At 32.5% G+C, this 72,089-nt stretch overlaps 3 protein-coding genes across 4 annotated transcripts; all 3 read right to left on the reverse strand.

Annotated features, from left to right (window-relative positions):
• Nucleotides 1-18,733: 18,733 nt before the first annotated feature.
• LOC107618266 (uncharacterized) lies at nucleotides 18,734-21,889 on the reverse strand. 2 transcript variants are annotated; one of them, XM_016320385.3, is made up of 3 exons: nucleotides 21,216-21,889; nucleotides 20,323-20,694; nucleotides 18,734-19,707 (listed from the first exon to the last, which is right to left on the reverse strand). In XM_016320385.3, the coding sequence occupies exons 2-3, from the start codon at nucleotides 20,646-20,648 to the stop codon at nucleotides 18,855-18,857; spliced, it is 1,179 nt and encodes a 392-aa protein (XP_016175871.1). In that variant the 5' UTR covers nucleotides 20,649-20,694; nucleotides 21,216-21,889; the 3' UTR covers nucleotides 18,734-18,854. The 2 variants fall into 2 exon arrangements, with proteins under 2 accessions (XP_016175871.1, XP_016175799.1); XM_016320313.3 differs by having other exon boundaries at nucleotides 20,323-20,690; nucleotides 21,216-21,696.
• A 6,063-nt stretch (nucleotides 21,890-27,952) lies between these two features.
• LOC148575660 (uncharacterized) lies at nucleotides 27,953-30,616 on the reverse strand. Its single transcript, XM_088502406.1, has one exon. It carries the CDS (start codon nucleotides 30,614-30,616, stop codon nucleotides 27,953-27,955), a length of 2,664 nt encoding a protein of 887 aa, XP_088358532.1.
• A 31,530-nt stretch (nucleotides 30,617-62,146) lies between these two features.
• LOC107618536 (uncharacterized) lies at nucleotides 62,147-64,842 on the reverse strand. The gene is made up of 2 exons (XM_016320664.3): nucleotides 64,488-64,842; nucleotides 62,147-63,131 (listed from the first exon to the last, which is right to left on the reverse strand). The coding sequence occupies exons 1-2, from the start codon at nucleotides 64,778-64,780 to the stop codon at nucleotides 62,282-62,284; spliced, it is 1,143 nt and encodes a 380-aa protein (XP_016176150.1). The 5' UTR covers nucleotides 64,781-64,842; the 3' UTR covers nucleotides 62,147-62,281.
• Between the last annotated feature and the right edge of the window lie 7,247 nt (nucleotides 64,843-72,089).

Genomic DNA, 72,089 nt, shown 5'->3' on the forward strand with positions numbered 1-72,089 from the left:
TTTTACCATCAGTATATTCCGTCGGTATCACGGTTTAGTGAAATGCGTCGTTTTGGTAATTTACTGGCAGATTAATCCACCGGTAAAATTGAGGTAAAATTCAAATGCGAAACCCTTCCCCTCATTCTGCGAAACCCTCTCTCTCTTCTCTCTCTTTCTCTTCTTGTATCCTCTCTCCCTCGCTGTCAAAGCTATCGTCGTCACGACCGCCGGGAGCATGTCGTCGTTGCCACCACTGCCTCGAGCACCCGTTATCGCTGCCGCTGCACGTCATCGTCGATTCTTCTGCTGCTGCTGTCTCCGCTGCATCCTCTTCCGCGGTTGTTGTTCACGTCGTAGTTACTGCCGCCTCTGTCACCACCACGTTAAAGAGATCTTGTAGCCACTATCATCAAATTTATTGTTGGCATGGTTGTTTTATTTTTCTAGATTATTTTGTGAGTTTAACATTTTGTTAGGATTTTTGTTAAATCAGTGGTTAAATTTGTTTAATGAAGTGTGTGATTAGGAGTTGTTATGTTAAGAGTGATTGGGTTTCGGAAGATTTTAGTTGAGTTTAGTGAATGAGTTTCTTTCAATTGCATTAAACTTATGTTCGTTATTTTTGTGATGCTTGTTGTTAGTTTGGTGAAATTAGAATTAGGTTTTAATTAGTTGGAATATTGAGTTTTACTTGTTCTTTCAAATTAGTTTTTCAATTAGTTTTAGTTTGTGAATTTAATAAGTTGTCATTTTTATTAGGACGGTGCTATTTTCTCTAAGATTAATTGGAGTTTGCTTTCTTTTTGTTTGTGCAATAATATTTTAGGTTTGATGAGTTTAAAAAATTTAAATTATTGTGATGATCAAACATTATTAAAATTATTAATTTTAGTTAATTATCATATTTGCTTCAATTGTTTGGTTAATGGATTTGGTTTAGTGTGCAGGAAATAAAAAGCATTGTCCTCATGGCCCATTTGAAATTAAGCCCACTTTGATCATAGTTATAATAATATGATATTAAATCAAGTGGTTGAACGTATTGGGCTAAGAAATTTGTGAATAGCCCAAAACAATACCTCCTTTTGTTTAAGAAGAAAGAAGGAAATGGAGCATGCTCTCTTCAGTTACCTACCTCCATTGGTTAATGGAATTCAAATTTTAATTCAATTAAGTTCATGCATTGGTAACTGAAAGAGAAAATTCAAATTGATTTAATTGCATTAAATGCTCTACACGTTACTCCACTCCTTGGGGAGTGAGAATGAGATTTCAATATAATTTAATTTGAATATTTTGTTTCTTCTCTCTCCTCTCTCTTCTCTTGCTTTTGGTCACTTCACTCAGAAAAGAAGAGTGAACAAGTTATCAGAGAAAAAGTTAACAGTGAAGCTATGAAGAAGAAAAAGGCTAGGTTGATGATGGGTTGTGAAGAAGGAAGATCCGAAGCAAGGTGTGGCTAGATTTTTGCCATTGAAGGCAAGATTTCTAGAAGAGTTTCAAGATCTTCCATGCTAAGAAAAGGAAAGATCTGCCTCGGTCAGAGAAGAAGATCTCAGTGGCTAAAGCTCATTTCCATTTTTGTTCATCTAAGAAAGAAGGTAGCTACTAGAGCTACGAAGAGGAAGAAGCAAATATGGAAAGGAAGGAGCTGTCAAGGATCAGAGATTCATCAAGAGTCAGAGTTCTTTCTTGGAGCCAAAGTCAAGAACAAAGGCTCAGAGTGAAGGAACTTGATGAGAAGGGTTGAGAGAGGTACATGCATGATGGTTTTGTTTCGATTTTCCCTCTCTCTTCTCTCTGTCCGAACCACTGATGTTTGTTGGAGAAGATGTTGGTGGCTTGGTTGAACCGGTTTCAACCTTGGAAGCTTTCCCTTCTATAATAAGGGTGAACGACCAAGGGTTGAGATCAAGGAGAGCAAGCACAGAGTTTTCATAGCTACCCTAAGCTAATAGAGTTCTTCTCCTTCAATGGATTTTATTTTGTTTTCTTTTCTTTAGTTTTGGCTGTCTGTGTCTCACGGTGAAAAAGGCAAACAAAGTGAAGTTTGTAAGAAAAAGCCAGTGAGAGAAAAAAGGCAGTGAGCAAAATGAAAGAAAAAGCCATAGATGTCTTAGAGTTTCTTTGTACATCTGTTTGTTGTGTTTCATGATCCTGTGGAGATTTTCTTGCAAGTTGAGTTAGCACTTTGTGGTTGAAAGCTTGGTAGGTGTCCAAGTCAAGTTCATATTTGGGGATAGAATCTGGATTTGTCCCAGATAGGATTGGGTAGATCCTAGGAAAGAATTGGTGTATGTAATCTGATTATTATAGTGAAATTTCATCACTATTGTGATGGAGACTAGATGTAGGCTGCATTGCACTTAGCAGCTGAACCAAGATACTTCTAGGTGTGATTCTATCTTTCTCTTCTACTCCTATTCTGTTTCTATTGTATTGGAGACAAAATTGAAAAATATCTCCTAACCGGTTACGAGACAAAATAAAAATGTCTCTTGACTTGTTATGAGACAAAAAGTAGAAATATTTCCTGAAGTTCTTTTAAAAGGCAGAAAGTAATATTCAGTAAAAAAGGGGCTAAGATTCAACCCCCCCTTCTCTTAGCCACTGATTACCATCAATTGATATCAGAGCTTGGTCTCAAAGAGATCAAGCTTTGCAGTTTGGATAAAAGATCCTGATGGCGGTTAACAATGGCTAAAATCTGGTGGCCTATACTCTGACAGAAGGGCAGTCAAGCAACAGACTTCCATTCTTCAATGGAAAGAACTACAATTACTAGAAAGAAAGAATGAAGATATTTGTTCAATCTGTAGATTATAGACTTTGGAAGATAATCCTGGAAGGTCCACAGTTTCCAACCACTACAGGAGCTGATGATGTGGTTACTCTCAAAGGTGACGCTGATTGGAATGAGGATGATAGAAAGAAAGTAGAGCTTAATGCCAAAGTAGTCAACTTGCTCAACTGTGCGGTCAGCTTCGAAGAATACCGACGGGTATCAAGATGCACAACAGCAAAAGAAATCTGGGACAAACTTCAAGTTACTCATGAAGGCACAACCCAAGTTAAAAGATCCAGAATAGACATGCTGAACAGAGACTAGAAATGTTCTCAATGAAGGAAGGAGAAACAATTGATGAATTATTTGAAAGATTCAAAATTATCATCACTGGCTTGGATGCTATGGGAATCAGACATCCTGAATCTGTGCTTGTGAGGAGAATATTGAGAAGTCTCACTAAAGAGTGGGAAACCAAGGCTATAATAATAGTTGAGAGTAGTGGTATTGATGAAATGACATATGATGATATGAGAGAAAACTTACTTGCTTTTGAAAATACATATTTGAAAAAAGATACAAAAAAGAAAGGAATCGCTCTCAAATCTATTACTGAACCTCTGAATAATGAATCCAGTGATAACTCATCTGAAAATGAATTTGTTTTGTTTGCTAAGATATTCAGGAAAATAGTAAAGCTGAAGGAACAAAACAAAGGAAGAAGCTCAAGGAAGCCAAAGAGGGATCTCAGCAAAGTAATCTGTTACAACTGTAAAGAAGCTGGGCACTTCAAGTCTAATTGTCCAAAACTGAAGAAGGAGGACAAGCCGAAAAGAGAAAAGAAGAAAGGTCTCATGGCATCTTGGGAGGACTTGGAAAATGACACTGATGAAGATGAAGAATCAGAAACCGAATCTCAAACTTGTCTTATGGCCGATCACATAGAGCAGGTAGTATTTCATGATCTTTCCACTGAAGACCTTCATCTTATGATTGATCATATTTCTGAAAATATTAAATGTTTCTTAAATGAAAACCAATATCTTGAGTCTCAAATAGAAATACTAAAAGTTGAAAATGGTTTTCTTAGAGATAAATTAAGGGAAGCCAAAACTGCTGTTGATCTTGTTGAGGAAAACAAGCGGTTAAAAGCTGAACTTAAGTGCTGTGAATATCATCATTCTGTGACTGCAAATCTAAATTATTTTGAGGAAAATGAGTGGCTTCATAAAGAGGTAAAAAGACTTAAATAGAACTTAGCCAGCTTTGTTCAAAGTTCTGAAAATTTAAATCAACTCTTGGCTAGTCAAAAACCTCTTTATGATAAAGCTAGTCTGGGTTTTTACAACTCTGAAAAATTTATTGAAAAATCTTCTTGTACCAACATGGCATCCTCTTCGGATGACATAAGGTTTCAAAACCCAACAAGCTTTAGAAAAACAGCAACTCAAAAATTTTGTAGATTATGCAATCAGAATGGACATTCCCCATTCAGTGCTTCATAAGTGGAAGGATGATTGGAGACAAAGTTTACAAAATTGTTTGTGACTATAATGGCTTGGGACAAAGAAGATGGTTTGAAATCAAAGGATTCAAAAAGATTTAGATACCTAAGGTCGCTTAAGCTTGTTTTGTAGGTTTGTCTAGCATCTAAAAGAAAGGACAACATGTGGTATATGAATAGTGGGTGCTCTAGGCATATGACCGGAAAGTCAACAGTCTTCATCAAGCTTGATGAGTATGATGGAGGCTTTGTTACTTTCGGTGACAATGGGAAAGGAAAAATAGTAGCCATAGGTAAAGTGAGTAAGAATTTCTCTTCTTTCATCAATGATGTTTTGCTTGTTGATGGATTAAAACACAATCTACTAAGCATTAGCCAATTATGTGATCTTGGTTATTTGGTTATTTTTAGAAAATTGGATTTCTTGGTTATTTGTGAAAAATCCGGTGATATTTTCTTTGAAGCAAAAAGATGTAATAATGTGTATGAATTAACTCTAGAAGATTTAAAAGATCAAAAGGTAACATGTTTTACTTCTCTTGAATCTGAAAAATGGCTTTGGCATAAGAAATTGGGTCATGCAAGCATGTATCAAATTTCTAAGCTTGTTAAGAAAAATCTGGTTAGAGGAATTTCTAATATTAAATTTGATAAGGATATTACTTGTGATACTTGTCAACTAGGCAAACAAGTAAGATCTTCTTTTAAACCAAAAGATGGAATTTTCACTAAAAGGCCATTAGAAATGTTGCATATTGATCTTTTTGGTCCAATTAGAACTCAAAGTTTGGGTGGTAAACACTATAGTTTGGTGGTGGTGGATGATTACTTTAGATTCAGTTGGGTTCTTTTCTTAACTCACAAGAATGATGTATTTCATGATTTTTCCTCTCTTTGTAAAAAGATCCAAAATGAAAAAGATATGAAAATTGCTCACTTGAGAAGTGATCATGGAAAGGAGTTTGAAAATCAAGATTTTGAAAAATTGTGATGAATTTGGTATTGCTAATAACTTTTCATATCCTAGAACTCCTCAACAAAATGGGGTAGTTGAAAGAAGGAATAGAAGCCTTCAAGAAATGACTAGAGCAATGCTTTGTGAAAATGATGTACCAAAATTTTTGTGGATTGAAGCTATCAACACAGCTTGCTATATTCTTAATAGAACCATCATTAGAAAAGGTTTAAAGAAAACTCCATATGAGCTTTGGAAAGGAACCCCACCTAATCTTAAGTACTTCCACATTTTTTGATGCAAATGTTTTGTGCTTAATAATAAAGAAAATCTTAGAAAGTTTGATCCAAAATCTTATGAAGGAATGTTTGTTGGATACTCCACCACTAGCAAAGCGTTTAGGGTTTACCTCAAAGAACATAGAACAATTGAGGAATACATACATGTATCTTTTTATGATTCTAACACTATTCCAAGTGCTGTGTTAGATGATGATGCAGGAAGTGAATCTGATGTGAATCAACAAGCCAGTCAAGAAAATTCCAAGTCTATCCCAACTGTTGAAACTGTCTGTCCAAAAATGTCTCTTCAGAATGAAGGAGATATTTCTGTTTTGTCTCCTGAACAAGCCAGAGAATCCAGAACAGAGTTGCCTACTGAAACTCATCAAGGTAGAACCTTTCCTCAAAGGCCACGAAAATGGAAGTTTTTGAAGGATTACCCTCATGAATTCATCATTGGTGATCCTTCTCAAGGCATAACCACTAGATCCTCAAGTAAGAAGCAATTGGAACCAAGCAATGTTGCCTTCTTGTCCCAATTGTAACCTCTCAATGTGAAGTAAGCTCTAGAAGACCCCTCATGGGTTAAAGCCATGGAGGAAGAGCTAGCACAATTTGAAAAGAATGAGATTTGGACTCTTGTACCAAATCCAAATAGTAAAAAAGTAACCGGTACAAAATAGATTTTCAAAAATAAATTAGGTGAGGATGATAGTGTTGTTCGTAACAAGGCTAGACTAGTGGCCCAAGGTTACGATCAAGAGGAAGGTATAGATTTTGATGAGTCAATTGCCCCGGTAGCAAGAATGGAAGCAATTAGGTTGCTTCTTGCCTATGCTGCCACAAGGGTTTTAAAATGTTCCAAATGGATGTCCAATGTTTTTTTCTTAATGGTTTTATAGATAGGGAAGTATTGGTGACTCAACCCCCTGATTTTGAAAGCAAAAAATTTCTAAATCATGTTTTTAAACTATCTAAGGCTCTTTATGGCCTTAGGCAAGCTCCAAGAGCTTGGTATGAAAGGCTTAGTGCCTTCTTGTTGGAAAATAATTTTCAAAGAGGTACCACCAATACTACTTTATTTATAAAAGAATCTAATGATGATATCTTACTTGTTCAAGTTTATGTGGATGACATTGTGTTTGGTTCGGCCAATGAAGCCTTGTGTGAAGAGTTTGGAAAACATATGACTAGTGAGTTTGAAATGAGTTTAATGGGAGAATTAACCTTCTTCCTTGGTCTTCAAATTAAACAAACTCCTAGTGGTATTTTTATTCACTAAGGTAAATATGCCAAAGAGTTAATCAAGAAATTTGGCCTTGAAAATTCCAAACCAATGGGAACTCCTATGCATCCAAACACAAAACTTGACAAGGATGAAAATAGGAAAGACGTGGATGAAACAAAGTATAGAGGAATGATAGGATCCCTCATGTATCTTACATCCTCTAGGCCGGATATTGTTCAAAGTGTGGGTGTGTGCTCAAGGTTTCAATCTCACCCAAAAGAATCCCATCTTTCGGCCGTTAAAAGAATCATTAGATACATTAAGGGTACTTGTGATCTTGGCTTGTGGTATCCAAAATCTAATGAATTTTATGCAGTAGGTTTTTGTGATGCAGATTATGCGGGTGACCGAGTGGATAGAAGAAGCACTTCCGGAATGTGTTGCTTCCTTAGAAGCTCACTCAACATGTGGTCAAGCAAGAAACAAGCCACTGTTGCCCTATCCACGGCTGAAACTGAATATATATCTGCCGTTGCATGTTGCTCACAATTAATTTAGTTAAAAACTCAATTAGAGGATTACAAATTGAAAATAATAGTATACCTCTGTTTTGTGATAACATGAGTACAATAAACATTTCGAAAAATCATGTACTGCACTCTAGAACCAAGTACATTGAGGTTCGATATCACTTTATTAGGGAACATGTGCAAAAGGGTACTATTGATATCCAATTTGTAAAATCTAAAGAGCAACTTGCTGATATTTTCACTAAATCTCTATATAAAGATAGATTTTGTTCTTTAAGAAACAGTTTGGGGATGATGGACTTAAGTTTTGTTCAAAAAATGTGATTTTCATGCTTCTGTTTGTTTTTGTCTCGTAAGCAGTAGGGAGACAAATCTAGGCACATAATGAACAAGCCATTAAACAGGGGGAGACTGAAATCTGATACCTTGGACTCAAGCCCCTTCAACCACCTTTGAGCCCATTCCATGATACTGGCTCATTAATTATTTTTGGCATCGTGTTTTTAATAAATTATTTTAAATGGTTTCATATTATATCTTTCAAAATGGAATTTTCGTCAAATCAAATCTTTTTCCCATATCTCCTCCCAGTTTTCAAGGAAAGTTCTTTTCAATTATTTGTTTTGATTTTAAAATTCCTTATTGAAACCGTTTTTCATTAATGATAGGGGCCTTAAATGAGATTCTCTCCACTAAGCATTTATTGTGGTATAACCTCTTTCCACCTTCCACTCTCTTCGGCCTCTCTTCAACTTCTCCCTCTCTATTTCACTCTCTTCATCATGAGAAAGAAGCTTGCTACTCGCCGAAGCACCCGAACCCCCATAATAAAAAAATTCTCCATCTTTCAAAGGTCCTCAATCCCACACACACATACACATTCATTCACACTCGTCCTCTTCACCCTCTTCTCACTCAACAGATTCCATGGCAAGAAAAGGAATCCATGCAAGGCCGTCAACAAGGCAAGAAGCAGCATCATCAAAGAGAAGTTCAAAGGGAAAGGAGCAAGTTCCAGAAGGGAAAGAAGACTCACTGCTTCCATCTCCACAACCATCACCACCACCACGACGTTCTACCCCTCATCCTTCAGGTTGGTCAGCCCCCACTCAATGTACAAAGAAGCCAATCCTTCATGACACCAGAGAACCTTCAAACTTGGATTCATTGGACTTCAAAAATAAATATGGTAAAAGCCACTCCCACTTTGATCCTGCCCGTATCATATCTTGTGCTACTTTTGAGTTTTACTCCTAAGTATTGATAAATTGTCATCTCTGTACCTCTTATGTGGTTAATCTGAAAAATCTTTTTGAAAAAGGCATTAATTTCACTGCATATTTTGATGATCTCAAATGGACTCCTATTTTCAAAATTCGAAAACCAGTTTACCCAAACTTGGTACGTGAATTTTACGTAAATATGATGTTTCATGATGGTGCATTGCAATCATATGTCAAAAGAGTTCATCTTACCTTGAATAGAGATACCATAAGTGCTGCTTTGGGGTATCAAGATGATGGGGTTAGGACATATATGTCTGGTAAATGGGATAACCATGCTGGGGTTTCCCTTCAAGTTGCTCTAACTCGGGTGTGTGAAAATTTTTCTGCTCTTGATGGCACAACTCTAACCCACAAGGCTCTCGGACCTGGCCTTACTACACCGTATCATCACTCATATTTTGATACCTCAGAGTGGTTCTTACCAGAGGGTTACTGTTTATGATACCCTTATTCTGTTTGCTATTCTGAATTCTGCATCTATTTTATTTGCTTATCTTATGATTAGACACATGTGGGACTGTGTCCGCAGTGATAAGAAATCCAATCTGCCATATGGTATGTTTCTGACATGCATCTTTGAGCATTTTAATGTGGATCTCAGCAATGAGCCAGTTGAGAACAGGGTTTCCACAATCAAAGGCGGAGGAGTTCCTAATTCTGTAAAAGGAAAAAAGGGCAAAAGTTCAACGGCATCAATGATTTTTGATAGCGAAAGTGATAGTCTTCCTCCTGAATCTTCTCGATTTTCTAAAACTATCAAGGATGTTTTTTAATGAGTTCTCCAGTATGTCCAGCATGATGGTCAGGTCCTATAAAGAGGCTCGCAAGCAAGCCTATGAAAATGAGAAGGTCTGGACCAAATACCTTAAAAGGGTGAATCTGCTAATTAAGAGCTTGGAGACTAATAGCAAGGACATGGCTCATTCTGAAGGAGAAGACGATCATCTTGATTCTGATATCAACCTTTCTGATGCCTAAAAGATTTTCTCACTACTACTTATGCTCTTGAACAATATTTCTTTTGTTGCTTTTGAACTTAGTTTTACTTGAACTGTTTCTTGTTGGGATGACTGTACTTAATAACTTTGATACTTTGTTTGTGTGTCAATCTTTATGTTATGAATTGAATTGCTGTGTCATCTATTTTGCAGGTTTTCTCCTTGATGACAAAAGGGGGAGAAAAAAGATTAAAAAGGGGCTGAATTGAAAATAGAATTGGGGCTGCCATTGCTCTAATTCATGTGCTTTGTCGGGCTAAATTGAAAATAGAATTGGGGCTGCCATTGCTCTAATTCTTGTGCTCTGTTTTTGAGCCCTCTGTTTCTGATCTTATCAGATTTTTTTGCTCTATTTGATTATTGTTTCATGCCATGATTTGATATTCTGTTCTTGTGGCTGAACACTGTGTTTTATTGCTTGCGATGACTAGTTGCTTTGTTGGCAGGAAACATTTTTTGATACTTTGAATATGTTACTTTGAGCAGTGTATTAAGAACTTGAGCTTTGATCATTGTTTGATAAAAATGTTTGCTCAAGTAAAAGTTTATATATATATGGTTCGGCTTCTTTAAGTTCCATGTTCTGAAAATTTAAAATTTGTTTTGGAACGGTTTGAGCATGTTTACAGGTATTGCTTCCATAAATTGATGGAGAATTAAGCACACATTAAGGGGGAGCATTGTGATCAATTAAAAGAGGGAGGATTCGGCCAAAATTTTCAAGGGAGTTTTCTAATCCTAATATTTTTCAATTCATTTTTAATAATGTTTGACATCAAGGGAGAGATTGATGAGTTTGAAAAACTTGAATTATTGTGATAATCAAACATTATTAAAATTATTAATTTTAGTTAATTATCATATTTGCTTCAATTGTTTGGTTAATGGATTTGGTTTAGTGTGCAAGAAATAAAAAGTATTGTCCTCATGGCCCATTTGAAATTAAGCCCACTTTTATCATAGTTATAATAATATGATATTAAATCAAGTGGCTAAACGTATTGGGCCAAGAAACTTTTGAATAGCCCAAAACAATACCTCCTTTTGATTCAACAATTCCTTGATCTGAATTGGAAGAAGAAAAAAGGAAATGGAGCATGCTTTCTTCGGTTACCTACCTTCATTGGTTAATGGAATTCAAATTTTAATTCAATTAAGTTCATGCATTGGTAACTAAAAGAGAAAATTCAAATTGATTTAATTGCATTAAATGCTCCATACGTTACTCCACTCCTTGAGAAATGAGAATAAGATTTCAATGTAATTTAATTTGAATGTTTTGTTTCTTCTCTCTCCTCTCTCTTCTCTTGTTTTCGGTCACTTCACTCAGGAAAGAAGAGTGAACAAGTTATCAGAGAAAAAGTTAACAGTGAAGCTATGAAGAAGAAAAAGGCTAGGTTGATGATGGGTTGTGAAGAAGGAAGATTCGAAGCAAGGTGTGGCTAGATTTTTGCCATTGAAGGCAAGATTTCTAGAAGAGCTTCAAGATCTTCCATGCCAAGAAAAGAAAAGATCTGCCTCAGTCAGAGAAGAAGATCTCAGTGGCTAAAACTCATTTCCATTTTTGTTCATCCAAGAAAGAAGGTAGCTACTGGATGTACAAAGAGGAAGAAGCAAATATGGAAAGGAAGGAGCTGTCAAGGATCAGAGATTCATCAAGGGTCAGAGTTTTTTCTTGGAGCCAAAGTCAAGATCAAAGGCTCAGAGTGAAGGAACTTGATGAGAAGGGTTGAGAGAGGTACATGCATGATGGTTTTGTTTCGGTTTTTCCTCTCTCTTCTCTCTGTCCGAACCGCTGATGTTTGTTGGAGAAGATGTTGGTGACTTGGTTGAACCGGTTTCAACCTTGGAAGCTTTTCCTTCTATAATAAGGGTAAACGTCCAAGGGTTGAGATCAAGGAAAGCAAGCACAGAGTTCTCATAGCTACCCTAAGCTAACAGAGTTCTTCTCCTTCAATGGGTTTTATTTTGTTTTCTTTTCTTTAGTTTTGGCTGTCTGTGTCTCATCGTGAAAAAGGCAAACAGAGTGAAGTTTATAAGAAAAAGCCAGTGAGAGGAAAAAGGCAGTGAGCAAGATGAAAGAAAAAGCCATAGATGTCTTAGAGTTTCTTTGTACATCTGTTTGTTGTGTTTCATGATCCTGTGGAGATTCCCTTGCAAGTTGAGTTAGCACTTTGTGGTTGAAAGCTTGGTAGGTGTCCAAGTCAAGTTCAAATTTGGGGATAGAATCTGGATTTGTCCCATATAGGATTGGGTAGATCCTAAAAAAGAATTGGTGTATGTAATCTGATGATTATAGTGAAATTTTGTCACTATTGTGATGGAGACTGGATGTAGGCTGCATTGCACTTAGCAGCTGAACCAAGATATTTCTGGGTGTGATTCTATCTTTCTCTTCTACTCCTATTCTGTTTCTATTGCGTTGGAGACAAAATTGAAAAATATCTCCTAACCGGTTACGAGACAAAATAAAAATGTCTCTTGACTTAGACAAAAAGCAGAAATATCTCCTGAAGTTCTTTTAAAAGGCAGAAAGTAATATTCAGTAAAAAGGGGCTAAGATTTCACCTCCCTTCTCTTAGCCACTGATTACCATCAAGGTTGATTTTCTATCTCCAAATATAATGAATTTTTTAAATTTTAAGTTGGACTTACTTTTTCTAGGATAGAGTTTTAGGACGGAAGTGGGAGAAGGTCGCGTAGTGACGTCTTCTCGAAATCCTTGTTTGCTGGAAAATTGTGGAGTTATAAGGGGTTGCACACTAGAACGGTTAGGATTTGATGTTTTATTGAATGTGTGTATGTTATAATAAATGCTTGCAGTTGTTTCCTCTGTAAAATCTGTTATATTTATTTTATGGATGTCTCTGAATTAAGGAGAAGTTCTGCCGAATTATTATTTAAATCGAATTCATTAACTTCGATTTATATCATGTTGTGTCTCATATAGTAAATCAAATCCATTTACTTCGATTTATATAATGCAACGTACACTCCTACACTCCTATTAAATTGAATCTATCTATTTCGATTTACCACCGATATGGCTAAATCGAATCCATTTCATTCAATTTATATAGTTTCATTGACAAAACCGGACATGCATGTAATGTTTCTTTTAGGACAATAATGTAAATTTAAATATTATTTCATGTCATTTACCCTATTATTATATATATACAAAAATACACTCATAAATCATTATAAAAAAATAAATATATTTTTATAATTATTATTGTTAAATGACTGAATAATTATTTTCATTTTTGTAATAAAAATATCCTACTTCAATAACAATTAAAAATATCCCTTGTCAATGACGGGACGAAATTCTTGGAGTGGCGGGAATGGTACCTGCAAAGACACCTGATGAACCGAATTATTCTTATGCCGGTTAGAAATTAGTAATGAATTCAATCGTGAGTATAGTCTAACCAACACGCAAATATCACATCAAACAATTCTAAAATCTATGACCGAGAGTGTTGATCCCGGGTCGTTCTCCCTAGGAATTGCCTTAGAATGCGCATCGTTGATTAGGAAATCTTTTATAGTTTTGAGAGTTGGTGCAAGGATTCAAGCTAACAAAAGCAAACAACAATCAATTGACATAAAGGCCTTGGCCAAGGGTAAGCATTGGAAGTTCCATCATTATAGTTTCCTTCAATTAGGATAGGAATTGATTATTGCTTCACTTAGTTAACCCCCTAACAATGGAGGAAAGTCAAGTGAGAGTAACTAACTTGAGTCACAAGTAGTCCTAGTCTCACCCTAGGGAAGTCTAGCTTTAGTGCACTCCAAGTTAATTAGCACTTCTCAATTCACAATCTACAATTGATATCCACTATTCAAGTGTCTCCAATAGCTCAATCCCTAAACCAAGTAAAAGAAATCTACTCCATAGCTAGGGTTGTCATTATCACAAACAATTGGTAGGCAATCATAGAAGACATGATGTAATTGAGAGAAGAAAATTGAATTAAAGCTATCTAATCCACACAATCATCAACAATCAAGCAATTGAATGAAGCTACACAATTCATTAATCCAAAATCAAGGTAACAAAGTCAAACAAATCTAGATCTAAGAGATTGAATCAAAAGAGCATCAATTAAGAGTAGAGGAGGAGTAGATCTACAACTTGTATCAAAGCAAAAGTGAATTAGCAATGGATCTCACCAAGAAATCAAAGAAGAATTGCAATGGAGGAAGTGAAATCCTAGAGAGAAGTGGGAGTTTCTCTCTCTAAAAACAAAATGTAACTAACTCCCTAAAATATCTAGAATTATGACTAATTGTCCTAACACACCTAACTTTTGGTCTTCTTAAGCTTTTCCCTCCAAAATTATGCTCCAAAATAGGGCCCAGGACTCCTTGAAATCGCTGGTCACGTATTTTGATTAAAAAAATCACGTGCGTCCATTGACGCGTACGCGCACAGCACGCGTACGCGCCCCTAGGGTCTTTTGCGATCTGTGCGCAGACGCACGGTGCGCGCGAGCGTCACAGGAGATATGGCCCAGCCATATAAGCACGCTGGCTCCTCGCTCGGCTCCACTGCGCTGGATCTGGGTGTACGAATCCACACGTACGCGTAAGGTGCGCGTGCGCGTGCATGTCCAAACTTCAAATCTTTAATTTATTTCATGCTCCCTCCATTCATGCATGCTTCCTTCACTCCTCTTAGCCATTTTTGCCCTGTAACTTCTGAAATCACTTAACAAACGGATCAAGGCATCGAATGGTAATAGAGGGGGATTACAATATATCAATTTTGATGCAAAAGAAGCATATTTTCATCTATGAGGCAAAATGGGAAAGGGAACACAAAATCACGCAGTTTTATATGAATAAGTGTAGAGGATCAATGATAAAATTCTTAAATCTATACATGATAAACCCTAAAAATGGAGTTTATCAACACCCCGACGTCCAAATTAAAATGGATCTAAGAGATATAAGTGAGAGTTAGAATGTGTGTCATACTTGAACGAGCCCTTAACTCCTTTTTATAGTAGGAGTTTGTTTATTATATTTTATCTTATAAGATAAGAGGGATATTTGACTTTAAATATTGGTTAAGGATTTGATTGTCGGGCTGATTTAGATCGAAAAAAAGACCCAAATCCAAACAACCGGATCAGAGACTGCTCTGATGAAAAATCCGAAAATCAGGTCCGGAATAATTGGAAACTTCCAAATGGGATAAAAATTAAGGAGGTTCGACATGATTGAAGAATTTGGAGTGACTAGCTACAAAAGGAAATGATGTATACTTGATTCCCATCACTTATCGTTTTTCATGTTAAGATATATATATATATATATATATTGGTAGTTATTTGTATAAAAATATCTTTATTTAATTGAATACGTTTGATTGAGCTTTTGAAATGGACACTTGCCATAAAAGTACTTTCGGATTGTTTCGTGGTGACCACTCAAATAAAGTCGCCTATTTCATCTTTTGCTAAAGATGTTTTTATATTGTGTTTTAATTGGTTTCTGTATAAATTATCCGGTGTTTCTCATCACATATTATTAAATTTCTCAAAAGATTTTCTTTCCAAAAACAATAAAAAATATTTAATTTGGACTAAAACCAAAAAGATAATAGATTAACTATTAGATTTTTTTTAAATTATTTATATAAAAAAATATATCACATTCATCAAAATATATATATATATATATATATATATATATATATAACAAGCTCAAGCCTCTTAAAATTTTTACAAATAAAAAAACAATTAATTTATATTCGTACAATACATAAACCAATTACTATATATTATTATTATATTATAGATTAAGATCACTAATTTAAATTTTTTTTTCATTTTTAATATAAGCATTAGAAATAAATAAAATTTTTATAACTAAATGTAGTGTAACAAAATATATAATATTAATTAGTTCTTAAAAAATTTTAAAAAAATAGTTTCTTTCATTTTAGTAAAATTACTATTTATTAAAGTAGACAAATTAATTATTTTCTTCTCATATACAGTTTTTTTAAGACATAAAAGTAATTAATTAGGTCATTATTTAAGATAATTAAAGTCACTATTTCATTAAATTTTTAATTTTAAAAAAAAATCCTAGCAAATTTTGGTATAGAAATTTCGAATTTGAAAACATTGATAAAAATTATGTTGAATTTTGATTTATTTGATTCTCATTTAAATTAATCACTATATAAGTTAAAGTTCTGTTTTGAAGTTATATTCGAGCTTTAATCTGATTTTTAAAGTTTCAATTTACTTAATTTGATTTTTTAACTTAGGTATTCGTGACTCATATTGGGGTTTTAAGTGTTTAGTTAAAAAAAAAGTTAAGGTAAAAAAAAATTCAATTGTCACATCAAATAGTCGCTAGAATGTATAATGTAGCAGTCGTTAGTCTATCTCAGCATGTTGTTAACGATTTTGTGAAACAGTGACAAAAATAAGATCAGGAACCAATGTGAGTCATAACTATTAAGTTGGGAGACTAAATTGAATAAATCAAAATTTTTGAAATTAGATTGAAATACGAACATAATTTCAGAGACCAATAAGTATTATCTCTTTATTGACAATTATGTTGTTTTAATGGTAATTAAGATCTAATAATGGTTTATAATAAAAGAAGCCTTCTTTTGCAACAATGAACCTATAGTAGTAGTTAGAGGTGTTCTTAGATTATATCATATTCATAAATCCACAGTATTTATCTGTATCTGATCTGTAATTTATGGATATGATCTGATCTGTAAGATGATCAGATTTGATCGAATCGGATCCACACTCTAATCAGATAGAAGTAAATATGTTTAAAAAAGTAAATAAAAAAATTATTGACTTTTTTTATAAAAATAAAATTTTTTAATATTTTTTATTTTATGGATATATTTGATATTTGATCCAAACATATAAAGTGCGAATATCAAATTTGATCTAATGAGTTTAGTGCGGATTGGATCGAAATTTCAGCCATATCCCATCTGTAAATACCCCTAACAATAATAACTAAAAAATTATAATGATTATATTTTTAACTAAGAGGAAGTGCCAAAAAAAAAGTACTAAATACAAGAACATTTAATCAAATATTAAAAAAAAATTTTACTTTAAAACAGTTGGACTTTTTTTGCTCTTATATATATATATATATATATAATAATAATAATAATAATAATAATTGTTTTATATATCACACAAATATAAACGTTTTTTCTATGATCTTAAGAAAGGTTTTGTAAGTTCCTAACCTTGTTATTGATTTTTGTATTGTTAGTCCTCATATTATCGATCTTATTCATATATAATTCGGATGATAAATTATTATACTTGTTTATTATTATTATTATTATTATTATTATTTTGTACATTAAAAAGTAACAGGCCAAATTATTGCCATAACATAATAGAAGTATGAAAGTTTATCATTCTTCTCTAATGGAGGAAACAAAATTCTTTTCAATAGTTTATTTAACGTTTAATAGAATAAAAAATAAATTTTATTAGAATAAATTTTAGTACGAGTTTAATATTTTTATTCATCATAAAATATTTATAGAACTACTCGTAGATAAATTTTAGAAAAAAGAAAAAAAAAGCATAATTTTTAATTTTATTTTTAAATAAACTTTATTTTTAATTTAAAAATAAATTTTATTTTTATTTTTTAATAATATTAATTTTTTACCGTATATAATTATTCAATTTTTTTAATCATATAAAAATAAATTACTCTTAATAAGACTTTTTTGTGTTATTCAATTATCTTTTTTAAAAAATAATTAATTATTAAAATAATTAAACTTTTCACAACAAAAATAATAAAAAAGTTATGAACGAAAAAAATTAACCATCATGATAATTTTTTGTATTTGTATTCATATTTAAATTATAAACATAAATATAATTTGATTATATTATTTATGAAATGTGACTATAGATGATAAAATTTAGTTATATTACTTATATATAGTTTTATTGTATTGTATTGCTTATAAAGTTAGATTATAATTATGACAATAAAATTGTTCTAGTACTTTTATATGTGTGACTAATTAGTGGTGTTAAAACATTACTCTTAATTATAAATAAGGTTTATGTTACGGATCCGGCCCACAAATTCTACACCCAGAACGGTCCCCGAACCCGGTTACTAGAGTCCGACCCCCTTCGCCCTTCCAGAAGGCCCGGAACCAGCCCACTAGAGTTCCTAACCAACTTTCGAATTCAAACGTCTCCCTTATCTTAGCCAAATAAGATAAGATAAAGATAAGATAATTCAAACGTCTCTTATCTTAGCCAAATAAGATAAGATAAGATATTCACCATCACCTATAAATAGAGGACCCAAGTCCCTCCAGGTATTCATTCATTCCTCACACCTTCTACCTCTTAGATCCATTCTGACTTGAACGTCGGAGTGTCTTTGCAGGTACCACCCCATTGCTCCAGGCAAGTGATCCGGCATCTGCCTCAACCCGCAAGTTCTCGATCCATCTCTCAACCCGTACCAGAGACATCTTGTACAGTTTATAATTTAAAAAATTAAAGACTCAATTAAAAAGATACAAAAAAATAATGTTAAAATATTCTAACTCTTTAAAAAAAATATTCGAAATTCAATAAAAAATTATTTAAAATTTAAACTCAATAAAAATTTATATTCAATGTGTTTTGTATTAAATATATTTAATAACCTATTATATTATATTGGTTGAAATTAGCTTTTATAATGTTAATTTTCTAATAACACTTTATTATAAAAAAAAAAACATTTTTTCAAAATTTTTTAAAAACTAATTAATATTATATATATTTTGTTACACTATATCTTGTTATAAAAAATTTATTTATTTTTAATGCTTATATTAAAAATAAAAACAAAATTTAAATTAATAAATTTTAATCTATAATATAATAATAATATAATAATTATTTTATATATTATACGAATATAAATTAATTATTTTTTTATTTCTAAAAATTTTAAGAGCTTGTTTTATATATATATATATTTTGATGAATGTAATACATTTTTTTATATAAATAATTTAAAAAAAATCTAATAGTTAATCTATTACATTTTTTATTTTAGTCCAAATTAAATATTTTTATTATTTTTGGAAAGAACATCTTTAGCAAAAAATAAAATAGGAGTCTTTATCTCAGTGGTCACCTTATTTCATAGCACTAAAAGCATATATCTTTCAGTTCTTTTTTTTTTCTTTTGTTTTCTTGAATTTTATATCCAAATAGTTTCCAAACTAGTATGTACATAAGAAACGAATAACAACGTGGTCATCACTCCCATTTACACATAATTTGATTGGTGTGTCTGAAACCACAAGTTAACACAAAGCTTCCATCCATTCTCTTCAAAACAAAGCTTTCCACAAGCACATAACACCCAAAATTTTCCCATTTAATTCCCCCTTCAAATTTCTCATCTCTAATTATCCTCTCTTGCCTCTTATTCCTACCCAACCAACCACCTCTTTCTTGCTCCCATTTCATTCTCTCGACAATAACCAAATTCAATCCAACACTGACCTCTCTTCCCACACTAAACCAAACCACTCCATCATCACCATTTCCTTCACCCCAATCAGCTTCCTTTCCACCACCCACCATAGCAAATTCTGTTTCAACAACAACATCCACTAACACCCCATCATTACCTTTACTACCATAAACACTATTATTCTTCATTGACAAAATCTTCTCCCATCTTTGCTCAAGTGTCAATGTGTAAAACACAGATCTTTTCATTTGGTCCTTGAGTTCCATTCCTTCCTTTACAAACATAAATGGACAGTACCAATTCCCAATGACCACAGAACCAGAACTATCATTAGACAATGGGAAATCGAATGCCGGTAATTGACCGCGCAACAATTGATTTAGGCCAAGAGCTTCTTCCAACTTGTAATTCTTGGGTGTAGAAGCTTCAACAGTCCAACCTTTCCTCCTTAAGAATAAAGGAGGGAACCCATCAGGAGCAACAGACTTTGCATGGAATCCAGAACTCTTCTTGATTATCTCGAATTGTTGCTGTTCGTTAAAGGGGTCCAAAGGTCTTGGTTTAACATCTTTCACAAAATTGAAGCATAAACAAGTTCTCATATCCTCTTCCTTTGAACTTGTACATGCCTTCCTGCTCGTCAACATAACAAAACAGTTTGTAGAATAATAATAGTACTATAGAAGGGTAAACTAAAAAAATAATGATAAAAAAAATCCATTTTAAAAATTGATAAAAGTAACTCATTGCCAAATAGCTTTCTTATTGTTGGAAAAAAAAAAACACTAATGTGCCAAAAGCAAATATTTATGTGGAAATCTTAGATAGTAGTATAGTACCGCGTCAACTTTTTTTTATCAACAGAAATTGAACTACTTGATTATTCGTTATTTTTTGTCAATTTTTTAAAATCTTTTGAACTTAATGCTAATACATTTTAGAGAAAATAAGACATCTTTGGAATTTTTTTTTCTTTTTGGTAGGTGCTTCAATCTTTAAAAATATAGTTTTTGTGGTTTAAAAAGATTTATGACACCATAAATCACATATGCATATACGACAGTATGAACACTTTTCTCTAATTCAAAATTCGTATATTCTTATGTGCTTCTATTGAGTAGAGAACATGATAGCCAGTTTCAAATTGACAAGATAAATTCATGGATATCCATAAAACATATCAATTCCAAAGCAAGATTAATTATTTTGTGGATTCAAGCATGGAGGGAGAAAGATTAGCATACATACCCTTGATGCTTTCCTTTCCTCCATATAACATAGTAGCGGTTGGAAGACAAGGGCTGATTAAGAACTGGAATGAACATAACGTCGTCGTAATCCGTTGTGGACCCATTTCCTCCTCTATTAACAGTATAACTGACGGTCAGATTCTCGCTCTGAGGAAAAGGGAAATGGCTGATGTTTCTGTTTTTCAACAAACCAAAGAACCAATAGCTTTGTGCTGCTTCATCTTGGAGAACAAGAAAACCTGAATTTGGACCCTCTGAAGAAGGTGCCTCAGAAAGGGCATTAACGTCTTTCTTTAACAATGAACGAGGCCATGTTGAATACATTCTTGATTCTTCTTAATTTCTTTCTCTTCTTATTCTTTACGCCTAGCTTTGGCAAAACAATAAAAAAAATACTCAATAACAAACAAATTAAAATAAAAACAATCAAAATAAAAAATCAAGCACCATAATCAGACCGCTAACGATTTCAATTGCATAAGCCACCCCTTTTGATCTAGGGCACCTTATTGGATAACCGCATTCATATCAGACTTTATTTTTCATGTCCCCATGTTATTTATAAAAGAATAAAAGTTCACATCTCTTTTCATGCTTTCCATATAGCAGAGCAAAATTTAATCAGTCACAAACAAGATATACAAGACCAAAATTCAACTAAATTAATTCAGATTCAATAATCATTTTAGATTTTAATAATTCAACATTCAGCAGAATCATCAATCTTACTTTCATAAATCATAAGAACAGAATAAATAAAAAACAACATAACAGAAGTACAAATACAAGTGTACCTCAAATTCATTGAACAATATTGAAGTACTTACTAGAGAAAATAGAGGAAGGAGGAGACTGAAGTCACACAACAGAAGGAGAAGGAGGAGGTCTTACCTGAACTGGACAGTCACGTTGAAAATTTTAGATTGAAAGAATAGGATTTGGGGGATTTATTGCTAGGTTTTCATGGCCTTGAACTCAGATTGGGCCTTTGGATTGGATTGGGTTTCAATCAGGGCCAAGGAAACGTCTTTTTCAATCTGGAATGCAGCATCGTGGCAAAAGAGCGATTTCATCGGCGATTCTGCGGGTAGCAGTTTCCGCAACTCGAACTGCATAAACGGCACGAAGGGGAGTGGCAGTAAATTCACGAAGCTACAAGTTAGTTACATGTGGTCCTGAATTCTAAAATGAATTGTTTGATTTGCTTATTTGCTGTTTTCTTTTTCTTGGAATTAAAGCTGAAACTACTGGGATGCTGGATGCTGGATGCTCTAATTGATATTTTAGAAGGAATAAAGAGAGCAGGGGACTTCATGATGAGCTTGGAAGTTGGAATATATAAATTTTAAAAACTAGTGCCCATCAAGCTGCATTTTTTCTATAGAGATGTATGTATATTATAGCGAATGCTACGGTGATGAACGCCGATGAAATGACGTGGAAGGCACAATTAAGTCACACGTGTCCCTTATTCCCTGAGAAGAAAAGATAACTTCTGAAGTGGTGCAGGAGTTTGTCTTATGTCATGTCTCTCTTTTGTGGGATTAGATGAAGTTAATGACATTAATTTTTTTTTAAGTTAATGACGACATTGTTATTATTTTAGTTAATCTTTTGGGTCTTTTTGGTGGATTGGCCAATATTTTTGTTGTGATTTGGATATTGGGTATTATGGTTAATATTTTTAATCACTAGAAAAATTATGATTTTGGTGTCACAAATTTAAGATTGGAACCCATTATGACCAAAAAGAAAGAGATTGAATTCTTGGACCAACTGAAATCATAAAAATAACAACAATGATAATAAAATAGAAGAGAATGCTTACTATGATGGTTTTGAATTTAAAAAATTGAAATAAATAAATTAATAAAAACAAAAAATATAAATTAAATGATAAAAACTAATTTTAAAGTTTTGTAATTCTACCATTTGTATATTATTTATATTATTTTATTTTTCAACTTATGTTGATCCATTATTGTTATTATTCTTTAATATCTATCTATCATTTATGATTTTTTTATTAAAATCAATATTCTAAAAAAAATTAATTTGTTTAATTTTTGGTTAATAAAAATTTGATTGGTATTTAAAAATGATCATTATTATTTTATATTTTCATTAAATAATAGAGGAATCCATACTAATATTTTGTAATTAAAATTAATATTTTAATATAAATTTTTTAATATTATAAATTTTATATTTTACTTCTTCTCGAAATTTTTTGGTCACACTTATTTCTATAGATCGATGCTCAAACTCTTCACATTACACAAGGTACACCCTAATGATTATAAGTATATATATATATATATATATATATATATATATATATATATATATATTTTATGATTGTTATTATTCTCACACCAAAATCTTAATTTTTTATGATTGTTATTATTTTCACACCAAAATTCTTGCTTTTTTATTTTTTTATTTTTTGGACATGGATAAAATTCAAAACCCAAATCTACTCTTATACTTTCCGTCTTAAACTCATTCATTCTTCACTTTCTATTACACATGCAGCATCCTTCCTCTACTGTTTTCATTAGCAAAATCAAATTAGGTTGTATTGGAACCGGTGTTTTGTGCAACCTCGCCGTCGTTTAGAAAGCTTGCTGACTTTAGATGCCTCTTTATTGCCGATGTTTTCTTTTTCCATGAGAGGTTAATTTTGGGTGAAAGAGGATGCTGCATGTGTAGTAGAGAGGGAGGAATGAATGAGTTTAGGATGAAAAGTTTAAGAGGAGATTTGAATTTTGGATTTTATTCATGTCCAAAAAAAAATTAAAAAAAAAAAATAAGAATTTTGGTGTGAGAATAATAACAATCCTAAAAAAACTAAGATTTTGGTGTGAAAATAATAACAATCATATAAAATTAAAAAAATATACTTGTGATTATCAGGGTGTGCTTTGTGTAATGTGAAGAGTTCTAGGGCATCAATCTGTAAATAGGTGGAGTTAAGTCTCAAAGTAGTCCTTGAACTTACACTCAAGCCTCAAAGTAATTCCTGAAGTTAATAATTACTCAAATTCATTCGTAAACTTGTATTTCAGGACTCATAGTAGTCCCTGAAATATTTTCTATTTATCAAAACCTTAAAACGACGTCGTTTTGAGGAAAAAAACAAAAAAAGAAAAAGACAAAATAAAGTAGCGTAGAATCCCCCAATTTTATAAAAGAAAAAAGAAAGAAGCACAGCGTAGAACCCAACCCCTCCCAATTTCCAAGCTGTTTCCTTCTCTATCCCCATCTTCAACCCCTTTTCCTCCCTCAACCTTTACCTTTTCCTTCTCCATCCCCAATCCGACCTCTTTTTCTCCTCCAACCCTTCCCCTTCTACTTCCCCAACTTGATATCATTCCTCTTTCTCTTCTTCTTTTTAATTTGATGCCCTCCTTCTCCTCCTTTCCAACTATAATCTCACACTCACAAGAGCTCTCCTCAACCTTTGCTGTTGCCGCCTTTCGTGGGCCTCCGTTTCGCTGCTGCCGTGTTCGCCTGCCTCCATTTTCGCTCAGTTTTTCTCTTCTCTCCTCTGGCACGGTTCTCTCTCTCAACCATGGTATTTTTTTCTTTAATTTTTTTAGTTATTCAATCATTGTTCTTTAATGTTTTGGGTGATTATTACTGCTGATCCTGTTTTAATATAACAACAATGGTTAATTTTAGGGCAAAACACTATAATAAGCCAACATCAATCCAAATTTACCTATATGAGCCAAAATGAAAATCGATACAGCAATGAGCCAGATCATATTTTTATGTAATTCGAACCAGGGTAGTTCGAACTTCATCCTCAAATAATTCGAACCAGACCAGTTCGAATTTCGACGAAAAAATTGAATGTAAATCGAACCAGACTGGTTCGAACTACCTATGCAAGTAATTCGAACCACTCCAGTTCGAATTAGGGGGAAATGTGTTCTTCATGTAATTCGAACCACCCTGGTTCGAATTACGCTTAAGCAAGGTTGTTAGTAATTCGAACCACCCTGGTTCGAATTACTAGGGAATGGGCTATATAAGGAGTTCGAATCAGCCTCATTCGAACCATTCTCACCTTCCCCTGCCCCACCAAATCTCAGAGAAAACGACCCAGATTCTCTCCGCGAAATACCTGAACGCAATATTCTGCTCATGGGAGACAATCCGGCGCGGTTATATCGCTTGGACGGAGTCGCCCATATAGCTGGGGTCATCAACGAAGAGGTTAGTACGGAAATAACTTTGTTTTACCGGTACATGTGAGTTTGTGGTTTGGCATGCGAGTAAGATATTGGTTTAGTTGGTGGTTTATTTTAGTGGTTTATGTTAGTGATTTCTGTAAATGGTTTATGTTAGTGGTTTTTGTAAGTGATTTATGTTGGAGGTTTATGTTAGTGGTTTATCTTAGTGGTTTATGTTAGTGGTTTATCTTAGTGGTTTAGGTATGTGGTTTATATAAGCGGTTTACGTTAACGGTTTACGTTTGTGGTTTTTGTTAGTGGTTTATGTTGGTGGTTTATGTTAGTGGTTTATGTTAGTGGTTTATGTTAGTGGTTTATGTTAGTGGTTTATGTATGTGGTTTATTTATGTGGTTTATGTAAGCGGTTTACGTTAACGGTTTACGTTAGTGGTTTTTGTTAGTGGTTTATGTTGGTGGTTTATCTTAGTGGTTTATGTTAGTGGATTATGTTACTGGTTTATGTATGTGGTTTATGTAAGCGGTTTACGTTAACGGTTTACGTTAGTGGTTTCTAGTAGTGGTTTATGTAGGCGGTTTAGTTGTGGTTTTATAATGTTAGATCTTTCATGTCAGTAGCCTATGGGGGTTTCTAATTTAAGTTTCTTATGCAAATGGTTCTCGTTCTTGGTATTTTTAAGCGGCTATACATAGTAAGATTTTTTGGTTTATCAATTATCGTGTTGATTATGTTTGTCACCGGTAATTAAGCTGGTTCTAAGAATGCGGTTCATTTCTTCCACAGCCTCAGCGATGCATCAGGAGCATGCGGCGGCAGCAGGGCATGGTCCTGGATGACAGATACGTTCCGTACCTGCAGATGGCTGGTCTTTACCATCTTGCAAGGTTGAACGATAGATGGTTCCGGTTGGACGAGGCCCTTGTGAGTGCTTTTGTTGAGCGATGGCGTCCGGAGACTCACACGTTTCATATGCCGTTCGGAGAGTGCACTATCACACTGCAGGACGTGGCATACCAGCTGGGTTTGCCAGTGGACGGGCGTTACGTCAGCGGCTGCCTATCAGAGTTCCATATATACATCGAGGGTGGCCGTCCAGCCTGGGTTTGGTTTGAGGAGTTGTTTGGAGTGGTACCTCCTCCTAGCCAGGTTCAGAAGTACGCGGTCAACTGCAGCTGGTTTCAGGAGACGTTTGGTGAGTGCCCGGAGGGAGCTGATGAGGATACTGTGCGTCGTTATGCCCGTGCGTACATCATGATGTTGTTGGGCACGCAGCTTTTTGCGGACAAGTCGGGTAACCGCGTTCACATCAGATGGCTTCCGTTTGTAGCTAGGCTGGAGGAGATGGGGACCTACAGCTGGGGTTCTGCAGCACTGGCATGGTTGTACCGGTGCATGTGCCGTGTGGCGAACAGAAATGTTATCAAGCTAGCGGGCCCACTTCAGCTACTTCAGTCATGGATTTTCTGACGATTTCCTCGGTTTAGGCCTGCAGGATTTGAGACGTTCAGCTGGCCACTGGCCTCGAGGTACTTCCCTAATCTTTGTCTATTTCAATTTACTATTGGATACCCTAAGCACACATATAAGTAGCGGTAACACATGTGCATGTTGCAGGTGGTCAGGTTACATCTCTTCCAGTAGCGAGAAGGGTCCTAGAGTTCAGACGTGGAGGCTATGGATAGACCGGTTGCAGGATAGAGAGGTCAGTATGTAACTTAATAAGTTTTTTTATTTAACCACAATTTACGAGTTGGCATCACGAGTTGCCCTGACATTGTATCGTTCTGCGTGCAGTTTATCTGGATGCCGTACAGTAGCCCTGACGTACTTCAGGTCGTGCATCCCGAGGTTTTGGAGCCTCGGCATATGGTGCTGTGGCGGTCTGTTACATCGCTTATCTACTTTGCCGTCATAGAGTGGCATCAGGTAGACAGAGTTCTTCCGCAGTTTGGAGGGGTGCAGCCCCGTCCACAGGCCGCCCTGAACATCGACTTTCTGATGTCGAAGGACGGCAGAGGCGGCGATCGATGGTTCCCGTCCCATTTGCAGAAGTGGCATCAGTATTGGGAGGACCGTACGGAGAGCGTGCTGAGATTCGATGTTGTTGCTGACCCCGGTCCGTCGCATCTGTTCTTGGATTGGTGGAGTCAGCACGGGAAGAGGTTTTTGTCTCCGGATCCGCAGTTGGGCGATCCGAGAGCCACTGCTATTCCTGTTGAGGCCTCACAGCGGGGAGCTGGGCAAGTACCTGAGATGGATCGGCCTGACGACGTGCCGGATAGGAGGCGGGTTGATAGGAGAGCTCGCGTGGGCACACGTCGTAGCCAGCGTGACTGGGGTTGGCTTGAGCGTGCTATGGAGGCTGGCGACGAGGCCGGACCCGCTAGGGGTCGACGACGACATCATCCTGGCAGAGGTAGAGGGCGTGCTGCGGTTCATGCCGCTGCACCTGACCCTCAGGACGATGACGATGATCAGCATGGGCCTGAGGGCGGGGATGGTGCAGGGGCGGCCTCAGTTGCTGGTGGTAGTACCCAAGATGGGGTTCACGGAGGTGAGTGGTATGGCTCCGGGATGGGTGACGGGGCTGAGCCTAGTGACGCTGGACTTGGGTCCGGTCCTTTTGGACATTACTTTGTTGGAGTACCCACCGACGACCAGCCTCGGCAGGACGGTACTCCATGGGTTATTCCCGGATCACAGTGGCAGGACTTCCTTGGGGCAGATACGCTCGATCCGGACTTCGGCAGTCCACGGTTTCTGGCGGAGATTTCGGCTATCATGCAGGAGGACGAGCCGGGCAGGAGGCGTCCTCAGACCCCTGCCACGCAGGCACCCTTAGATGTTGATCTGAACGAGCCTGCTACGACTCCTGTTGGTGACCAGTTTGCTTTGGGAGGTACCCCACATTCCGCTTACACCGCTGCATCACAGTCTGTCGCCGGGCCGTCTGCCGCACCATTCCATTTTACGCCACCCGCACAGCCTACCCCACATGAGGACGCAGATGAGATAGAGGATGAGGAGCCGTTCATCCGCAGAGGTCAGAGGCCACGGGTTCCCCGTCGTTGTGGGACAGGCTCCCACTTGTTTAGATGATTTACATTTCATGTATTTTGGACGTTAGGGTTCACTCATGTATTTTAGATGATTTACTTTAGAGCTATTTTTCCTTGTTGTATGCTCATTTTATTGTACTTAAAAATCTGTTATTTACCTAGTGGATTAGTGACTATGTATTATCATTGAATCATATGACACTGTAGTTATCAACTTTTGCAGTCATGGGATTTCTAAACAAATTCAAATTCAGATGCAACTTTTTCATTACTAGAAGGTAAAAGGATAAACAGATAACACAAATCATCTTCAATAACAAGTTACAGGAAAAATAAAATCAATGAACACTAACAATAACAAGATCGCTACTACTGGCCCCCCGTGTGAGACGGTCCTCCAAGCTGTGGGCAACTCCTGCAGGTGTGTCCGGGTTGGCGACAAAGACCACACCTCTTTGGCCGATTCGGATCTGCCTCGTCCATGTTCGTCTGTATCCTAGTGGATCTCGGACGACCCTCTCTTGCCCGCCTCTTGGCAGGGTCCGGGATCACGGTTGGCCCGTCGTAAGGTGGCCAGAATCCCTCCGGTATCGGCGGTGTGAATCCCATCTGGTACACACGGAACACTGAACTAATCTGATACACGCTGTGAACATAAGAGGACCAGGTAACCCGTGAGTAGGCGCAGCATGCAAGTGCGTGCTGGCACGGGAAATGAAGTGCCTGGAAGTACCCGCAGTCACAGGTCCTGGATGCAAGCGATACTCTGTAGGTACCTAATGAGAAAGAGCCCGTCGGGGTGGTCTCGGCTACGGTGAACTCGGAGTTATCCCGGTCATACAAAGTCACCGTGAAGCACCTCGAATTCTTCAAGTTGGCCTCTATACATTTCACCAAGTACTGACTGAATTGCTGTCCGGTTCCCATCTGGGCCTCAGCCTCTCTACCCTTGCGAACAAAGAGTTCCGCAAGCCTTCCATATGTTGCCTTCACCAAAGAGCAAACAGGGAGGTTTCTGACACCCTTTAGGATTGAGTTCACACACTCCGAGATATTCGTCGTCATGTGACCGAATCTCCGTCCCTCGTCACGATGCTGAGTCCATAAGGAATAATCAATCCGGTTCGCCCACTCACACATCGCCGGGTCTTCAGACCGAAGAATATCAAACCAGTAATCAAACTCAACCTCGGTCTTGGCATATGCGGCATTCACTAGAAGCCTACGTGCATCCTTGCCCTTGAAGGTAAGGGCAAAATTAGCCGCTACGTGTCGAATGCAGAATGCACGGTATGCAGATGGAGGTAACCAACCCCTGTCCGGAGCCTCAAGCGCAGCCTTTATGCCGTTATGCCTGTCCGATATAACCAGAAGACCGGGCTGCGGTGTCACGTGCTGTCTAAGGTGGGAGAGAAAGAATGACCAAGACTCTGCATTCTCACCTTCTACTAGTGCGAATGCAACGGGTAGAATGTTGGAGTTCCCGTCCTGTGCAATCGCGATGAGCAAAGTACCCCCGTACTTCCCATACAGATGGGTCCCATCAATGCTAACTAAAGGCTTGCAATGGTGAAATGCCTGGATGAGCGGTGGAAACGTCCAGAAAAGTCTGTGAAAAAAGGCTTGAGACTCGTCTACTTGTCCACTAACTCGAACGGGGCTCGTCCGTAGGATTGCAACAGTACCCGGCATCGTCAATTGGACTCCCAAAACCCACCTGGGGAGCTCGTTGTATGACTCATCCCAGTCACCATATACGAGGGCAATTGCCTTCTGCTTCGCCATCCAGACCCTCCTGTAAGTCGGCCTAAACCCGAAGTGTGCTGCCGTGGCATTTAGGAGCACCTTGATGCTGACGGATGCATCGGCCCTAACCATTGGCATAACGAACGCGGAAATCACATGATAATCCAAGCTCCTGTGGTCACTCGAGATGGAGGTCGCAAGACAAGTGTGAGGTCCATTGTACCGCTTGACCTCCCAAATGCCCTTGCGCTTCCGCAGACTCAGTCGAATCAACCATGTGCACCCATTCCCAAACTCAGAACACTTGCCCACATAACGGCGATGATCAGACTCCACAACCTTGTACTGTACCCCTCGCCGGATGCTGTAAGTCTTCACACTTAACAGGGCCTCGTCTTTATCCTGAAATTGCTGACCAACCTGAAACTCTGTCAAACCAGCAGTCCCTTCAGCATCTCTAGCTCCGAATCCAACAGAGTGCCCTGAAACACCCTCTTGCCTCATGGCATCTAGGTCCAAAGAGGAAAAAAGTGGTGGATACTGCTGTGTGCCAGAACTAGAACCACCGACTACCAAAGCAGGCTCAGTCGCTCCAACCTCGTCGCCGCTGTCATCCTCAATCATATCCGGCTCGACGTCGTCCTCCTCTACATCACCCAACACTCCGTCACCGACGCCAACCGGTGGAACTCCCTGTAAAGCGTTCGGCAGAATATCAACTGATCCTACCACGTCGCCTACTCCATCATTCAGATCAACAGCAAAAGACGGGGAGGCGACTGGTTCGACCGCTGGCTCGTACACAGGGACGGACGAAGAAGCAACGGCAGGCCTTGAACTCGAACCGGCTGCCGCTGCTTCAGTGGTGGCATTCCGGTTCGAACCCCCTGAGCTGGATACCACATCAACCAACTTTGCCAACAACTCTGGTGTCCTAACCTCGGGAAACTGCCTCCGACATAGAAACATGACTTGCAGGTCCTCATCACTACCAATCGTGAAGCAATCATACTTCACCGTATCCTGCAAGACAGTGATTGGAATGCGATAGAAAAACTTCTTCACTCGCTTCGCACCTTCCAGACCGAGTTTCATCAGCACAGATCTAACAAGATCATCATAGCTCGTCGTTGGTTTCACGACGATACAGAGAGGATCCTTATCTGTGAACTTCACACCGGAGCGAGTTTTTCTCTTAATGGATCCTCTATGGTGAACCAAAACCCCAAAACTTTCCTCACTAGCCATATTACACCCTCTATGAGAGCAACTCACGTTTAGAACCATATATATACTGCACTGTCTACCACTAATTCGAACCGGACTGGTTCGAATTCAATTTGTGTAATTCGAACCAGCCTGGTTCGAATTACTTGATGCAGCTTCTCCCTATATAATTCGAACCAGTGTGGTTCGAATTATGTGATACGTTTTCCTCCCAAATAATTCGAACCACCCTGGTTCGATTTACTTGAATGAATTTTCCTCTTCATAATTCGAACCACTCTGGTTCGAATTACTAACGAATTGAGTTCGAACCACACTGGTTCGAATTATATAAATATAGGATTTGGCTCATTGCAGAAACGAATTTCAGTTTGGCTTATTTAAGTAATTTTCAACTTCCCTTGGTTTATTCTGGTTTTTTGCCCTTAATTTTAGTTATTTTCTATTTTGTAATTATTTATTTTTTTGTGGTTGCTGTTTAGATTGATTGATGCTTGCTATTTAAGTTGATTGATCTTTTCTAATTAATGGTAATTTTTTGTGATATTTTGTGTTGTTGGTTTTTATTTTTGTGATCTGTTGAAGAAGAAGAGAAGAACAGAGTTGAAGAAGAAGAAGAAGAAGAAGGGGGTTGTTGTGTTTTTTTTAATATAAAACGACGAACGTTTTTCTATGCTTCTTTTTTTTTTGTTCAAAACGACGTTGTTTCAAATTTCTGATGAACGGAAAATATTTCAGAGCGGAGTACAAGTTCAGGGACGAATTTGAGTAATTATTAACTTCAGGGATTACTTTTAGACTCGAAGGTAAGTTCAGGGATTACTTTGAGACTTAACTTGAAATAGGCGTGATCGAAAACTTTTGAAAAGAAACAAAATATAAAATTTATAATATTAAAAAATTTATATTAAAATATTAATTTTAATTACAAAATATTAGTATGCACTCCTCTATCTTTTAATGAAAATATAAAATAATAATGATAATTTTTAAATACCAATCAAATTCTTTTTCTTTTTTTTTAATCAAAAATAAGGAAACTCAAACCTACAACCTCTTAGCTGAGTATGGAGAGACTATGTCATTTGAGGTATAGCTCATTACTAATTAAATTCTTATTAACCAAAAATTTAACTAATTAAATTTTTTTAGAATATTTATTTTAATAAAAAAATCATAAATGATAGATAGATATTAAAGAATGATAACAATAATGGACCAACACAAGTTGAAAAATAAAATAATATAAATAATTAATAATATACGAATGGTAGAATTACAAAATTTTAAAATTAGTTTTTATCATTTAATTTATATTTTTTGTTTTTATTAATTTATTAATTTTAATTTTTTAAATTCAAAACCATCATAGTTAGTGACAGACACAGAAAATTTTAATAATGGGGACAAAAATATCTATACTAAAATAAATGTTATTGAGCATTATTAATTATACTAAAAATATAATGAAAATATAAAAATTAAAGTGTTAATAAATATTTTCATTCTTAAAATACTATTCATTATATATAATTTATAAAAAAAAAATATTTTTTTTTTATTTTTAAAACCTGAACTTAAAACATCTTAATTAAATTATAAATAACTTGTCATCCTAACTAATTTTACTTTTATTTACTTTATACACATTTAATAATAAAAAGAGTAAATTAATTGGCACGTTAGCGCTTATTGATCCAGTAATATTTTTAAATTGAAACTAGAATTATATATAAATATAAAAAAAAAACTGAACCTGTATATAAAAAGTATGTTTATATAAAATAATAGAAATTTAATTTATAATTATTTTTATCTCTTTCTTTTTAAAGTAATTAAATTTTTATATATTTTTTAATTTAATTTTAATACACTATCAGATTAAAAATTTTATACATCTATTTAATTATGTATTATAATTAAAAAATAACTTTTTACATTTATCACATAAATAGTTATCTAAAAGAAAAAATATAATTGAATAACTATGTAAAAAAATATACATATTTTAACATATCAAAATTAACTCCTATACTTTTAAATAATTATTCTACTACTCATGATAATTTTCAAATATTAATTAGCATCCATTGAATTAGAAAGTTTATTTGTTATAATATTTATGACATAAAATACTTTTTAATCCAAAATAGTTATTACAAACAAAATTATTTAAGAGATAAAGCTAAAAAGTATTATATAACGTAAAATAAAAAATATTAATTAATAGATAAATACGATTTTTTCTTATTTCAACTAATTTTTAAAGACAAAAAAAGATATTAATAATTTTACTTATATTTAAAAAATTGAGATTTAGTTTGATAATTAACTAATTAATTAATTTTAAAAATTATATTAATACTGTTCATTAATTTTTTATTGAGTTAATTTATTTACTTATTTTAATTTTTATATTAAATCAAATTTAATAAAATAAATATTGTTACATATTAAATTTAATAAAAAATATTTTTAACATAAATCTCAAGACAAAATTTTATAAATTTTTGTAAAGATAAAAATATAATTATATTAGGATATATATATATATATATATATATATATATATATGTAGAATTTTTTTTTTAAAAATTTAGTGGGGACAAGTGCCCCTTCTAATACACCTGGGTCCGTCCCTGATCATAGTAAGCATTGTCTTCTATTTTATTATCATTGTTATTATTTTTATGATTTCAGTTGGTCCAAGAATTCAATCTCTTTCTTTTTGGTCATAATGGGTTCCAATCTTAAATTTGTGACACCAAAATCCTAATTTTTCTAGTGATTAAAATTATTAGCCATAATATCCAATGTCCAAATCACAACAAAAAAACTGGCCAATCCACTAAAAAGACCCAAAAGATTAACTAAAATAATAACAATGTCGTCATTAACTTAAAAAAAATTAATGTCATTAACTTCATCTAATCCCACAAATGGGAGACATGACATAAGACAGACTCTTATAAATTTTTTAAGTTTAACTCCAACTTGTTTATATTTATTCTTATTTCTATTCTTTTTATTATAAGGTCATCGATTTCGATCTGAAGATTATTTAATTCCCTTTTATACTCCTTTATTTTACTTTTTAATTTTTTGCCCTTTTTCTTTTTATTTTATTTTTTGGTCTTTCAATCTTCGTATGCTTCATTATTTATTTTAGAATTTCTGCAAATTCTATCATCGCTTCATCACTATTTTCTAGAGATTCTATTAATTTTTCTAGCTCTTCAACTTCTCTTTTTAACTTGTCATAAATTATTTTTAGAGCTGCAAATGCTCTTTGATTTATTTCAGAAAACTGCAAATAATTCAAACGATTTTCTCTTTCAAAGAGCTCTTGTTTCTTATCTTGATAAGTTACATATATTTCTTCTTTATTTATTGTCATAATTTAGTATTTAGGGTTTCATTTAATTTTTCGACCTTTTTTGTTAATTCTTTTATTTCAGAATTTTCTTCTTTATTCTTTAACGTAGATAAACTTAAAGGGCTATTAATTTTAGATTCTCTTATTTAAAAATTTGATGAAACCAATTTTCCTGATGGTTCTTTTAATAATAGAACTGAGTTTTCAATAGCTTTATATTTTGGTATTTCTGTTTTTATAATTTTCTGAAATAATTCATCGACATAAATTCTTTCTCTGTTTTTAAATATTATACTATGATGGCTATTTGTTAAAGCATAATTTATTGCATATGTAATTGAAAATGGTTCATCATCTTGTTCCATTAGATTCTTTCTATGAAATTTATAAGCCAAACTTATAGATCTTCCAAGATTTTCAGTTGATAAAGGTATAGCATATCCAAGATGGGCATTAAATTTAACATTTACGTTTGCCAAATTTCCATGAACAATTCCAATTATTTGATCTATCGGGTCATCAGTAATTCTTTTGTCACAGATTGCTAAACTTATTGGTGAATTAATTCCTTTCATATATGTAGATTTGATTAAGACTTGTATAGTACTAATATGAATCCATCCAATTTTAGATCTTTTTTGTTGATCCTTAATTTTCTCAATCTGTTTACTCAATTCTTCATTATTTATCAAAGCTATTTCAAGTTCTCCATTGGCAGATTTTATCTTTATAGGAGCTTCAAGTTGAATTTTTCCATAGTATATTATATTTTTTCTATTAAAAACTTCTTTTAAAAGATTTTGTTTATTAAAATTTTCATTTGATTTGAGATTTAATTCTGTTTTTAGAACAGCCTGTTTTTCATTATCTAATAAAGCAGTTAATCTATAATAATCAGATTCTTCTGTTAATTCTAAACTTTCTAAATAATTCATAATTAAAAGACTAGAATGAAGATGTACCTTTCTAAATATTTTACATAAGGTGTTTTTATCTCCAGAGGGGAGATTGTAGATACTAACTCCAGAGGAGAGTTTAGAACTATTTTTCCCTAAGGGAATTCTTCTTCAGACTATAGAATCGCCTTGGCAGCTTCCTCCTTGCTCTCCTAGCATATGAGTACTCTTAGCCTCCTGCTTTCTATTGTCTGATGCCTTCTACAATTGCCTAAGCAACCTATTTATAATAGTTGGGTTTGATGGACAATTCCCATCTTTACCCTTCTTATGACGTCATTGCTTACGTCATTGTTTTGTTATCTTGCACCAGCTACATTGTTGGTGCTTTATTACCTAAATGCTTACGTCACTATGCAATAATGTTGAGAGATGCTTCAGATGTACCGTCCTCCTCTTTTATCATGTGACCCTCAGATGCATTGTCTCCTTCCTTCATCATGTGAGTTGATTCCGTTTTATTATTGCTTTCTTCAGATATTTCTGAGGCACATAGCTGGCACTTGTGGTCTTCTCTGTCTTTTATCAAATAGCAGAGATTCCTCTTTATCCCTTCGGGGAGCTTTTCTAAAAGTCCAGATAAGTTGTAGAATGCTGATTCAAATTCCACCAAGAGTCTCATCTCTCTTTCTTCAATTTCATTTCTTTTACTGGACACAAGTAGAGTATTTCTACTTTTATAATTAATCCTTGTGTGAGATTCCTTTGTTATTTTTTGAGTTCTTTCAAAGATCCTTGCTAATGTGCTGGCTAACCTTCCTTCATGACTGTAAATCGTTAAATCTTGAATCTGATCAATTGGTTGAAAATTTCCTGAGAAGACGGACATGAATATTACTTGGTGTGCTGGAACCAAGCATTCTTCTTCTTCATTAAAAATAGGTTGACTGTTTGTAAATTTTAGGGATATATCCCTTGGATTTACATTGTCAATCATATTTTTAAATCTCTTTACTGTATCAACGAATCCTGCAGAAAACTCACTAATAATTTTTAGATCATTAAAAATTAAAATTGTATCAATTAATCCATATTGGAAAAACTGATAGGTGTCAGATGGGGAAGCATCTGGGAATATAACAAGCTTTGTTAGCTGTTCTTTGGCAATAGGATAATATCCCAAAATTGCCCTTTTTTCTTCAGTCCAATTTAGGACTATGTTAAGGGTTTCTCTGAGATTTGATCTACAGACCCTTTTCTTTTCCTTGATTTCAGCCCTTGTAGGAATGTTTCTTATTATCCCTGTTCTCTGGGTTTGAATTGGAGCTTTATCTGCTCTCTTTAAGGTTTGCTCTGGATGGAGAGCTTCATATTCCCTGAAGGATTCCTTTGCCTCTTCCAGTGTTAGAAACCCTCCTTTATGAATTATCCTTGATTGATGTGTGAATGGTGCTGCTTTTTCCCAGGCATCATATACTCCTTTCATGGGGCCATTATAAATTACATAATATTTTTTTATCTTGGGTGGATTTTTTAATGATTTCAGCAATTGTTTTATTTTCTGAAATTTTTCCTTCACCTGATTTGTCCACCACGCTTAGCTGGCTGAACTCTGATGGTTTTGCTTGTTGTGTTGATTTCATTGCTTCGATGGCCTTCTTGAGAGATTGGATTTGTGTCCTTATTTGCTGACAGTACTTGCATTTTTCGAGTTCTTGCTCATATTTTTGAATTTCTTGATCTAATGCGTTGTAGACAAACTCCATTCTCTTGTTAATGTATCTGCAATAATATTTTTGTCACCCTTAATATATTCAATTTTTATTGGATATTGTAACAAAAATAATTGCCATCTTACCAATCGTCCATGATTATAATCAACTTTTAAATTATATCGTATGAAACCTGTTAGGTAACTTGAATCTGTCCTTAATGTAAATTCTCTGGGTAGTAAATCAATTTTCCATTTCTTAAGAGATTTAATTGCTGCTAGAGTTTCCTTTTCATGGGTGGTATATCTCTGTTCTGTTGGAGTAAAAGTCCCTGAAATATACCTGCAAAGTAATTCCATTGGGGAATCTTTAGAATCTAGTGATTCTTTTTCTTGTTCCAAACTTTTTATAGCTTTCTTAGCTTTTAGACATCCTGACCAGGTTATGTTTGAAGCATCTGTTTCTACTATTAAGTAGTCGTTTTCTTCTGGAATATAAAGTTCTGGAAGTTTTTCACATAATTCTTTAATCCTTTGAATTTGCATACTATCTTTTTCATCCCATTTCCATTCTTTTTTAGTACTTATTTTTGGAAATAAGCTTTTAGTGTATTCTGTTATATTCTTTAAAAATCCTTGATCAGAAATATAATTTATACACCCTAAAAATCTTTGTAATTGTTTTTTATCTTCTATTTTATTAGGAAATAAATTTACCTTTTCTAGGACATTTGGCTGAAGTTTTAGCTTTCCTTGAGTGGATAGAATTAATCCAAGAAACTCCATTTCTTGTTTTGCTATTCTTGCTTTCTTTTTGCTAAGAACTAATCATTTTTCTTTACATCTTTCTAAAACTATTAATAATTTTTGAAGATGATCTTCTCTATCCTGTTTTGTAAAAATTAGTATATCATCAATGTACACTAAAATAAATTCATTTAACTCTTTTAGATTTTCTTCCATAAATCTTTGATAAATAACTGGGGCTTGTTTTAATCCGAATGGTAATACATTCCATTCATAGAGCAACACACTTGTTGATTCTTTTGTTGGGCAAGTAAAAGCAGTTAATTTCTTTGTTTCTTCGTCTAAACGAAGTTGCCAATATCCTGATTTTACATCAAGAGATGAAAACTAAGTTGCTCCTTTGATTTTTTCTAAAATAGAATCTTTTCTTGGAAATTTATGAGCATCACCAATAGTTGCTTCATTCATCTTCTTATAGTTAATAACCATTCTTCGTTTTCCCCTTTTAATTTCATTATTGTTTTTGACATAAAAGGCTGGAGCCGCATGAGGACTTTTACTTAATCTTATAATTTCTTTTTCCAAAAGATCTCTACATTCTAGTGAAAACTCTTCTCTATCTCTTGCGGAATAAGAAATTTTATTTGGAACATTTATCTCTTTTGTAGGATCTTTTAATTTAATACTTACTAATTCGTTATTTGTATTTTTAATATCTAAAGGATTTTCAGCACAAATTTCATTCAAAAGTTCTTCTATCTTTATTTCAAGATTATTTTTTGGGATATTTATCTGAAAATATAAATTTAAATAACATGTCTCTAATATAAAAAATATTTTAAATTTTAAGATCTTATCTATAGTAGTAGTCGGTATTTTTATACGTTTTGATTTTTGATTTATTGAAGAATCGTGTGGAGCTTTTAAAACTACATATGTTAATTCTTGAATGAATGGATGATATAGCTTTAAAAAATTATTTCCTATGATAAAATCCATTTCAGAATCTAACATATATATAGATGGAACAATGAACCTATAATTTTGAATAAAAATTTCAACCATCTCTGCTTTTTGGTCAATTTTATGTATTGATTTGTCAGCTATTCTAACTCTTAATGGTTTCTTTAATTTTTTCCAATCAAGTTTTATATTTGAACTAGCAAAGCATTGTGTTGCTCCAGAATCTATGAAAGCATTTATAAACTTTTCTGTTATTTTTATAGTAATAAATGTAGCATTATTACTCAGTCTCTGAGTCTGTTTCCGAGACATATTAAAAAATATAGTCTAAGTTATCATCAGATTCCTCTAAAGGTTCCATGAAACAAGACTTAGCAATTTCTATTTGTTTAGTAAGATCCTTTTTATCCTTCTTTTTCGGACATTCATTTGCATAGTGTCCTTCTTCTTGGCAATACCAACATTTACAATCTTCTTTTTTATTTGGGCAATAGTTATTTCTTTGTCTTTTGTTTTTATTATTATTTTCCTTTCTAAAATATCTCTTTTTTCTCTAGTTTGGATAGTATTTTCTTTTTCTAAATTGATATTTTCTTTTTCTTTGAAAATTTTTATTAAGACCATATTTTTGAGGTATCTCTTCATTATCTTGACAGCAAATTCTAATTATATTTGCAAATCTTTTTTGAGTTGCTTCTTGCATACAACGTTCTTTTATTTCCTCTCTTATTGCAGAGGTTGCTTCACCAAAGTTATTTTCAATTGTTCCTCTATTTATTTCTCTTATAAATCTTCCCATTATAAATTCATTAGCAGGATATGGAAGTTTTGTTATATACATACTAAGATAATGATTTTTATCTTCTTCTTTTAATTTGTAATAATGTATTCTATATTCACATATATAAGACTCAACATTACATAAATCATATATCTGAATATTAGCTAAATGATTTTTTGCTTCTTGATATTCTTTATTATAAACTTCTTGTCTATGATCTATAATATTTTTTCCAAAAAATTCTTTATATAGAATCATCATTATATATAATATCTTATCATAAGCTGTAGTTTTTGTTGCTAATTCTTCTATTATTTGGTTTTCTATTGATGTCATATAATCTCTTATAGTTCCTTTAGTATGAAACCCTATGTAATTCCAAATATCTCTTCCAGACAATTCACTAAGTTTTGGATTAGTAAAGGCTTCTAATAAAAAGGAATTCAACCAATTTTTGAAAATTTCTTTTTCGTTCTTTTTACAGTCTAAATCGAGCATTCTTTCTCCTTCCATTTCCTGAGTTTTAGGAACATATTTTGATGGTATTTTTGTATATTTTAAATCTTTATTTGTAAACCCTTTTTTAAAAAGCATAATTATCAAAACCTGTTTCCCATTTAAATTGAGATTGATTATCCTTAGATGTTCCAGCTTCATTTTTTACTTGTATTGGAATTGCTGGTTCCTCGTCACTTGAATAATCTAGGATGTGTTCTTCATTTTCTATATTTTCAGAATTTACTAATTCTTCTTCTATTTGAAATCCCTGTTCCATAATATTATTTTCTTGAGCCATTTTTAATTGTTTAAAAAGCATTGTAACTTCTTCTAATTTTTCTTCAATATTCATAATTTTAGTGGGGGTTTTACTTTTAAATCTGTTATTTTGATTATATTTTGAAAATTTTCTTCTTTGGGATTCTCTTTTTCCTTATTTCTTTGAAATTTTATGGATACTAATATTTCTTCAAGCATATCTACTATAGAATTTAATTGTGGGTTAAAAGTATGATAAAGATGTGGGGAATCATTTCCATGGTAACATTTTTTAGAAATTCCGTGTGAAAAATAAGCTTTTTCAGGTTTTTGAAGTCCTTCAATAAAACTTATAGTAAAATAAAGATTTTGAGAAAAATCATTTTGTATTGATTTTAAGAATTCGGTGTCATTATAGTTAACATTAGTTAAAATTATTAATTTTTGATCTATTAATTTTGATAACTTAATTATTTCTTCTCTTAAATCTTCTAATTTACTTTTTTCCATTAGGTGACGCTTTTCTTTGTGAAGAGCTACGGTTTTAAGTGAAAAGTGTAGCTTTAGAAAGTGTGGTTTAAGTAAGCAAATCTTTAAATCTATACAGATTTAAATCTGTACCATATAATTTTCTACTCTTGAAACACTTCAGAAACTATCTTTTCTTCTCAGGAAATAAAGGACATGCGTGACTTAATTGTGCCTTCCAAGTAATTTCATCAGCTGATGAAAAATATGTTCTTCATCACCGTAGGATTCCCTATTATAGGGTCCATCTAGTGTACAGATGTATTTTGGTACAGATTTACAGATTTTTGTTTTTATTTGGTTGTTTATTGATTTAAAAGCGTATCATTAAAAGTGTTGCTTAAAGAAAAAATGTTACCCTTAATCGTTAACTTAACTCTTATACCAATTTTTAAAGTCGACTTTTCTTTTAATTTCTTTTTCGAAATTTCTATTAACTCTTCATATTTTACTTTGAATAAGTTTATAGTTTGTATGGATTCAATTGGTGAATTCATAATCAAAAGTGTTGACCATTTCTACTATTACTAGGTATTTATAATTCTGATTTCAATTTTATATTTTTTCAATCTTGTTTTAGTTTATAATATTCCTTTTTGCATAGATTATTGTATATAAAATCTTTTATCTGTTTGTCTTTTTCTTTAATATAATTTTTCAAATCTTCAAAAACTTCTTTTATTTCTACACTTTCTGTTGTTTCTAAATATCTTTTTAGTTTTTCAACTTCATTCTCCATTTTTTCTTTTAACAGCTTTAATTCTTTTAAGTCATAATATGATTTTCCAGGCATTTATAAATTTTTTAAGTTTAACTCCAACTTGTTTATATTTATTCTTATTTCTATCCTTTTTATTATAAGGTCATCAATTTCGATCTGAAGATTATTTAATTCCCTTTTATACTCCTTTATTTTTCTTTTTAATTTTTTCGTCCTTTCTCTTTTTATTTTATTTTTTAGTCTTTCAATCTTTGTATGCTTCATTATTTATTTTAGAATTTCTGCAAATTCTATCATCGATTCATCACTATTTTCTAGAGATTCTATTAATTTTTCTAGCTCTTCAACTTCTCTTTTCAACTTGTCATAGATTATTTTTAGAGGTTCAAATGCTCTTTGATTTATTTCAGAAAACTGTAAATAATTCAACCGATTTTCTCTTTCAAATAGCTCTTGTTTCTTGTCTTGATAAGTTACATATATTTTTTCTTTATTTATTGTCATAATTTAGTGTTTAGGGTTTCATTTAATTTTTCGACCTTTTTTGTTAATTCTTTTATTTCAGAATTTTCTTCTTTAATCTTTAACTTAGATAAACTTAAAGGGCTATTAATTTTAGATTCTCTTATTTGAAAATTCGATGAAACTAATTTTTCTGATGGTTCTTTTAATAATAGAACTGGTTTTCAATAATTTTATATTTTGGTATTTCTGTTTTTACAATTTTCTGAAATAATTCATCGACATAAATTCTTTCTCTGTTTTTAAATATTATACTATGATGGCTATTTGTTAAAGCATAATTTATTGCATATGTAATTGAAAATGGTTCATCGTCTTGTTCCATTAGATTCTTTCTGTGGAATTTATAAGCCAAACTTATAGATCTTCCAAGATTTTCAGTTGATAAAGGTATAGCATATCCAAGATGGACATTAAATTTAACATTTACGTTTGCCAAGTTTCCATGAACAATTCCAATTATTTGATCTATTGGGTCATCAATAATTCTTTTGTCACAGATTGCTAAGCTTATTGGTGAATTAATTCCTTTCATATATGTAGATTTGATTAAGACTTGTATAGTACTAATATGAATCCATCCAATTTTAGATCTTTTTTGTTGATCCTTAATTTTCTCAATCTGTTTATTCAATTCTTCATCATTTATCAAAGCTATTTCAAGTTCTCCATTGGCGGATTTTATCTTTATAGGGGCTTCTAGTTGAATTTTTTCATAGTATATTATATTTTTTCTATTAAAAACTTCTTTTAAAATATTTTGTTTATTAAAATTTTTATTTGATTTGAGATTTAATTCTGTTTTTAGAACAGCCTGTTTTTCATTATCTAATAAAGCAGTTAATCTATAATAATCAGATTCTTCTGTTAATTTTAAACTTTCTAAATAATTCATAATTGAAAGACTAGAATGAAGATGTACCTTTCTGGAGAAAAACTTCCTTTATTTAGTATATTTTACATAAAATGTTTTTATCTCCAGAGGGGAGATTGTAGATACTAACTCCAGAGGGGAGTTTAGAATTATTTTTCCCTAAGGGAATTCTTTCTCAGACTATAGAATCGCCTCAGCAGCTTCCTCCTTGCTCTCCTAGCATATGAGTACTCTTAGCCTCCTGCTTTCTATTGTCTGATGCCTCTTACAATTGCCTAAGCAATCTATTTATAATGGTTGGGTCTGATGGACAATTCCCATCCTTACCCTTCTTATGACGTCATTGCTTACGTTATTGTTTATTACCTTGCACCAGCTACATTGTTGGTGCCTTATGACCTAAGCGCTTACGTCATTATACAATAATATTGAGGGATGCTTCAGATGCACTGTCCTCTTCTTTTATCATGTGGGCTTCAGATGCATTGTCATCTTCTTTTATCATGTGGGTTGATTCCGTTTCATTATTGCTTTCTTCAGATATTTCTGAGGCACATAGCTGGCACTTGTGGTCTTCTCTGTCTTTTATCAAATAGCAGAGATTCCTCTTTATCCCTTCAGGGAGATTTTCTAAAAGTCCAGATAAGTTGTAGAATGCTGATTCAAATTCCACCAAGAGTCTCATCTCTCTTTCTTCAATTTCATTTTTTTTATTGGACACAAGCAGAGTATTTCTACTTTTATAATTAATCCTTGTGTGAGATTCCTTCGTTATTTTTTGAGTTCTTTCAAAGACCCTTGCTAATGTGCTGGCTAGCCTTCCTTCATGACTGTAAATTGTTAAATCTTGAATCTGATCAATTGGTTGAAAATTTTCTGGGAAGACAGACATGAATATTACTTGGTGTGCTGGAACCAAGCATTCTTCTTCTTCATTAAAAATAGGTTGACTGTTTGTAAATTTTAGGGATATATCCCTTGGATTTACATTGTCAATCATATTTTTAAATCTCTTTACTGCATCAACGAATCCTGCAGGAAACTCACTAATAATTTTTAGATCATTAAAAATTAAAATTGTATCAATTAATCCATACTGAAAAAACTGATAGGTGTCAGATGGAGAAGCATCTTAAAATATAACCAGCTTTGTTAGCTGTTCTTTGGCAATAGGATAATATCTCAAAATTGCCCTTTTTTCTTCAGTCCAATTCAGGACTATGTTAAGGGTTTCTCTGAGATTAGATCTACAGACCCTTTTCTTTTCCTTGATTTCAGCCCTTGTAGGAATGTTTCTTATTATCCCTGTTCTCTGGGTTTGAATTGGAGCTTTATCTGCTCTTTTTAGGGTTTGCTCTGGATGGAGAGCTTCATATTCCCTGAAGGATTCCTTTGCCTCTTCCAGTGTTAGAAACCCTCCTTTATGAATTATCCTTGATTGATGTGTGAATGGTGCTGCTTTTTCCCAGGCATCATATACTCCTTTCATGGGGCCATTATAAATTACATAATATTTTTTATCTTGGGTGGATTTTTTAATGATTTCAGCAATTGTTTTATTTTCTGAAATTTTTTCTTCACCTGATTTGTCCACCATGCTTAGCTGACTGAACTCTGATGGTTTTGCTTGTTGTGTTGATTTCATTGCTTCAATGGCCTTCTTGAGGGATTGGATCTGTGTCCTTATTTGATGATAATGCTTGCATTTTTCGAGTTCTTGCTCATATTTTTGAATTTCTTGATCTAATGCGTTGTAGGCGAACTCCATTCTCTTGTTAATGTATCTGCAATAACATTTTTGTCACCCTTAATATATTCAATTTTTATTGGATATTGTAACAAAAATAATTGCCATCTTACCAATCGTCCATGATTATAATCAACTTTTAAATTATATCGTATGAAACCTGTTAGGTAACTTGAATCTGTCCTTAATGTAAATTCTCTGGGTAGTAAATCAATTTTTCATTTCTTAAGAGATTTAATTGCTGCTAGAGTTTCCTTTTCATGAGTGGTATATCTCTGTTCTGTTGGAGTAAAAGTTCTTGAAATATACCTGCAAAGTAATTCCTTTAAGGAATACTTAGAATCTAGTGATTCTTTTTCTTGTTCCAAACTTTTTATAGCTTTCTTAGCTTTTAGACATCCTGACCAGGTTATGTTTGAAGCATCTGTTTCTACTATTAAGTAGTCGTTTTCTTCTGGAATATAAAGTTCTGAAAGTTTCTTACATAATTCTTTAATTCTTTGAATTTGCATACTATCTTTTTCATCCCATTTCCACTCTTTTTTAGTACTTATTTTTGGAAATAAGCTTTTAGTGTATTCTGTTATATTCTTTAAAAATCCTTGATCAGAAATATAATTTATACACCCTAAAAATCTTTGTAATTGTTTTCTATCTTCTATTTTATTAGGAAATACATTTACCTTTTCTAAAACATTTGGTTGAAGTTTTAGCTTTCCTTGAGTAGATAGAATTAATCCAAGAAACTCTATTTCTTGTTTTGCTATTCTTGCTTTCTTTTTGCTAAGAACTAATCCTTTTTCTTTACATCTTTCTAAAACTATTAATAATTTTTGAAGATGATCTTCTTTATCTTGTTTTGTAAAAATTAGTATATCATCAATGTACACTAAAACAAATTCATTTAACTCTTTTAGATTTTCTTCCATAAATCTTTGATAAATACCTGGGGCTTGTTTTAATCCGAATGGTAATACATTCCATTCATAGAGCAACACACTTGTTGATTCTTTTGTTGGGCAAGTAAAAGCAGTTAATTTCTTTGTTTCTTCGTCTAAACGAAGTTGCCAATATCCTGATTTTGCATCAAGAGATGAAAACCAAGTTGCTCCTTTGATTTTTTCTAAAATAGAATCTTTTCTTGGAAGTTTATGAGCATCACCAATAGTTGCTTCATTCATCTTCTTATAGTTAATAACCATTCTTCGCTTTCCCCTTTTAATTTCATTATTGTTTTCGACATAAAAAGCTGGAGCTGCATGAGGACTTTTACTTAATCTTATAATTCCTTTTTCCAAAAGATCTTTACATTCTAATGAGAACTCTTCTCTATCTCTTGCGGAATAAGGAATTTTATTTGGAACATTTATCTCTTTTGTAGAATCTTTTAATTTAATGCTTACTAATTGGTTATTTGTATTTTTAATATCTAAAGGATTTTCAGCACAAATTTCATCCAAAAGTTCTCCTATCTTTATTTCAAGATTATTTTTTGGAATATTTATCTGAAAGTATAAATTTAAATAACATGTTTCTAATATAGAAAATATTTTAAATTTTAAGATCTTATTTATAGTAGTAGTTAGTATTTTTATACCTTTTGATTTTTGATTTATTGAAGAATCGTGTGGAGCTTTTAAAACTATATATGTTAATTCTTGAATGAATGGATGATATAGATTTAAAAAGTTATTGCCTATGATAAAATTCATTCCAGAATCTAACATATATATAGATGGAACAATGAACCTATAATTTTGAATAAAATCTTCAGCCATCTCTGCTTTTTGGTCAATTTTATGTATTGATTTGTCAGCTATTCTAACTCTTAATGGTTTCTTTAATTTTTTCCAATCAAGTTTTATATTTGTACTAGCAAAGTATTGTGTTGCTCCAGTATCTATGAAAGCATTTATGAACTTTTCTGATATTTTTATGGCAATAAATGTGGCATTATTACTCAGTCTCTGAGTCTGTTTCTGAGACATATTCAAAAATATAGTCAAAGTTATCATCAGATTCTTCTAATGGTTCCATGAAACAAGACTTAGCAATTTCTATTTATTTGGTAAGATCCTTTTTATCCTTCTTTTTTGGACATTCATTTGCATATTGTCCTTCTTCTTGGCAATACCAACACTTACAATTTTCTTTTTTATTTGTGCAATAGTCATTTTTTTGTCTTTTATTTTTATTGTTATTTTTCTTTCTAAAATACCTCTTTTTTCTCCAATTTGGATAGTATTTTCTTTTTCTAAATTGATATTTTCTTTTTCTTTGAAAATTTTTATTAAGACCATATTTTTGAGGTATCTCTTCATTATCCTGACAGCAAATTCTAATTATATTTGCAAATCTTTTTTGAGTTGCTTCTTGCATACAACGTTCTTTTATTTCCTCTCTTATTGCAGAGGTTGCTCCACCAAAATTATTTTCAATTGTCCCTCTATTTATTTCTCTTATAAATCTTCCCATTATAAATTCATTAGCAGGATATGGAAGTTTTGTTATATACATACTAAGATAATGATTTTTATCTTCTTCTTTTAATTTGTAATAATGTATTCTATATTCACATATATAAGACTCCACATTACATAAATCATATATCTGAATGTTAGCTAAATGGTTTTTTGCTTCTTGATATTCTTTATTATAGACTTCTTGTTTATGATCTATAATATTTTTTCCAAAAAATTCTTTATATAGAATCATCATTATATATAATATCTTATCATAAGCTGTTGTTTTTGTTGCTAATTCTTCTATTATTTGGTTTTCTATTGATGTCATATAATCTCTTATAGCTCCTTTAGTATGAAACCCTATGTAATTCCAAATGTCTCTTCCAGACAATTCACTAAGTTTTGGATTATTAAAGGCTTCTAATAAGAAGGAATTCAACAAGTTTTCGAAAATTTCTTTTTCATTCTTTTTACAGTCTAAATCGAGCATTCTTTCTCCTTCCATTTCCTGGATTTTAGGAACGTATTTTGATGGTATTTTTGTATATTTTGAATCTTTATTTATAAACCCTTTTTTAAAAGCATAATTATCAAAACCTGTTTCCCATTTAAATTGAGATTGCCTATCCTTAGATGTTCCAGCTTCATTTTTTACTTGTATTGGAATTGCTGGTTCTTCGTCACTTGAATAATCTAGGATGTGTTCTTTATTTTCTATATTTTCAGAATTTACTAATTCTTCTTCTATTTGAAATCCTTGTTCCATAATATTATTTTCTTGAGCCATTTTTAATTGTTTAAAAAGCATTGTAACTTCTTCTAATTTTTCTTCAATATTCATAATTTTAGTGGTGGTTTTTCTTTTAAATCTGTTATGTTGATTATATTTTGAAATTTTTCTTCTTTGGATTCTCTTTTTCCTTATTTCTTTGAAATTTTATGGATACTAATATTTCTTCAAGCATATCTACTATAGAATTTAATTGTGGGTTAAAAGTATGATAAAGATGTGGGGAATCATTTTCATGGTAACATTTCTTAGAAATTCCGTGTGAAAAATAAGTTTTTTCAGGTTTTTGAAGTCCTTCAATAAAACTTATAGTAAAATAAAGATTTTGAGAAAAATTATTTTGTATTGATTTTAAGAATTCGTTGTCATTACAGTTAACATTAGTTAAAATCATTAATTTTTGATCTATTAATTTTGATAATTTAATTATTTCTTCTCTTAAATCTTCTAATTTACTTTTTTCCATTAGGTGACACTTTTCTTTGTGAAGAGTTATGGTTTAAAGTGAAAAGTGTGGCTTTTAGAAAGTGTGGTGTAAGCAAATCTTTAAATCTGTATGACTTTTTGATCTGTATACTAAAATTCACCAAATTATAGTTATCTATGTCAGTATTTATTTTTTAAAAAATATTATATTATTATAGTATGAAACACATAAATAAAAGGATAATTTACTTAAATAAAATAAATAAAAAATATTTATGAAGAGGAGATATATGGGTTAATATTCAAATTCGTCCCTGAAAGATCACGCGATCTTCATTTTCGTCCCTGAATGATTTTTTTAATCAAATTAGTCCCTGAAAGATAAACTGTTAGTCAAATTAGTCCTTCCGTCAATTGGATAATGATGTGTCACGTTAAGTGCCACGTGGCATGCCACGTGTCACTTGACATATAAAAAATTTTTTTATTAGTCAAAATAGTTCTTGAAAGTTCAGACATAAGTCATTTTCATCCCTCAAATTTTAAAAATTAGTCAAACTAGTCCTTATATAATTTTTTATAATATTAAATTTATAATATTTTTTATACTACTAATTTTAATATTATTTTTTAAACCTTAATAAACAAAATTTTCTTTACATAAAATAATAAAAATAATTAAATTTTTATAAAGTTATTTTGTCATTTGTATTTTAAAATTTTACATTTTCAAATTGTAATTTTTTATGTGAATTTTTTTTATTTAAATGAGTTTATCACATTATTGTTGATTATATATTTAAAAATTTAATATTTTAAATTTTACTAAATAATATAGTAATTATTTTAAATTTTAAATCTTTTAATTTTTTTAAAATTATAACTTTTATTATTATTTAATTTATATAGTAAAATTCAATAATTGAAAAACTGGTTTATAGAATTACTTTTTGAATCTTAATATTCTAATATAATTTTTTAAATATTTCATTTAAAACAAAAGAAATTTTATTTTAATACGAAGCATATCTATTTATATAATGTACTAGTGCAGAGTAGCCTGTGTTATGCATAGGTATAATATTTTCTATTTTATTTTATCTCATTGATTTGTGAAATTAAAAAAAAAATTATATAATCTATCTCAAACATATGAAACACACAAAAATTTATTATGATGTTTGCACGTATTACGCTTAAGAAGCAATTCGTTTATAATAATAATAATAATAATAATAATAATAATAATAATAATAATAATTAACCAACAAATTTTCAATATTTTGTAAAGTTTGGAATTGAAGCAAAATTTGTGAATCTTCTTGAATTTTGACTCTAAGTATCACTACCATTACATCCTATATATAAGTAATATCGTAATGAAAAAAAAAAGATGTAGTAGAAAAAAATAGTGGAATAACTTTGTTTAGGTTAACATACATAAATTTTGATTTTGAGCATATAACTTTGTTTAGGTTAATAAATACATACATTTCAATTTTGAGTATATATATATATTCTAGCAAAATGTAGTAATGTAAGAAAAATGTTTTAGAATAGAAAAGAATAAGAGAGATTTTGAGAAGAATTAAAGGAGAGAGATAATTTTATGAAGAAAAATAAAAAAAAAATTATATAAGGACTAGTTTGACTAATTTTTAAAATTTGAGGGATGAAAAATGACTTACGTCTGGACTTTCAAGGACTATTTTGACTAATAAAAAACTTTTTTATATGTCAAGTGACACGTGGCATGCCACGTGTCACTGACCTGTCACGTGGCACTTAACGTGACACGTCATTATCCAATTGACGGAAGGACTAATTTGACTAACAGTTTATCTTTCATGGACTAATTTGATTAAAAAAATCATTCGGGGACAAAAATAAAGATCGCGTGATCTTTCAGGGACGAATTTGAACATTAACCTAAAGATATATATACATAAATCGTAGTGTATAATTGAATTAATGTTATATTTGTTTGATTTTTATTTTTTTATTTCATTCAATTTAATTTAAATAATTTTAAATTTTAAATTATAAAAATATTTAATTTAAAATTTAAATAATTATAATTTAAATTAATAATTTAATTTAATTCAATAAAAATAAATATACTTGTATTATTACACTAATTGTTTATGAGTACTTTAAAAATTATTGACTCTATTATATGTATAATATTAAAAATTATTAGAACCTAAATACCCACAAGTTCTCTCTCTTTCTCTTTTGATGCTCCAAAAATTTTTGTTTTTAATGGATATAATTTCTCAACTATAAGAACAAGTTAAACAAATAATGTCATCTTTCTAAAATGAATTTTGCAATACTCATAAATAATTAGTACAACAATATAAATATATTTATTTTTATTGAATTAAATTAAATTAATAATTTAAATTATAATCATCTAAATTTTAATAAATATTTTTATAATTTTAAAATTTAAAATTATTTGAATTAAATTGAATGAAATAAAAAAATAAAAATCAAATAAACATAGTATCAATTCAATTATACACACATCAGTGAAACTTCAATTGAAATTTTGTGCAGGTCTTGGATACCACGGTTTATGTATGCATATCTCCTCTTTATAAATCGTGGAAGGATTTCACTGCTCTCTTCATAAACCGTAGAAGAGTGTCACGGTTTATGTGTATAATACTAAAACGTGGAAGGATTCCACTGATTACATAAAATAGTAATAGAACATGAAGGTAAATAATTCTCAATTGTTGTAACAATTTTCTCTATTTATTTCATTTAAGTAAATTATCCTAAATAAAACAAATGAAATAAATAACGTTTCATAGTTGTGCTGTCTGTATTTATATGTAAATCAAATCTATTAATTTCAATTTACAACTTTTCAAGATAGATAGAATCAATATGATTCGAATTAGTATAGAAAGTTATAAAACAAAATAACCAACTTCGAAAAGTTTTTACTTTTCAAAAGTAGCTTATAAAAGTTAAATTAAAAAAAAATAACTTTTTAAAATTATAATATTTGTGTTTGGTAAATCAAATTAAAAATAACTTTAAATAAACACAACAACAACAATTGCATTTAGTAAAATAACTTTTAAAATTTAAAAATACTATAATAGACATAAATACAAACATTAAATTTGAAAATTAATTAATATATGAGGTTATATTAGACTTTTAAATTTTAAAAAGTACAAGCCAACTTTAAAAAGCTCTATCTTACGTGCTTTTAAAAGTATCCCGATCTTTTAAAAGCTACAAGGAGAAGCACATGGTCTTTTTTATTTATCAAACACAAAATGAAGAGTTTGAGCTTTTAAAAAGTATAAACACCTCTTCAAAAAGTTTTACCAAACCAAGCTTTAGTAGGGTTAAGATGTTGAATGTGGCTGGTCCATAATAAATCAAAACAAGCAACTTCAATTTAGGCCCACAGAAAATCAAAACAATGGGCTTCGATTTATAAGAAACGTGCACCCAAGGTAAATCGAATGAAGTAGATTTGATTTACAATATATATAAATTCGAATTCATTCATTTTGAATTACATTTCACTATTTCTTCCATCCCCAAAATGTAACCTAGAGAAAAAAGTTAGGCAATAATACCACAAGATTCAAAACTGCAAACATAGAGGACGACCCAAATCGTATCTATTGATTGAATGAAGTTGTCTATATTGTGAAAGAAAAGAGTCTAGAAAACAAATAATTATGGCAACCCTGCACTGTATCTTGAAATTTTTTTTTAAGATAGATCAGAAATGTTAGTAATATTAAATCGCTTAGAGTATTTGTTTATAAGCGTTAGTTAGAAATTAGAATTTCTAAATTATAAATGATAGTTAGAGTAGTGATTTAGTAGTTTGTTAGAATTTTGAAATTATAAATGCTGCTTAGAGTTGTGATTGTACAAATTGAAGAGACGCACGCACTGGTGGGATATTCTCGAAAAGGAGACACAAAAGAAAAGAGAGCTAAAGCAAAAGCCGAGGCTAGAATAGGGCTTGGAAAACTATATGACCCTACTCATTCATCAGAACTAGTTCAGTCAGGAGAGAGCGGCGGGGACATATATCCCTTGTCAGGCTGAGCTACGTCCTGAATTTAGACTAACCTTGCCCGGGGATCTTTCACCTTCTTATTAGATGTAATTTTATCCACCCTGGACTTGACTTTGGCCAGGGTGAAAATTACCCCACTTCCTCAGATGTGGATATAAAAACCGTTTCAGTGACTCATAAGGCTTCCGCTCAGTTCTTGAGAATGGTCGCCACCTCTCCCAGGACCGGAATGATTATCCCTGCCCGATGGGTCTACATCCATCCCTGAATGTCGTCGGGTACTGTTCACTTCTATAATTACTGTAACTGTAATAGAATTATTACAAATTCGAAATGATAATAAATAAAAGAAATGAAATATATATTTTTTTTTCTAATTTTATTTTAATATTCTATTTGTAAAAATTGAATTATGACATATTCATTACGTTCGGAATAGCAAATTCCAAACTGTTAATAACTAAGATCCTATTAGTTTTCCAGACAGAAAGATTCCCCTTAGTCATACGGGGTGAGTTTTCCCTAAGGAATGAAAGGCTGATCGCTTGAGTCTATAGGCTACCTCTCCTATCCGCTTCTCTACAAGGTCTAAAAATATCAAGGTCTGAGATGACCCAGAAAGCACTATCAATTTAAGAAAGCCTACTTGGGTATTGAGCATTTACAAATAAGAAATGAGTTTTTCACAATAGATAGTTGTGTAACTCCGTAAAACAGAATCGAGTCCATTTTCTTACATATAAACTTTTCTATAGGTATACTCGGTTCGTTTGATTGATGCTCGAGCCGGATGAAACTATTAGTGAGAGTAGTGATTAAAGGTTCTGTTAGAGTTTGTAAGTTTTAAATATTAGATTAACTAATGACTAAAAGTTTAGTTAGAATTTAATTTAAATTAAAAGTGTCAGTGATAATAGTGATTTATAATTTTACATTAAAGTTTTTTTTTAAAAATTAGAATGCTCAAGTGAATTTAGATCTAGATTATATTTGATTTTTTTTAATTTGTTGGGGATATGGGTATTGTAAAATTATTTGTTTGGGGTTTAGAGTATTTTTTCAAAAGGGCATGCATTATTTAATGGTTGTTTAGTGAATTATTTTGTTAATTGTTATAATTCTTAGAAAATATTTTTTTTATCATCATGCAGCCCACTCAATATATCACTAGTATGAGGAGGCAACATGGTATGTCTCTAGACGATAGGATCATATCGTACTTGCAAATAGTCGGCTTATACCATTTTGTGAGACTCAACGACCATTAGTTTTGATTGGATGAGCCGTTAGTCAGTGTATTTATCGAAAGGTAACGTTCGGAGACGCATACCTTTCATATGCCATTTGAGGGAGTGCACGACTACCCTATAGGATGTGGTTTACTAGTTAGTCCTCTTGATCGACAGTAAGTGCGTTAGTGGATGTCTGACGGACTTTGAGAGGTACGTTGAGGGTGACCGACCTCCATAGACTTGGTTCAAAATGTGCCTCTGTCAACTTTTGCATTACCTTTATCGACACAGCAGCATTGGTTCTTATCATAGGTAGTATAAAAGCAGATATAACATGATAATCAAGTATCCTGTGATCATTAGATATTGATGTAGCCAGACATATATGAGATCCATTATACCGTCTTACCTCCCAAGTACTCTTCTGCTGGCAACGACTGATCCGAATCAACCATGTGCAACCATTGCCAAACTCCTTACACTTTTCATAGTACTTGACATGATCAAATTCTAGCACTCTGTACTCAATCTCACGGTGGATACTATAAGTCTTCACGCTTAAGACGGCTTCCTCTTAATTTGAAACTGATCACCAACTTGAAACTCAGCTAGACCTCCGATATCCTGTGTATCTTTGGCCTCAAATTCAGATGCTACATCTGATAACCCATGTTGTCTTATGGCTTCCAAGTCTAAAGTCAAAAAGTACGAGGGGTATTGCTGAGTTCACGAGCTAGATGCTCCCCCACCCCCAACTAGAATACTCCTCCCTAGATCATTATCAATATCCTCATCAATTATGGCGGACTTCATATCATCATCATCCTACAATACATCTTTGAAACCATCTGGTTCTCCACCCTACCTAGAAACCGAAATCATAACACGAGTACCAGCTATCGCAATAGCAAACTAACCGAAAGGTCGATTATCACCTATTTCTCTATCACCGATGCGGTTTAGATCAGTTACGAATGACGGAGATGCCACCAAAACTCCTCAGGTGCAATGACAGGCATAGATGAAAGGCACCAACAGGTATTGAACTAGAGGCTCTTGGTATTGCTAAAGATTGAAGATTTCGGTTCGATCCTTCAGAACTACAAACAATATCTCCAAACTTGGCCAATAGCTCATAGGTTCTCGCCTTGGGAAACTAACGACAACAATGAAACAAAACTTGTAAATCTGCGTCACTGTCTATCACAAAGGAATCATACTTCACACCATCTCGTACAACAGAAGTAGAAATTCTTTAAATTCATACCATGTAGTCCCAGTTTTTGGATTATAGTATTCTGAAACTCAACAAAATTTATAGAAGGTTTGATAAAGACACTCAACAGATCCTTATCAGTAACTTTTATTCCCTCTCACGTTTTTTTCTTAATCGTTCCTCATAGTACACAAGAACTAAAAAATAATTTTCACTAGCCATTGTGAGTCACATTTTAATGAGGATTTAATTTTCTACTCATATTTATAAAGACAAACCTCATAGATATTTGAATTTATTTAATTCGATTTATAGCATTGACCCATATATATAAATCGAATTTATTAGTTTCGATTTACTACCATTGCCCCGCGCGCGCGTGTGTATATATATTGAATTCATTAACTTCGATTTATATCATGTTGTGTCTTATATAGTAAATCAAACCCATTTACTTCGATTTATATAATGCAACATACACTCCTATTAAATTGAATCTATCTATTTTGATTTACCACTGGTATGGCTAAATCGAATCCATTTCATTCAATTTATATATAAGAAGGGTAAATCGAGTTTATTAGATTCTATTTATATAGTTTCATTGACAAAACCGGACATGCATATAATGTTTCTTTTAGGACAATAATGTAAATTTGAATGTTATTTCATGTCATTTACCCTATTATTATATATACAAAAATACACTCATAAATCATTATAAAAAATAAATATATTTTTATAATTATTTTTGTTAAATGACTACATAATTATTTTTATTTATGTAATAAAAATATCCTTTTTCAATAACAATTAAAAATATCCCTTTTCAATGACGGGACGAAATTTTTGGAGAGGTGGGGGTGGTACCTGCAAAGACATCCTGACGTCCAAGTCAAAATAGATCTAAGAGGTATATGTGAGAGTTAGAAATGTGTGTCGTACTTGAGCGAGGCCTTGACTCCTTTTTATAGTAGAAGTTTGTTTATTGTATTTTATCTTATAAGATAAGAGGAATATTCGATTTTGAATATTGGTTAGGAGTTTGATTGCCGGGTTGATTTGAACCAAGAAGAAGGCCTAAATCCAAACACCGGTTCAGATGATAAAGAATCCGAGAATCAAGTCCGGAATAATTGAAAACTGTCAAATGGGATAAAAATTAAGGGGATTGGACATGATTAAAGAATTTGGAGTGACTAGCTACAAAAAGAAATGATGTATACTTAATTCCCGTCACTTATCATTTTTCATGTTAAGATCACTATGATATATATATATATATATATATATATATATATATATATATATATATATATATATATATATATATATATATATATATTTTGATAGTTACTTCTATAAAAATATCTTTATTTGATTGAATATGTTAGATTGAATTATTTAACGATTCATAATATTATTTCATGTCTTTATATAATAACCATATTATATATTAGATAATAAAGCGATGAGAGAGCGAGAAAGAGCGTAGGTGGGAAACACGGGAGGGAATAGGGCTAGGGAACATGGTAAGGATCCAAGGCTTTGGAACCGAGAAGAGTATCGGCGGCTGGAGCATGAATCTTTCTCCATTTTCGTCAGTAATCTACCTGAAGACACATCGAAGAAAGAATTGTTCCAATTATTCAACTGGACGGGACGCATCAATGATATATATTTATCCCGGAAACAAAAACGGGGGACCATATACATGTTTGTCATTATTCGGTACACAACCAAAGGAGGGGCGTTGAAAGCTATTGCAGAAATGAATCGACTGAGGCTGAGAGGAAAAGTGGTATTTGTGGGAGAAGCTAAGTACAGAAGAATGTCAGGGGCAACGAACATTACCGGACGACATGGAGATACGGTCACACAAAAACTCAATACTCGAGAACCACGTATGGAAGCAGTGCAACATGATCTGGTGTCATCTGGACACGAACTAAGACTCAAGGAGGTTGTAAAGGACCTGCATGGAAAAGGATGGACAAAGAAGGTTGAGGTAGCGGTGGCCACAGAAAATTTGGTATGGCTGCAGTGAAGTCTTGTAGGAGGCACGACGAAGGCTATTAATTTTGATTCTTTGAAGGAATTGGTTGCAAGGAATATCCCAAATGTCGTACAGGTTCGGGAAATGGGAGCATACAAAGCGCTTTTAACATTTGATAGCATCATACATGCTGAGAAAACATACATGTTTAATATGAATAGTCTTTTACAGTTGTTCCACAGTGTATGGAGGTGGGAGGAATCGGACCATAGTGAAACTCGTAGAGTGTGGCTGGAATGTTATGGGATTCCACTGCATGTATGGTCAGTCAACACGTTCAAAACAATAGGGGGCCAATGGGGTGAAGTGGTTGGATGTAATCGAGAGACAGAATTATATAATTCTTTCACGGTAGGACGTGTGCAGATTGATACTTGTGTAATGGATGTTATTCAAGAATGGATCCATATTACAATTGGCTCAGAAGGTTTTGATATTCTGGTGAAGGAAGTTGGTCATGAGACGTGTAATCTACAATGCATAGGGAACAGTAGAGGTGAAGGAAAGGGAGTAGCAGGGAATCACGACACCACTAATAAGATTTCAGAACTGGTCATAAGGCAGAGGCAGGGGACGAATTCTTTGCAAGGAGGAAGCCAGGACGAAGCGGTGGTAACGAAGGTAGCACGGGAGGGGGAAGAAGACAGGGGCAGAGTCGTAATTTCAGAGGCAATTTTGAATGAGTGGATTAATGGGAGTAATTATCTAAAGCGCGGAGAATCCGTACCAAATCAATCAGTTAGCGACGAGAATCAAGGAATGCATGATTTGGGGGGAGAGAACGTTACAAGCTATGAGGTAGATTCTGAAAAAACTTTGACATGTGAGGCTATTGGGCTGGGCAGGGGGTCCAGTACAGAGAAACAAAAAAATGTTGGCCAAAATAAACATTGGGCCTTAGGAAACCAGCAGATGAAGGAGGGAAAGGGAGCACGGTTGGGCCTAAAACAAAGAGGTCCTGAGGAGACAGCCATAAGGCCCATCCTGATGGAACCAGGTAGGGCGCTGATGCAACCGGATTGGGTACCCAGCCATCTTTCTGGGCGCAGGTCTAGTGGAAGGAAGGAGCGTGGATCGGAGGGTGGAGTCCTGGTCCAAGGAGAGAACGACCTGCACGATCGGGGCACCAACAGCGGGACTTGGCCGGTTGTTGACCCACACCGCCGGCTGGCTCGCGGAGGAGAGGAAGAACCCAGAACCGGTGAGGGAGAGAGCGCCGCGCACGATCGGGACAGCCACAGCGGGACTCGGCCGGTTGTTGACCCACACCGCCGGCTGACTCGCGGAGGAGAGGAAGTACCCAGAACCGGTGAAGGAGAGAACGACGAGCACGACCGGGACAGCCACAGCGGGTCTCGGCCGGTTATTGACCCACACCGCCGGCTGACTCGCAGAGGGGAGGCAGAGCCCAGAACCCTTGAAGAGGCGGCTTTGGACGACGTTGGGATGCATGGCGGAGGAGAGTTTGCAGCAAACAGGGATGCGGTTGGCGGTGATACCATAGCGGAGCAGCAGCGGGTGAAAGTGGCGGGTAATGGAGGGGAAGCTGTGTTCCTTGAGGATAGAGGTGTGACATTGAATGATGGTTACAAGGACCAGCATCTGGTTCAACATGAAAGAAGGGTGGTGGTCAGCCATGGTCATGATGACAATGTGGAGGATGAAGCTGGGGATGAAGAAACTAAAGTTGAAGCGAAAAATAGCGGTAGTCAGAGTTCAATACTGAAGGAACAATTACTGGAGAACGAGAGGACCTGGGAGCTGGCCAGAGAGTCGGGTGCTATGCTATACAATGAGGAGGACGATATTATGGCGATTCTCCAGGCACAGAATGAAGAAATAGCACGAAAACGGAAGGTGACTAAGCAGAAGGAGAAAATGAGACGATGCAGGCCCAAACATAAAAACCAGGTGTGTAAGAGAATATTTTAATGATTATTAGTGCTTGGAATGTTAGGGGGCTAAGGGGGGACGGAAAGTTTAGAATGGTGAAAGATTTGAAGAAAAAATATAGTTTGAATCTATTAAGATTGATTGAGACTAAACGCCAGGTTGTGACAAAATTTGATGTTACACGAATTTGGAGGCATGATGGTTCAGGTTGGGAATTTGTAGGCTCTGATGGCGCTTCTGGTGGACTGTTGGTAATATGGGATGAATGTGTTTTTAAAATGAATAATTGCTATAAGGGGGAGAGATGGTTGTGTGTTGAAGGAGTAATGTTGAAGAATAGTTTCAATTGTGCTTTTGTCTTGGTATATGGTGCACATAGTAGGGATGAGAAGACTCATGTTTGGGAAGAGCTGAGCTATATAGCCGGACTTTGTCAGGTCCCTTGTTGTTTTCTGGGGGACTTTAATGAAATTTTACAGGTGGAGGAAAGGAAAGATGCAACTAGCTTACCGCGGTCTGCGGAGGAATTCAAAGTGTGGGTACAAGATATGCACTTAGTGGATCTATCGCTCACTGATCATAAGTTTACATGGTTTTGAGGACGATCTTGCAGTCGTATAGATAGAGCTCTAGTAAATGTGGAGTGGTTAGAAGAGTTCCCAGAGACTCGGCTACGAGGTGGGCCTAGGGGATTGTCAGACCATTGCCCTATAATAGTGGAGGACAAAAAGATGAGGGGTGGGCCAAGGCCGTTCCGGAGCCTTGATTCGTGGTTTACACATGACGGGTTCCTTAGTATGGTCAAGGAGGAGTGGAGAGGATTGGGGGACGTACAGTTCACAGATAAACTGAAGGCGCTGACAATTCCGTTAGGAAGGTGGCATAAGGCTAACTTTAGTGAGATGGATAACAAAATTACAAGATTTGAGGAAGAAATCAAGAAGGTTGACGATCTGGTGAGCAATGGAGTATATGATGAAATGATGGAGGCTAGAAGAAAGGCATTGGTTACTTGTTGTGAGAGATGGTATGTAAGGAAGGAAGTACATTGGAAACAGATGTCTCGGTCTCGGCATGCGAAGGAGATGGACAAAAATACTAGGTACTTCCACAATATAGCTTCAGCAAGGAGGCGGAATAATAGGATTGATGTTCTGATAGTAAATGGCAGACAAGTCAGGAATCAAGCGAGAATCAAGATAGCTATAAGAGACTTCTACAAGAATTTATATCATCAAGAAGCTTCTCTTTTGATGGGGTTTAGAGATGGCTTGGTACGCAAGATAGAGGACGAAGATGCTATGAATTTAGAAAGGATGCCGACAACAGACGAGATCAGAGAGGCTGTGTGGGATTGCGAGTCGTCCAAAGCGCCGGGGTGTGATGGTTACAACATGAATTTCATCAAGAAGTGCTGGGGTGAGATTGGGGCTGAATTCACGGCAACAGTGATGGGATTCTTTCAAACTTGCAACTTACCAGTGGATACCAACATCACCTGGGTGGCGCTAGCACCAAAGTTTGTAGGTGCGAAGGAGATCAAAGATCTACGACCCATTAGTATGGTGGGATGTGTTTATAAGGTTATCTCGAAGGTGCTAGTTAGGAGGATGAGGGCAGTGATGCCGGGGTTAGTGGGGGAGACTCAGAGTGCGTTTGTTAAGGGAAGAAAAATACATGATGGAGCACTTATTGCGTCTGAAACAGTAAACTGGCTGAAATTGAGGAAAAAGGAGGCAGCAATAATAAAGCTAGATTTTCAGAAGGCATACGATATGGTCAAATGGAGTTTTGTGGACACTGTACTACAAAAGATGGGTTTTGGGCATAAATGGAGAGCATGGGTTATGGAGTGCGTGACAACTGCATTTATGTCGGTTCTGATAAATGGGTCGCCATCTAAGCCATTTAAGATTGAAAGAGGTTTGAGGCAAGGTGACCCGCTTTCTCCCTTCTTATTTGTTCTGGTTGTTGATGTGCTACATCGTATGATTGGAGAGGCAATCAGAAATGGACGTATATTACCGCTATTGGTCGGAAGAGATGGTATAGAACTGTCGCACCTGCAGTTTGCGGATGATACTATCCTATTCTGTCCACCTGTGGAGGAGACTATTAAGAACTACAAGCGACTTTTGCGATGTTTTGAGTTGATGTCAGGGCTCAGGATTAATTTTGATAAGTCCAGTTTGATTCCTATTAATTGTGATGAGCAGTGGGTACAGCGTATGTGCAACTTACTGGGTTGTAAGGGAGGCACCCTTCCAGTAAAATACCTGGGGATCTCGTTAGGAGCAAACCCGAGATTAGTGAAGACCTGGAAGCCTATACTAGACAAAGTGGAGGAGAAACTCAACCTATGGAAAGCTAAGGTGCTGAACAAAGCTGGGAAGGTAGTACTCATTAAATCAGTCTTAAATAGTCTGCCAATATATTATTTGAGCTTGTTCAAAATGCCTAAGGCTGTTGCGGAGAAATTGATCTCATTGCAACGAAGATTCCTATGGAGCAAGGAGGATGGTAGAAATGGTATAGCATTAGTAAGATGGGAAGTAGTGCAGGCCCCTAAGAAATTAGGAGGGTTGGGAGATGCTGTAATCCGTAACACAGCACTTTTGTTCAAGTGGTGGTGGCGGTTTGCGAAGGAAGATTTCCCTTTGTGGAAGAAGGTTGTATGCTCGTGTAATAGTCTGAACCCAAATGAGCTCCTGTCAACTCAAGTGTTGCCTATTAGAGGAGGCCCATGGAAGGATATTTGTCAGCTACAAATCTCGGATCAACGTATAAGGAACAAGATGGTTACAGGATTGAGTATGGAGATTGGTGATGGGCGACGGACACGGTTTTGGGAGGATGTCTGGTTGCTTTATGGATCTCTGAAGGATCAGTTCCCGAGGCTTTTCTCTGTTTCAAACCAATGTGGATCTGTTATTGGGGATTGCAGGTTTTGGGATGGGCTAGAGTGGATCTGGAACTTCCAATGGAGGCGAGAGCTTTTCCACTGGGAGTTGGAACTACTGGATCAATTACATGAGGCATTGAGACCTGTGAAACTAGTACATAACAGGGAGGATAGAGTGATATGGAAATATGATAGGCAAGGTGTTTTTTTAGCTAACTCATTTGTGCATGTGCTACAGGAAGAAACGCTCCCAGAGGAGGTGACCAGTTACAGCTTCACGAAGACAATTTGGAAAGAATTGGTTCCACCAAGAGTTGAGATGCTCGTTTGGTTTGTTGTGATCGGCAGGGTGAATACAAAGGAAAGGCTAAGCCGGTTTGGGATTGTCAGCCCGGATGATAGTGTCTGTGTTTTCTGTAATAACAACACGGAATTTGTACATCACCTGTTTCTAGGCTGTGCTTTTGTGTGGCAGGTATGGAGTGCTTGGATAGCAGGGCTTTGCCGTCAATGGTCTTATCCGGGGTCCATGAAAGAGCATTTTCTAAGTTGGACAGAGGAACCAAGGAGTCCAGAGGATCGAAAGCAGCGGCTAAGATGTTTTTGTGCCATTGTGTGGAACATTTGGTTGGAAAGGAACATGAGAATCTTCCAGAATAAAAGCAAAGGTGTTGATGAGGTAATCCACATGACCATGACTAGCGTTAATGAGTGGACAGGTGTTGATCCCCTATGTTGTTGATGGCAATGCTGAAGATGACGTGGGGACTTATCTTTATTTATAGTATTTTTATTTATTTACGTAAGGTGTAGTGTTTATTTAGTACTGTTGTTCCACAATTGAGCTTTTGGTTTCAAAAAAAAAAAATAACCATATTATATATTTTGAGGGTTGAGCTTTTGAAATGGACACTTGCAATAAAAGTACTTTCGGACTGTTTCATAGCACTAAAAGCATATATCTTCCATTTCTTTTTTTTTTTCTTTTGTTTTCTTGAATTTTATATCCAAATAGTTTCCAAACTAGTATGTACATAAGAAACGAATGACAACGTGGTCATCACTCCCATTTACACATAATTTGATTAGTGTGTCTGAAACCATAAGTTAACACACAGCTTCCATCCATTCTCTTCAAAACAAAGCTTTCCACAAGCACATAACACCCAAAATTTTCCCATTTAATTGCCCCTCCAAATTTCTCCTCTCTAATTATCCTCTCCTGCCTCTTATTCCTACCCAACCAACCACCTCTTTCTTGCTCCCATTTCATTCTCTCCACAATAACCAAATTCAATCCAACACTAACCTCTCTTCCCACACTAAACCAAACCACTCCATCAACACCATTTCCTTCACCCCAATCAGCTTCCTTTCCACCCACCATAGCAAATTCTGTTTCAACAACAACATCCACTAACACCACATCATTACCTTTACTACCAATAACACTACTATTCTTCATTGACAAAATCTTCTCCCATCTTTGCTCAAGCGTCAATGTGTAAAACACAGATCTTTTCATTTGGTCCTTGAGTTCCATTCCTTCCTTCACAAACATAAATGGACAGTACCAATTCCCAATAACCACAGAACCAGAACTATCATTAGACAATGGGAAATCGAATGCCGGTAATTGATCGCGCAACAATTGATTGAGGCCAAGAGCTTCTTCCAACTTGTAATTCTTGGGTGTAGAAGCTGCAACTTTCCAACCTTTCCTCCTTAAGAATAAAGGAGGGAACCCATCAGGAGCAACAGACTTTGCATGGAATCCAGAACTCTTCTTGATTATCTCGAATTGTTGATATTCGTTAAAGGGGTCCAAAGGTCTTGGTTTAACATCTTTCACAAAATTGAAGCATAAACAAGTTCTCATATCCTCTTCATTTGAACTTGTACATGCCTCCCTGCTCGTCGACATAACAAAACAGTTTGTTAGAATAATAATATAATCCTTATGAATACATAATAAAAGTAGGGCAAAAAACTCAAATAAGCCAGAGAAAATTTTTACACAAATTCGTCACACAAAAATCTGTTTCATGAATCCACCAATGCACATTTATATGTAATTCGAACCAGCTAAATTTGAATTTCATTTCTACATAATTCAAACCAGCTGGGTCGAATTTTACACAAACACACGCACACACTAATTCGAATCTACCTTATTCGAATTACACACAGTAATTCGAATCAAGGTGATTCGAACTACACCCACGCACGCGTTTCCAAATAATTCAAACTTGATTCGAATTATTCATGGGATAATTCGAATTATGCTGTTAAAAAATTAATAATTTATTAAAAAAATTTTATTAAAAAATTTATTAAAAAAATTAATAATTTAAAAATTAAAAAAATATATATTTTATTTCATACATTTAAAAAAAAGCTAACAAAATATTTAATTACGAGAATTCTTTAAAATATTAATGATCTATTGATTCGAATTCCATACAATACTCTTTTGTCTATTTTTAATAGCTCATGAATATTTTTTAATAAATATTTTTAATAAATTTATTTAAATTATACTACAAAAAATATTTTATCCTATGCAAAATAATTTTAAAAAAATGGCTTAAAAAATGTTAGGAGTACTATAAAAATTTGTAATGTTCTAATAACTTAAGTAAATACATGCATGTACTCAAATTTTAAATAAAGTACTCTACATAGTCAATAATAATTTAGAAATGAAAGAAAATATTTTATTCCATACAAAATAATTAAAAAATATATTTTATTCTAATACAAAATAATTTTTAAAAAATGACTTAAAAGATGTTATGAATACTATAAAAGTTTGTAATATTCTAGTGATTTAGGTAAATACATGATAAAAATATTTTTCTTTAATTTCTAGATTATTATTGACTATGCAGAGTATTTCTTTAATGTCCTAAGTTATTAGGATATTACAAATTTTTATAGTACTCCTAACATCTTTTAAGCCTTTTTTTAAATAGTCACAAAAAAAACCTTTTTTTTTAATTATTTTACATAAAATAAAATATTTTTTTGTGGTATAATTTAAATAAATTTATTAAAAAATATTCATATAATTTTTTAATAAAATTATTTAAATTATATAGTGAGATATTACATAATTCGAATTACGCAGGGAAAATTCGAATCACTCTTATTCAAATTATATGGTATATTCTTCTTCAGTCCATTCTTGATAGTTCATGAATATTTTTTATGGATTAATTATTTTGTGAATTCAAGCATGGAGGGAGAAAGATTAGCATACATACCCTTGATGCTTTCCTTTCCTCCATATAACATAGTAGCGGTTGGAAGACAAGGGCTGATTAAGAACTGGAATGAACATAACTTTGTCGTAATACGTTATGGACCCATTTCCACTACTAACAGTCAAACTGACGGTCAGATTCTTGCTATGAGGAAAAGGGAAATGGCTGATGTAGCTTTGTGCTTCTTCATCTTGGAGAACAAGATAGCCTGAATTTGGACCCTCTGAAGAAGGTGCCTTAGAAAGGGCATTAACGTCTTTCTTTAACAATGAACGAGGCCTTGTTGAATACATTCTTGATTCTTATTAACTTCTTTCTCTTCTTATTCTTCAAGCTTCTCTCATATAGTTGTGTGTGTATTTATTAAGGGAAGTTCTATGGTAGCATGAGTTTTGGTGGCTAAAGGTGGCATAAGGTTGACCAACAAGTAAAATATTGACACATGACAAAAAAATTAAATCTAAAATCAAAATGATTCTCTCTCTTATAATTTTTTATAATTATTTTTATCAAAATAATTTCTTATAATTATTTTCATAATTATAAAAAATAATTTCAAAAAATAATACCAAAATAATTTTATAATTATGTTTATAATTATTATTTTATTATTATTTTTATTTTTAAAAATAATTTTTATAATTATTTTTCTAAAATAATTTTTTATAATTATTTTTATTTTTTAATTATTTTTATTATTATTATTTTTAATAATTTCTAAAAATAACACCAAAATTATTTTTTTTAATTATTTTTATTATTATTTTTATTTCTAAAAAATAATTTTTTATAATTTTTTTTTTGTAATTTCAAAAAACTAACACCAAAATGATATTCTTCCTCTTGGTGTTACTTTAAAAATAATCATAAAAAATTATAAGAGAGATATTATTTTGGTTTTAGTTTTCCAAAATTACAAAAAGAAAAAATAATTATAAAAAAATTTATTTTGATAAAAAATAATAATAAAAATAATTAAAAAATAAAAATAATTATAAAAAAATCATTTTAATAAAAATAATTATAAAAATAATTATAAGAAATTATTTTTAAAAAATAAAAATAATAATAAAATAATAATTATAAATATAATTAAAAAATTATTTTAATATTTTTTAAATTATTTTTATAATTATAAAAAAATTATAAAAAATTATTTTGATAAAAATAATTATAAGAAATTATAAAAACGAAAGAATCATTTTAGTTTTAGATTTAATTTTTTTTATCATGTGTCAATATTTTATTTGTTGGTCAAACTTATGCCACTCTTAGCCATTAAAACTAATGCCACCATAGAAGTTCCCATTTATTAAAGCCTTGTATGGAATATATAATAGATGCCTACGTGTGATTTATGATTGAGAGTGAATCAAACCAATTCATAAATCAGTTGGATTAATAATTTGTTAAGTTAAGTTTGTGAGTTTGTGAATCGAATTTAAACTTAAAATTAAATTTATAAATTAAATTAGTCAATTTTGAGCTTTAATAAATTTAACTCATTAGCTTTTGAGTTAGTTTAATTATATATATATATATATATATATATATATATATATATTAAATTATTAATATATATATTTTTATATGTATTTATTTATATTTTTAATATTATATATACATATATATATATATATATATATTTTGTGCCTTAGTCAATAGAAAATTGAACATTTTTAAGGTGAATTCTTGTCAAGTTTTAATTTTTATTTTTATTTTTTAATTAGGCAGTAGAAAATATAATTAATTGATGTTGTTTACTCATTTAGATCTTTAATAAAAATGGATCTTTTTAATATTTTTTAGTATATATAAGTTATAATTTATTAATATAGAACTATAGCTTTTTAATATTTTTTCAGTTCACTTCCAACTCTGTCTGTCGCTTAATAACATACGGTAAATTTTAAAGAGTAATACGACATAATTAACAAATATTATTATTTTTTTAATATTTAATTAATAATAATTTACACACATATTTATAAAATTTTACGTACAAAAAGTATATATATATATATATATATATATATATTAGAATTTACATACATGAATCAATATAGTTTATATTCGTATTTTTTAAAATTTATACACATAAATTAATAAAATTTATTTATTAAAGATAATTTAATTTTTATATTGATCAAATAATGATAAAAAATATTAAAAATTATTGATTTCTAAAAAAATTTTTAATTTTAAATTCACATTAAATTAAAGAATATTCCTGAATAAAAAATCAAATGTGACAGTGATTATCAACAATTTATTGTTGAACTATAAGGATTAAAATGTATAGAATTTTTTTATTGTTGATAATAATATCAAAAATAATAATGGAATAGATTTATTGTCTTTTTTGTTTTTTCTATTTTTTTATTTATTTGTCCTTTATTGTTATATTTTATCGTGTTGAGTTTTCTTTTTAAAATAAATAAATAAATAATAATATGGACGGCCAGAAAACTTTCAGACTATTCAACTAGTTTTAACAAATCTGAAAGCCAAAATGTAAAATATCCTAATAAATTCAAAGTTGGGAAATTTCTTATTGTTTGAGTAGTTGTCTTGACAAGTTGACATCCTGTTGTTATTATCCCTTACAATAGTGGTAGTAAATTAACGAAGCTACAAGTTAGTTACATGGGGTCCTGAATGCTAAAATGAATTGTTTGATGGAAAAGTCTAGGGGCCAGCAGTTTTGTTGAATTTTAGCCAGCATGTAACCAGCAGAGAAATGTGAGTCATTGGATGAAATTTCACACCAATCTCACACCATTAGATCATCATTGATGGCTATTTGATGTCTACCAATCACAAAAGTTGCTGGCCCCCTAGCATTGCTCTTGTTTGATTTGCTTATTTATTGTCATTTATCTTTCTTGGAATTAAAGCGGAAACGACTAGGGGTGTGTTTGGCAAACGCGTTGAGGAGGAAAGAAGCACGTTTGAGTCTCTTGAAAGTTTCACTTTTGTGTTTGGCAACTTTTATTCTTCTGAACGCAGAAGTGATTCTGCCTTTAAACGTACGTTCAGGAGAAGCTAAAATTTGTAGCTTCTGCGTTTCACGTTCATGGTGGCTGATTATCTTAGAAAATTAGGTAGAAATTTTATTTCTTTTTTACCAATCCTATCCTTCATTTTCTTCTATACAAAGGATACTAGTAACTATTACCATCACAGTTCTCTATAGTTCTTCCTACTTGTTCTTAGTTCCAATTTTTTTTCATCAAAATGGTTCAAATTTGTTTAATCACTAGCAAAGTAAATATTTTAATTTTTTTTTATTATTTTTAGTACTAACTTTCATATTTTAATTTTTATATTTTTTATTGTATTTTATATTTATAAGATAAATATTTTTATATTATTTGTGTAGTATTCTAATTTCTCATGTTATATTTTTATATGAGTTTTTTTTATCATTTACTATATTATTTTTTATATGTATATTTTTTATGAAATTTTTTTATTTTTGTTTGACTTTGTTCATGTGATTTTTATTTATTTTATTGTATTTTTTTTATTCATTGACAAATGTTGTTGATTTTTTTATTATGCTCTAATTTTTAGATATTTTGTTAATTTTATGATATTTTTATTATTATTTGTTCATATGAATTCTTTTTTTTTCTATCCTCCTTCACTGCATTGTATTTATGTTGTGTATGAAATTTTTTTATTTTTTTATTTAATTTTATTCATATGAATTTTATTTACCTTTTATTGTATTTTTTTTATTCATATGATATATGTTGTTGGTTTTATGATATTTTTATTATTTCTTATCTGTATCAATTTTTTTTTATTCTTTGATGTATTCTATTTTTGTTTTGTATTAATTTTTTTATTTTTTATTCTGATTTTATAAAATTTGTAATTGTAATTATTATATACTACATTTATTATCAAAATTTTATAATATAAATTATGATCTTATAAAAAAAAGACAAAATAAATAAAAACTAATTATAAGTAACAATAGAGTCATAGATAATGAAAAATAGTTGATACAATAAAGGAAATAGATTATAGTCCAAAATAATACTAAATTAAAGAGTACTGACCGTACTAAAAAAAATTATAGAATATTTTCTTTTTGTTTAATATTATAAAATTTATAGTACTCTTTTCCATATTTTTATTTTTTATTGTATTTATTTTATTTATATGATAAATATTTTTTATATTATTTTTGTTAGCGTTTTGATTTTGCATGTATATAAAAAAAATTATTTAAATTGATGTCTCTTTTGGTAATTTTTCATCTAAAAGTGATTTTGAGTAGTATAATCCAAACAACATTTATTTTACTATAATCAATTTTGATATAAAGATTGCCAAACATAAATCACGTTAACACAAACTTACTTTTCATCAAAATCAATTTTGCAAAATCACTTTTATGCAAACTCTCGTTTGCAAACTGTAATCCAAACACACACTAGGAAGTTGGGTGCTTTGCTTGACATTTTAGAAGAAAAGATTAAAGAGAGAAGGGGCAAGACTTAATGATGAGGTTGGAAGTTGGAAATATAAATTTTGAAAACAAGTGTCCATCAAGCTGTATTTTTATATAGATATGTATATATTTTATAATGATACAAAAATATAAAATCAATCATGGTCCAGTAATTGAGTCGTGTGTAAACAACCTTCATATCCTAAAGGTACAAGATTCAATTCACTAATAATAAAACGATTTTAGAATTATTTTTGAAGACTTACATTGCACAGACGCAATTCAGCAAATTAAATCGAACTAGTTTGTAGCTCAATTTGGTCGGATTTAATAACTATGATTATTAGTTGGGTAGTATATAGGTATAGATATGAAACATACAAAAGAGTTCCACAAAATTGTAGTTATAGAAGTGTATCTGTGGTGGCTGTGTTTTCCATGGCTAATGGTGTCTAAGATTTAAAAAATGCAGTGGGAATAGATTTTTTTTAATTGTTAAAAAATTGAAGGAATAAATACGATTTTTAATTTTTTATTATTTTTACTCTTATATTTTTTTTTAGTTTTACTTATAAAATTAATTGTGAGAAATCACATTTTATTCTCTTAATGGTTAAAAAATTAAGAGAATTCATTTCCAAATATAGCAAATGTGGCAGTCAATAATAGGTGGGTTATTGTTTTAACTATCAGTGGCCGAGTTTGAAATTTTTTTTAGGAAAGCCAAAATTTTTTTTATCACAAAATATATAATATTAGCAAAATTAAATTAAAATTAGGTTAAATATTTGTTAACTTTACCAATCATATCATTAAATTCATTAAAAAGCCAATTTTTAATTCTTTAGTAAATGTTTTTTCTTAAAATATTTTATAAGCATAATACTTATTATTCAAATCCGTTAAGTTATCTATATATTATAAAATAAAATTTAAAGAATAAAATTAACGTGATAAATTAATTTTATGGTTAAATCATATATAAGATGTCTCAATATTATTTTAGTTAATTTAAAAGGAATGTACATTATATATTATCACACGACAAGTACTTTTAAAAGAATAACTTTTTAATTTTTTTTAAAAAAATATGAAAACTAAAAAAAGAGAATGATATAAAATTATATTGTTCGAGAATTGTTGGAAATGAAATTTGAATCCACAAATTCATAAAAAAAAATTTAAGAAGCTAAGTTAATCAAATTAACTATAAATTTTTTTTATATTATTATATATATAACTAATAATTTTTATAAATTTTGGAGAGGTCATGACTGAGTTAAGACTTGAAGTGGTCCATTAAGTTACACTTAAGGTTCATAGTAGTTCCTAAAGTTAATAGTTACTCGTACATATCCTGAAGTTGTATTCCAGAATTCAAAATCGTCCTTCAAGCAAGCATTTTTATGTCAACTAGACTTCACCGGAAAGCTGAGATGGACTCTTTTTTGATAGGTTGGCAAGCCCAAAATGACACAGTGTTGGTTTGGCACCTAATTTGGGTCAAACGACGTCGTTTTCATGGGCAGAAATATAACTCAACGTGTTCTCTCCTTTCCAAAATAGAAACACAAACGTCTTCCTTCAAAACCTTATCTTCAATGGCGCTGCTTTGAGTGACATTGCTACAATGTCTTCTTTTAAAACTCGACTGGTCTCTACAGTTGGCTTTCTTGTCGTCGTTTGTGAGAGTATTTTTAAAGAAGGATTTCTCTAACAGAGGTCAGCAAAAAGGATCTCTCTAACAAATATGATTCTTATGTGAACTTATTATGATGGTTGCAAAACAGATATCCTAATTCTCTTCTTGAATCAGGATCCTAATCTATTGCGATCCTATGTTGTTCGGCAGGAAGGAATAACACTTTTTGGACTTCTGATATGCTTTGTATGCGAATGAGATCACATTTTTCTTATGATATGAATGTATAAAATTACTCATAAGGTATGTATTAGACATATTATCCTGTACAGGTTAAGGAGATGATAACAGAGTTTGGGAACAACATGCATTGTCAGTTTCTTGAGATTCTTCACAGTCTATTAGATTCATGTACATTATCTGGACCACAAGTACCTGTTACTGATATTTTCTTCAATTTAAATTGTTTAACCGTATTTGTTACTACTATAGATATGATAATAATTGTTATATATGACATATATTTATTTTAAGGTTTTCTTTGGTACCCTTGTTTATATAGGGTATTGTTACCTTTTCAATAATCAATATTTAAGGGTTGTGAATGTTTTTAGGTGAACTTTCTATTTCTTTTTAAATTTACTTATAAATAAATAGTGAGGTGAACTTTTTTATTTGATTACAAGTTTTTTAGATATGGAAACATAGTGATTTGAGTTAACATATGATTGATTCTTAGCCTTCAGTCACAAATAACTAAAGTGAATTGGTACAAGAAAGTTATTTATATTTGTAGTAGTTTGAGATTTTAATTTCTTTTTGTGTGTATCAAAAATCTTGTGTTGGATTAGCAAATTGTTTATTTATTCATTATCTTGATATAACATGACTATTCTTGATTTTTAAGTTTAAAATGGAGGGGTTGAGAGAGAAGCTCCATGCATTCTTTATAGTACGAATGTATTCAGTTTTAGATTGTAATTCTCTTTGCTAAAATAAAATTTTGATCTTCTTAGTTGGTAATGTAGTTTGTCCAAGGTTGATGTTGCTATCATATACAAAAAAAAAAAAAAAATCACTATCTGAAACTGATGCAATTGAATATATTCTTGCTAGTTCGGATTTTGAATTGTGTATCTTCTAATTAATGGAGGAGATGTCGGTTAGTAGTCTTATTTTGTATTTGAAGTCGACTTGTAAAAAAGATAAATTTGGATGTTGAGTAGTAATTTATTACACATTCTCTGAATTGTTGAAAAAAATTTCTCTTTCACATAAGATGGAAGTATTTTTCTAGGTTAATAAGATATGTATTCCTGGACTTGTTTTATTGATTGTTTCAGTTTTATTTGGCAGAGAGACACAGTTATTGATATTTTCTTTTAGAAGTATTTGGATCAACTTGTTGAAGTTATTGCTTCCAGAATGGCAGCAATAATAGCATCAATATTGAGGGTGAGAAACAAGACGACACAGTGACGCAGAGAGATCAGCA

This window comes from Arachis ipaensis, chromosome B1 (genome assembly GCF_059453495.1).
Source record: "Arachis ipaensis isolate K30076 ecotype BB chromosome B1, ASM5945349v1, whole genome shotgun sequence".
In the NCBI taxonomy this organism is placed as follows: domain Eukaryota; kingdom Viridiplantae; phylum Streptophyta; class Magnoliopsida; order Fabales; family Fabaceae; genus Arachis; species Arachis ipaensis.

What these genes read in the sequence shown, in the direction of transcription:
- LOC107618266 (XM_016320385.3), bottom strand. Translation starts at nt 20,648, where the DNA reads ATGTATTCAACATGGCCTCGTTCATTGTTAAAGAAAGACGTTAATGCC. An exon ending in AGGAAAGGAAAGCATCAAGG is followed by an intron (nt 19,708 to 20,322) that starts GTATGTATGCTA and finishes GTTGACGAGCAG; the next exon opens with GAAGGCATGTACAAGTTCAA.
- LOC148575660 (XM_088502406.1), bottom strand. Translation starts at nt 30,616, where the DNA reads ATGGTTCTAAACGTGAGTTGCTCTCATAGAGGGTGTAATATGGCTAGT.
- LOC107618536 (XM_016320664.3), bottom strand. Translation starts at nt 64,780, where the DNA reads ATGTATTCAACAAGGCCTCGTTCATTGTTAAAGAAAGACGTTAATGCC. An exon ending in AGGAAAGGAAAGCATCAAGG is followed by an intron (nt 63,132 to 64,487) that starts GTATGTATGCTA and finishes GTCGACGAGCAG; the next exon opens with GGAGGCATGTACAAGTTCAA.